The sequence below is a fragment of the Theropithecus gelada genome, chromosome 1 (genome assembly GCF_003255815.1).
Source record: "Theropithecus gelada isolate Dixy chromosome 1, Tgel_1.0, whole genome shotgun sequence".
Taxonomy (NCBI): Eukaryota; Metazoa; Chordata; class Mammalia; order Primates; family Cercopithecidae; genus Theropithecus; species Theropithecus gelada.
Genome location: NC_037668.1, coordinates 14,977,319 through 15,048,753, shown reverse-complemented (window position 1 = coordinate 15,048,753; position 71,435 = coordinate 14,977,319). Strand labels below are relative to the sequence as shown.

Below are 71,435 nucleotides of genomic sequence, written 5' to 3'. Positions count from 1 at the left end.
TAAATTATGAACACAAGCCCTCTCTGGTTTTGAAAAATCTGCTTTGGTTCCAACCAGCCTTAGGTCTTCAGGCACCCTTGCCTTTATTACTGGTTTATTACTGGTTTATTACTTTATTACTTTATTATTTGCTCTGCCAGCACACCCAAAGATGGGTTTTGGGACCCTTCTGTGCACCAGGTGTCCCAAGGGCCTAAAGTCTCAAGCAAAACCATGAGACTATCCAAGGAACAGCACCACATTCACAAAATTTAGACCCAGGGAGAACACTGTGAGCAAAAAGTCCAGGCTTACATTTTTATTACATTTATTAAATTATTTTTCTATTGTGACGAATCTTACCTGGAAGAAAAGGATAGATGCCAAAACAGGAGAGAACAGAGAGACTATCGAATTCAAGTTTACTGAAATTCTGGGAAGTTCTTCCAGCTTTGCCATCTCTTGCGGATTTATAGTTTAAGGGGAAACTATGAAGAAATCCTTTGATGATAAATATAGCTTAACATTATGTCTAAAGGATTAATACTTTCTAGCGTTGGTTTTAAATGCTGGGGAAAAGATACAGTGTCACACACTTTGGGGCATGTAATTGGTGCTTATACATTTGGTGGACTGTATACATCGGAATCTTAAATTCACACTAAATTTCACCTAGCAGTTCCACTATTTGGAGTTTATCCTAGATAAATAGCTTAAATTTTAGGATCGAAATTAACTCCATTTCTCCAGCAGCCTTGGAATAATTGAGCCACAGTGGTGGTAGATGGCAAACACAGGAAAGAACAATACCACACAGTGAGGCCAAGACCCCGTCGTACCCTAATCTGGAATCAACTCGTCTAAGCGGTGAAAGCGCCCAACTTTAGACAATAGACTACCAGGAAACCACAACGCACATTTTTTTTTTCTTTTCTCCTTCAATTGTTCCAGCAGAAACTACGCTGACATTGACCTCTAGAAAGCTCCATCTACCCTTCCTGGCGCCACCTGCACATCCAAGGAATAGTCCCAAAAGGCCGTCCTCTCCCTGCTTTCTACAAGTTGCGAGCCCACACGCGACGTGTCCAGCCAGTGGCGCTCTCCTTTCCGTCCAGCCAGTGGCGCTCCCGGAAACACTTGCCAGGTCTAGAAGTCCCGGAGCGAGTTGCAGCGTCCTGGCCGCACCTCACCACCTACCTAGAGATGCACCTTTGCTAGGCCGCAGCGCGTGGAGAGACGGTCGCGGGTTGTCGGGGCCGGAGCGCACCAGGTTCCCGGGAGGAGGCTGGAGCTGGGAGGCGCCCGGGGTGAGACCGTGGCACCCTCAATATCATAAAGGACTCAGACTCCTGCCTTCCCGACATAATAAACGACTCAGACGGATGCGGACACCGAGACGGCCTGGATGGAAAACTCTTTCAAGGAAGACCCCAGAGCCCTGAACGGAATTCCGGATATTTTCTCTACAACTTACTACACCTGCCTTTTCCCACGTTAGTTAATGGCAACTCCACCCTCCACACTTTCAGGCCAAAAACTGGACGCAGGTCTTTCTCTCACGACCCACATCCGATTAGTTAGTAAATCATGTTTCTTTTTTTGGTTGATTTTTTCATCTTTCTTCCCTGCCTCCATTCTTTCCTCCCTTCCTTCTTTCTTTCCTTCCTTCTTCCTTTTTTCCTAAACAAGCTAACACAGGATCATGTTTCTTTTCTGGTTAATTGCAGATTTTGATCCCCACAGCTATTGTCTTTCTTGGTCTCTGAATTTTGGCAAACGACAAGCAAGGCACAGAGATCGCTTCAACTCGCTACCAGACATTAGGGTTTTAAGCGGCCATTGGACTGTGGCCCTGCAGGTCAAAATCGGCCTCTCTAGGCCTGTCTTCTCGGGGACCAGTGGCAGGACCCGGTCCTCTCCGCGCGGCTTCTCTCCTCGGGTCCGCAACCCTGCACCTCTTTCCTGTAACCTGCAGCGAAGCTCGGCGGGGGACCGGGTATTCAATTGGCGAGGAGTTCTCCAGGCGCAGGTGCGGGTGTGCGGGGACGCGCGTGGTGAGTCTGCAGTTCCTGCCGGCTCCAGCAACGTCCCGGGTCAGTTCGAACTCCGAAGGCGCCAAGGCAGGAGGGACCGGTAGGCGAAGGGCAGCCGCACTCTTGCGCCCTGTTTCAGCCCTCTAGTCGCTGTTGAATGGAGTTTCCGTCTCTAGTCTCAGCCAAAGCAGGCAAGGCGGACAATCTCGGCTTGGCAATCAGTGAGTATACAGTCCCTTCTCCGCCCCGTCGGGCGCTTGAACTTGTGCCGTTGGATTGTTTCTCCCCAAGCTTTCTATGAATTCCAAGCATGTAACTGATAACTATTTAAAAACTGCCCTTACCTGAAGAAAGAATACTTTAAAGTCTTAGCAAAGGAAATGTTCTAGATGGGTTTTAAGTCGAGGACTTTCAAGGGTGGGAAGAAAACGAAAATCACTACATCAGGGAACACAAATACTGTTGAGAATGTCTCACACACACACCAACTACACACTTCAAGCAGGTAGGTTGTACACTTAGGTTGGGCCCATCCTATTTTAAGTGTATTGTTGGTGGACTTTAACCTGAGTCTAGGATGAATATTTTAATTTTGTTTTTAATTTAAATACACATTCCAAAGAATATACAGAAAGCATATAAAGCCCACCTTATACCATTTTAACAAAAACGGCAAAAGAGATAATATGTGAATGACAGCCTCATAAAATGGTCTTTAAGTACTGGTTGTTTCCACTAAAGTTTTTCTTCCTACACAGAACAGAAATTGCAAACCAAATGTTGTACTTCATGCTACTAAGTAACAGGAAAAAAAAATTCTGTGGCAAAAAAAAAAAAAAAAAACACATTGAAAATGAACTTTTTTCCAAGGAAAATCTAAATTAATTGCTGAATGTTGCAGGTATCTAGATCACCTCTAGATCAGCTCTTAAGGCAACTGGAGATTTATTTTCTCCAGAGAGTGCAACAGAGGATCTTTGGCTAAGGGGTCAACCATTATTTATGAGAGATGTGTCCTCTAGTGAAATGAGGGAGATTAAGTGACAGCATGTCTTGATTTTCATGGTGGCACAACAGGATGTACACATTTCAGGTTTATTGAGTTGTCAAACCTGGAAGACTTACTATTAAGCTATTTATTACTATAAACAAAACAGTGTGAACATGGCAAAAGGATACACATATTGATAAATGAAACTGAAGTGAGACACCTAAAACAGATCCTTGTTATATGCCCAATTGATTTTTTTTTTTCAAAAAAGGCACCAAAGCAGTACAATGGGGAAGAAGAGTCATTTCAGCAAATAGTGCTGGACCAACTAGCTATCTCCTAGTGAGGAAAAAAATCTCAATCCCTACCTCACAACATACACAAAAGCTAATTTGAGTTTGATCACAGAACAAACCATGCAATCTATAAAGTTTTAGAAGAAAATGCATGAAAATGTTATTATGACTTGGCAGAAAGCAAGTATTTTCTAAATATTACACAGAGAAATAGGTAAAACAGAAAAATGATAAATTAGACTTTATCGATATGAAATGTCTTTTCATCCAAAGACACCATTAAGTAAATGAAAAAGCAAGCCATGGACTAGGAGAAAATATTCACAAAACGTATTTAACCAAGAACCTGTATCCAGAGTATATAATTAGCTCCTGCAATTCAGTATTAGAAATGGAAACACTCATCTTAAAAATGGGCAAAAGCTTAAACAGACATTTCAGACAGGAAAATATACTAGTGGCCAGTCAGTTCATAAAAGAGTACTCAATATCATTAGTTGTGAGAGAAATAAACTTAAACAAGATTGAGATACCACTCCACCATTTTAGCATGGCAAAATTATAAAGTCAGAAAACACCAAATCTTGGTGAAGATGTGGAAAACCTAGAACTCATACATTTTTAGAGGGAATGTAACATGTTATAATCACTTTGGTTTGGCAGTCTCCTATAAATTTAAACATAAACATCTTTTTTTTTTCCTAGCAATTCTTCATCTAGATATTCTTCCAAGAGACTTTAAAACATATGTACACATACACACACACACACACACACACAAATTATAACAGGAACGTTCATAGCAGCTTTATTCACAATACCCAAAACTACAAACAACCTAAGTGTCTATTATCAGGACACTGGTAAATAAACTGTGGTATACTCATTCAATGGAATACTGCTCAGCAATAAAAAGGAATGAACATCTGATATACTCAACAATGTGAATAAAACTCAGAGACATTATGCAGAAAGAAAGAACTGGACATAACAGTGGGCATTCTCCATGAGTCCATCTACAGGAATTCTTAGAAGCAAAACTAATTTAAGATGCAAAACGTTAGCACAGTGGCTTTCAAAAATAATGCAGAGGAAAATGACAATGAGGAAGATCATTCTGCTTGATTATTAATTAATCGTCAACCATATCCAGACACAGCTAACAATGGCAAAATGAAGTAGACTACTTTTTTCTTTTCTTTCTTTCTCTCTTTTTTTTTTTTTTTGAGATGGAGTTTTGCTTTGTTGCCCAGGCTGGAGTGCAGTGGTGCAATCTCACCTCACTGCAACCTCCAACTCCTGGGTTCAAGCAGTTCTCCTGCCTCAGCTTCCTGAGTAGCTGAGATTACAGGTGCCTGCCACCATGCCCAGCTAATTTTGGTATTTTTAGTAGAGACGGGGTTTCACCATGTTGGCCAGGCTGATCTTGAACTCCTGATCTCAAGTGATCTGCCTGCCTTGGCCTCCCAAAGTGCTGGGATTATAGGCATGAGCCACCACACCTGGCCTAAGACTACTCTTATTAGCTCCATTTTATAGAAGAAAGAATGGAGGCACATAAAGTTTAAGTTATTTATCCAAGGCCACACAGGGGCAGAACTAGATTTACAAACCAGAATACAGGTGTGGTTTGAGCACAGATCAGACCCAGTCTTTCTTCTTCTTGTGCTCTAATATCTTGAGCGCAGATTAGACCAGGTCTTTCTTCTCCTCAGTTTTAGGTCTTTCTGGTTTTCTCACCTTGTAGGGGTGAGAAAAGGAGAGAGAAGAAGGGAGAAGGCAAGAGAGGGAGGGAGTGAGGGGTGGAAGCACAAGGATCTATCGCTGTCAAAGAGCACAGCAGGAAACTACTGTAAATGTTGTTACCTCAAGGGTTACACAAGTTTCCGGGAGACTGAACTGTTGGTCTGCAAGTTGTGGATTGTATAGTGGTTAAGCATCGTGCTGAGATCAGAAAATGAAATTAAGAAGAATTATAGATTTAAAAATAAAAATAAAAACACACGTTTCTGGAAGAAAATGCAGGAAAATACATGCACAATTGTAGGGTAGGAAAGGTGTCTTAGAGGTCACAAAAAAAAATTGGATTTCATCAAAATTAAAAACTGCTACTCATCAAAAAATTACCACAAGAAAGAAGGCAAGCCTTCTTAAGACTGGGAGAAGATATTTGCAGTATGCTTATTTGAAAAAGAACTCAGATATTGAATATTTAGAGAGAACTTTTAGACATTAATAATAAAAGCCAAGCTATTTAAAAATGAGCAAAATACATGAATAGGCTTTCTTCACACACACAAAATTTCTAAATGGCCAAAAGACATAAGGAAGAATGTTCAAAATCATTACTTATTAGGGAAACACAAATTAAAACTTCAGTGATGAGCTACCTTTATACAATGCTATGGTCTGAATGTTTGTGTGTCTGCATCCCCCCCACCAAATTTATTTGTTGAACTCCTAATCCCCAAGTTGGTGGTAATAGGAAGTTTAGGCCCTTGGAAGCTGATCAGATCATGAGGACTCTGCCTTCATGCATAGGATTAGTATCTTTATAAAAGAGGCTGGAGGGAGCTTGTTTGCCCTTCCACCTGTGAGGACACATGGAGAAGGCACAGCCTATGAACCAGAGAGTGAGCCCTCATCAGACACAAAATCTGCTGGCACCTTGAACTTGGACTTCCCAGCCTCCAGAACTGTGAGAAATAAATTTCTCTTGTTTGTAAGCTACTCAGTTTAAGGTATTTTAACAGCTTGAATGGAAGAATCTTGAAAGACAAGAAGTACTGACAAGAATGTGGAGTAACTATAACTCTCGTTGCTGGTGAGAAGGTAAAATAGCACAACCACTTTGGACAACTGTTTGGCAGTTTATAATAAAGTTAAATTTAGACCTACTCCATGACCTAGCCACTCCACTTCAAAGTATAAACAAACTCAAGAAAAATGAGTGCACATGTCTACAAAAAGAATCGTACTAGAATATAGCAGCTTTGCTCATGAGAGCCAGAATTGGAAATAACCCAGTCAACCACACAGAATTAATTGTCATTAATAACACCAAAATAATATACTCAAAACATGGATGCATATCAAAAACATTATGCTGCATGAAATTAGAAGTCAGACACAAAAATGTATATTCATTTATGTGAATTTCAGAAACAGTCAACATTCATCTGTGAAGATAGAAATCAGAATGGTTTGCCTAAGTGAAAGGAAGGTAGGTGGGAATCTGCAGGAGGTTATTGACCTTTCTGGGCTGACGGAAATGTTCTATAACTTGATCTAGGTGATGGTTACATTTCTATGCCCTTAAGATTTGTGCATTTTACTCTTTGTGAATTATACTTCAATAATGTACTATTAGCTCCCCTCCCCCCACCAAAAAATGGGGTGGGGGAGGTGGAGGATGGCATCCAGTTTAGGTTCTATTACATTTATTGGGTTTTACATTATCAGATTTTATTGTAAAATACCCTGTTGAATGAGAACTCATACAAAGCTCATTGTCATTGCATCTAAAAAGGCCTTACTGACCTTTGAAATATCTCAGCCAGAAAAATGGTTATTACCACACCATTACATCAGTTGAAGCTACAGACAAGGCTCCTGGAGAGTCAGGGCTCTTTACCTTTTGAGATGGTTCCTGCACATGCTCAGACACACGGCCCCTTCTAACCTTCCCCAAAGACTCTGCCCTAGGTCAGTGCACTGTGGGGGTTTCCTTCTCTTGTCCTGACTGTATTGCAGGGAGACACAGCCCTACTCTCTGACCACAGCTACTGGGTGCAGTTGGTAAGGGGATTTAAAAAGTGAAACTGTAACACATACCAAATCTTGCCAAGAAGGAAGCCAGATGCTACTGCGGCTCCAATTCCAGCCAAGGTTGCTTCGGCCACAACGAAGAGTGCTAACTGTTATGCTATCATGGTGCATCATAAACCTGGGGTTGCCAGTGGGCTGCTTTTAATATTTTTGATGCAAAAACATCCACAATATTTTCCTGTTTTGCTCTTGGATAGCTACAAGTTCTTGTGTTTTTTTTCTCTTTCATGTCCTTTTTCGATTTCTTCCCATTCAAATACATGACAAAAACAATTCTTATCTCTCAGGATCCAGGCTTTGCCTCTGCACGTCTCCTGGGAGGTCTCATTGTCCCTGCTGTTTCCCTCTTCATGTCTCCTTTGGTCCCTGCCCCTTTCCTGATCTTGCCCACTGACCCCACAGACTCCTTAGATCTCAGATCTGTTGAGAGCCAGAAGCTGCAGCAGCGCAGATGGTGCACTCTAGGCCCCTTTGTGGCCTACCCCATGGGACATTGCACACTTGGAAATCTGTTGACCAGAATAAAGCCTTTAAAAAAAGAACTCCCCACTTTGAAAAAAACCTTTCATTTATTTTCCACTCTCAGAATTTTTCAAAGGACTAAAAGCTTAAAGATGACAAAGTGTGAAAATGAAGGCCAATCAAATGAAAAAAGCAATGGTTATTTATTCTGACACTAGGGCATCAGCCAGCGGCACTTGCATTTTGACGGAGCCTAGAAGGCAGGCAGAGGAGTGGGACAGCTTTAGAGGTGAGGAAAGGGAAGGCTTCAGGTGTGCCCTGATTGGAGGCTGTTGGTGTGGGGGAGGGGGGCTAACTAGGAGGGGGACATCCTGTGTGCTTGGTTAGGGGTGCATATTTGGCTTTCCCTGGTTCGTCCTAAGTTGCAAGTGGGAAGATAAATTAGGGAAAGTGTCAGTTACTAACCAAGCTCTGGCCATTTGGAGCCGATTGTTATGGAAGTTATTGTTTGTTACTACAGATAACTGCTCCCCGTGAGTCTGACTTATATAATAGCAGGCTGGCTTCCCCGGTTGTTTGTAGATAAGGAAGTTGATTTCCTGTACAGGTGGCCCCTGGTAGTGGATCAGAGTTCTATTTTTACGTATAATCCGGCCACTGTCCGATTGTATATTCAGTCTCTCAAATGTATTATTAATTCAACTAGTCCTAATTGAGCGCCCTGGGCGTTTCAGCTTCCCTGGGGCCCAAGTCGCTCTAACAGGAGTCGCTGTCCCCGCGTCTCCGGAGGCGCTGGCTTCTGAGTTAGGTGAGGGGACAAGACGGGGCGCGGGGCGTTTCGGAATCACCCAACGCACAGGTTTCAAACTTGACAAACAAGTGGATTCGTCGCTCTGACTGCTCAGGCTTTCCGAGGCTTTGGAGATTACCCAGTCATTTTGCAAAAGGTGCATGGTGTTAGCTAGCGTTTAGTGACAGCTTACTCTCTTTTCGAATGAAAGCAAAAGCTTAGCTGTGTCTCTGTGGCGCAATCGGTTAGCGCGTTTGGCTGTTAACCAAAAGGTTGGTGGTTCGACCCCACCCAGAGGCGTTTGTGCCCTTTTATAACTCCCAAGGTGGTCTGCTCCCTTGAAGACTACATACCTCACTTCCCCTCCTGTCATCTAGTGGCTGCTTCTCATCCTCCAAGAAGGTCTCTGCCTGGGAAGAAATGTAATTGGAGGGTACAGAAGTTCCTTGGACTAGGGAACAAGAGAAACTGTGTGTGATCTGTTCAGGGCTTCTGGTTGAAATCTTATTTCTGTTTGTCTGTGCCCTTGGGCTGTTGACAAGCTATTTGTACCTCAATATTTTTTCAACTGTAATGTGAGGATGGTAATAATACCTCATTTGCAGGATGTGCCTAGATTTAATAATTGCTCGATCAATAATGTTATCAGTAGAATCAAGATTATTATTGCCCTCTGCATTATTTTTGATGAAGGCATTTCTTCTTTTGTTTATTCCATCATCTAATCCTTTACATGTTGTTTTTGAAATTAAGTTGGTTCCATGATTTTCCTGTAATCTTATCTACTCAGGAGGCTGAGGCACAAGAATCACTTGAACCTGGGAAGCAGGGTTGCAGTGAGCCAAGATCATGCCACTGTACTCCAGCCTGGGCCACAGAGCGAGACTCCATCTCATACGCACAAACATACAAAATAAAATAAAAAATAAAAGGAGTGTTGCCCTCCTGACTTAACTAAGGGGAGGTACAACAGGTGACATGAGGGACATTGAGCAGTAGGGTATCTCCCCATCTCTTCAGCTAAACCTTCAAGATATTTTGTATAGCTATAATTTGTTTCTGTGGTGAGTAGGTCTGGAGAAGACCAGGCTAGAGTCACCTCTTTTTTTTTTTTTTTTTTGAGACGGAGTCTCGCTCTGTCGCCCAGGCTGGAGTGCAGTGGCCGGATCTCAGCTCATTCCAAGCTCCGCCTCCTGGATTTATGCCATTCTCCCGCTTCAGCCTCCCGAGTAACTGGGACTACAGGCGCCTGCTACCTCGCCCTGCTAATTTTTTGTATTTTTTAGTAGAGACGGGGTTTCACCGGGTTAGCCAGGATGGTGTCGATCCCTGACCTCGTGATTCACCCGTCTCGGCCTCCCAAAGTGCTGGGATTACAGGCTTGAGCCACCGCGCCCGTAATAGCTTTGTGCCAAGCAGCTTTCACAAGGGAAGAAAAACGTTATTGGTGTCTGATATTTATTACTCCACTCTTTCCTCTGTAAATGGCAAGGGTGAATTAGTATGCTATCTATATTAGTCAAGGTTCTCCAGAGAAGCAGAATCATCTATCTATTATCTATTTTTATTGATTTATTTTAAAGAATTCGCTCACATGATTGTGAAAGTTCGAGGCAGGGAGGCTGGAGACCCAGGGAAGAGTTGTTATGCAAGTCCTAAAATATTCTGTTGGTAGAATTTCCTCTTCTTCTAGGAAGGTCAATCTCATTCCATTCAGGCCTTCACCTGATTGGATGAGGTCCACCCACATGACATAGGGCAACCTGCTCTACTCAAAGTCTACTAATGTAAATGTTACTCTCATCCAAAAGACCCTTTCTCAGAAACCTCTGAAATCATATTTGACCACATACCTGGGCACTGTGGTCTAGCCAAGTTAACCCATAAAATTAACCATCACACTGTCTCTATATTATTCCTTGACAGTTTTTCCTTTTTCCTGCTATTTCCACAAAGATTTGCCCACGTGAGACATATCATCACAGCTAATAGAATCCTGCACCTTACGGGCATTCCATGTAGACCTGTAATCTCAGAGTTATTGGCATATGTTCCCTCAGTTCATCTGTTGAATCTCATGAGCAGAAATTGAGCTATTTGACTTTTAGACACTAAATGTAATTCTTAGACAAGTATTTTTTCTCTCTTCCATTTGTACATTGTTGACTATTTTTTCCCATCAGTGATCAATATGGAATTCTGTTTTTGATTTTATGAAATGAACATCTGGGGATAGTGGTTAACAGGAATACATTATCTGTTAGGTGGTAGCTGACAGCTTATCTAGTCTGTGAGTCTTTTTGGATTGGTTATTTGTTTGTCTTGAGGTTCTTAGTATTTCCTAGTATTTGAGTCTGCAGTGTTGGGAAGTGGTTCACATCTTATCTATCTAATACTAGATAAAATCCTGTGAGTCCAACAGGTGTCAATATTTGCAAAAGTGGAATATCTTTTGATCTACTATTGAGTCACATTTGATCCACAGGAAGATCTCCATACACAATGATTTTCCCTTAAGAACTCTGACTTCAATATATTGCTCTAGCTAAAGGGGATCTTGGAACAGAAAGAAAACCAAATTTCTGGCATCCAATATTCTACTTTCTTAGACTAAAGTTCCTAAACCCTATACCCATTAATTTCCCATTCTTCCCTCCCTATCCTCTGGCACAACCACCTTTCTATTTCCTGTCTCTAATGAATTTAACTACTCTAGGTACTTCATATAAGCAGAATTATATAGTATTTTTCCCTTTGTGACTGGTGTATTTCACTTAGCATAATGTCTTCAGGTTCATCTATGTTGTAGCATGTGTCCGAATTTCTTTTCCTTTTAAGGCTGAATAATATTCCATTGCAGGTATTTGCCACATTTTGTTTATTCATTTACCTGTTGTTGGACACTGGGGTTGTTTCCATTCTTTAGCTATTGTAATACTGCTATTGATGTAGGTGAACAAATATCTCTTTGAGTCCTTGCTTTCAGTTCTTTTGAGTATATATTCAGAAGTAAAATTGTTGGATCATGTGATATTATTTTTAATATTTTTAGTAACCACCATATGGTTTTCCACAGTAGCTGTACCATTTTATTAGGTTGGTGCAAAAGTAATTGCGATTTTTGCCATTAAAAGTAATGACAAAAACCACAGTTACTTTTGCACCAACCTAATACATTCCCAACAACAGTGCACGGGGGTTTCAATTTTTCCACATCACCACCAACACTGGTAATTTTCTTTCCTTCTTTTTAAAATAATAGCCATCTTGTAGGTCTTACTTTTAATTTCCATTTTCTCCTCGAAATCTTGCACACTGAGCAAGAAGGAGGGAATGCGCATCTTAGTGAGATCTTCTTAGTTCCCACCAAGCCCAATGGCTCAGAGCAAGGGTCTGGATGAGTCCTGGCTCTCAATCTCATAGAGATGATGGGACCCTTGGAAAGGTAAGTTCAGTCTTTCAGTGCAATGTTCTCATCTGCAACAAGGGGTTATAATAATCAACACTATCGACTGGGCGCGGTGGCTCAGCCTGTAATCTCAGCACTTTGGGAGGCCAAGGTAGGCAGATCTCCTGAGATCAGGAGTGTGAGACCAGCCTGGCCAACATGGTCAAATCCCATCTCTACTAAAAATACAATAATTAGCTGGGCAGGATGGTGGGGGCCTGTCATCCAGCTGTTCAGGAGGCTGAGGTAGGAGAATCACTTGAACCCGGGAGGCAGAGGTTGCAGTGAGCCAAGATCACGCCACTACACTCCAGCCTGGGTGACAGAGAGAGACTCCATCTCAAACAACAGCAGCAGCAACAACAACAACAACCAAACAAAAAAATCAACACTATCTTGTAGGGTTGTTACTTGGACTAAATAAGTTACTAGACAGTAAAGCACTTAGGAACCATGCCAGTCATATGATAATGCTCTTGAAACAGTTATTATTACTATTATTATTATTATTATTATTATGTCTTTGTTTTCATTTCTAACTGTGCCAGTGAGAACTTTCAACATTCCCTAAAATAAATTAGAAATGTTCAATGGTTTAGTTGACCTCTTCTCCCCACATTAATGGCCAGGTGTCTGAAAAACTGGTTACTTGAAGGATCTACTCAAAGTGCAGACATAGAATTCTATAGGAGGATTCTATCCCCTACAGGATCTCTGTTAGTGCACCAGGGGACTGGATCCAACCTTATCAAATTCTTGGACCTTGGGCAGGCATGATTGTTTAGTTCATGGTAGACAATCTTTTGCACTTGATTCTAGCAAGAGCCTTTAATACCCATTCAGAATTACCTAAGTATTACAAGAAAAATGCAAGTATGTACCTACCAGTGGCCTCTTCTCTTTTTTTTTTTTTTTTGTTTTCTTCAGAAATCAAGGTAAGAAAATTTGATTTACCTGGAATTTGTAGATTTCCTCTTTCAGTTACGATAGAGTTTTGTAGCAAACCAGAACTCCCTTTGAAAAGAAGTAGATAAAATCTTGTTTAAAGGAATACTGTTTGAAGTCTTTGAAAAGCTAGGACCCACAGGGCCAGCTACAGAAAGGGGGTGGAGAGAGAGAGAGAGAAGATCATTGGAATTAAACAATTTTTCCCCTCAGGGCATTTGCTAGTTCTTGGCAAGGGACAAGAGGCTGAGAAGCTGGGGAGAGGGCAGTGGTTAAGAATCAGAGAAAACAGCAGCACTTTAAGTAACCTCATGGGGGTGGGGAATGGGTAGACATGTGAAGCTGTCCTGGTATTCTGACTTGAAAAGCCAAGATTCTAGAGTGAATTGAGATGTGAACTGAACATTTGGTAAAGGTTTTCCCCTCAAGGCATTTGTGAGTTCAGCTCTGTGCTGGTGAGAGGCTAGCAGAGAGTGGCTGAAAGCAGTTTGCATTGGTAAGGATGCAAAGGAGACAGAAATTAAAATTCAGTACCTTCCAAAAAAATGGTGCCTCTCAGATTGGGAGCCCTAGAAGTCTATAGCCTAGGAATGTGGGCAAACCAGATATAGACTGAGCCTTCCCATCAGTGCAAGCAAAGGTGGGTGGGATGGGAGTTTGGAAGGTAAAAATTGACCTCATATTAAATGAAACCCCTACACATTGCTACTGCAAGGGAAAGGAAGCAAGTATCGCATTGAGATATATTATTTATTATGTATTAAAAGGTAATACAACATGATGCTAAATTTATTAGTCATACTTAGATGATCATTCTCCAGTTGTAGTCACTATACTTTTGAAAGAATGTAGGAAGTGAAAACCTGGAGAGTTCCTAAATAGGAACAGTAAGAATCAGTAGAAGTTTAAAAAAAAATTAATTAAGGAAAAGCCACAAGAATTGTTTTTATTGAAATTGTCTGCTGAGAAAATGTTTTGATGTTTTCAAGGAGAGGTATACTTAGGTTATTTTACTGTGGTTAGAAATTGGTTGACAATATAAGCAAAAGGGTACACAAACATTAGAGCCGGCTGTTGAGGGGTGGCCTCCACTGATATAAGAGACCTCCAGGGTGAAACAGGCAGCCTTACATTGAGTGTGGCTATCAGAAAGCAGGGCTTCCTTGGGTTCTGCAGCTGCTTCCACATTCTAATGCTGTGATTGTGACTTAAGAGCTGGCAACCTGAGTCTTCTCCATAGCACTATCGTTGATGTCCCAGTGACATGGGATTTGAGCTCTGGCATCTCAAAATGTGTTCCTGCCTTCATGGCTCTCAAAACTTGTGGAAGCAAAAATGCTTCCTGACTTCTGAAGGGATATTCCCTGGGAACTTTATAAGAACCTTATCTCAACTATAAGAAACAAAAATACCCCTTAGCTCAGTTTAAACCCCATTTGTTATCATTCATTTATTTCATCATTTGCCTGTTTTTTCTAAACACTTGTGGGACCTCCACATCCTCCTCATAACAGCACCCCCCCACTCCCCGCACTTGCTCCATCTTTCCTTTACCCAGTGGATTGTTGGGTCCTCATGGCTGAGGAAGTTGTACGCTTCACTCTTTACTTCCTGGTAGGCTCTGCTCTTGAGATTCTATCCTCCTACAGGATCTTCACTAATAGTCTAACCTCTGGAAGCCATAATTTTGTTTCAATTCTTTAGGTAGCTTTGGAGAAAAGCCTGGCCATTGTGGAGACGTAGACATCTTTCTTCTCTGTCCTGCCTTTCAAAGACGGCTGTAAGAGAACTCTTCATGAGAAAATGTCCCAGCTGAAGGCTGGGATGCATCAGCCCTCAGAGAAGAAGGGACCTGCTGAGAAGGAAGTGAGTGAGCAGAAGCCTCAGCCTGAGGAAGCAGAATTGTCCTCTGTATCCCGCAGTGGGTAAGAGACTTCCCACTATCAGCATTAAGTCATTGATCGTCAGAGTAGCTTTCAGGGCCTGCAGCCAGCCTCCATACCTTAATTGTAGGACTTTCTCTTAACACCTTCCTGGAAATTTCTTTAGAGAAAAATCTATTAAAGTTTTATTAGTAATGACTTTATATTATTCAGAGAAATTTGGTTTTATTCTAACTAACATTGCGTGTATTCACCAAATATATGGTCTTCATGGTTACCTGAGCTGGAAATCTTCCAGTCACGTGAGTGGTCTCTCTTCTGGATCCCCAGGAGCATGTAGGAATCTCCTATTTCTTCATATGTTACTCCGGTGAATGCTGAGCCATCCCAGTTCCCGAGGAGGTAGATTTATACAGAGGCTCCTCCATTCTACTCCATCCCCTATGGAAACTCAGGTCCTGGCTTCTGGAATGGCAATTTTGATAAGCTCAATTTTAAAAATAAGCTTGCAGAATTGTCAAATAGAGGCCCATTGGCTAGATTTGTCAGTTAGTTTTTAATGGCCATTTTCCTATAGCTTTTTGGAAGCATTTAAATAATATGGGGTTAATCCATTACGCATTTGCCTGTGAGCACCAGTTACTGAAATACTAAGTTACTGAAATCACTAATTTGTCTAAGTGGTTGGTGCACAGCTTTGGAAGTGATTCAAATCCTGCTTCATGCTCCATTAGGTCACTGCCCAATATATTCCACTTAAATTTCACTGACCCAGAGAATAATGTTAGTTAGAGGTAAAATAACTCTAGGCCAGGTGCAGTGGCTCACGCCTGTAATCTCAGCGCTTTGGGAGGTTGAGGTGGGCGGATCACTTGAGGTCAGGAGTTGGAGACAGCCTGGCCAATATGGTGAAATCCCGTCTCTACTAAAAATACAAAAATTAGCTGGGCATGGTGGTGGGCTCCTGTAATCCCAGCTACTCAGAAGGCTGAGGCAGAAGAATTACTTGAACCCGGGAGGCGGAAATTGCAGTGAGCCAAGATTGCACCACTGCACTCCAGCCTGGATGACAGGGCGAGATTCCATCTCAAACAAAACAAAACACCCAAAAAACTCAAGAGTCAGTTAGTCTCATTTCATCATTTTAGAACGAGAACACTTACGCCCTAAGAGACAGTCATTTGATCAAAGTTGCATAATAGCCTCTGGCAGAGATAACATTAGAATCCTGTGCTCTCGCAAAGCCTACACTACACCTACTTTATCAAATATATTTTTTAAAATTATACTCCTGTGATCATTCTTTTTTTAATAGACTTTTTAAGAGCAGTTTTAAGTTCACAGCAAAATTGAGTGGAAAGTAACAGAGAGTTCCCATATGCCCCTTACCCATGCACAGACACAGCCTCCCTCACTATCCACATCTTGCCCCCGAGTGATAACATTTGTTACAATTGATGAACCTACGTTAACTCATCATCACCCAAAGTCCACAGTTTACAGTGGGGTTCATTCTTGGTGGTGTATATCCTATAGGTTTTGACACAAGTATAAATGTATAATGACATGTATCCACTATTATAATGAATGACTACTCTCTGCCCTAAAAATCCTCTGTGCTCTACTTATTCGTTCTCCTTTTCACCCTAACACCTGGCAACCACTGATCTTTTTACTGTCTCCACTGTTTTACCTATTCCATAGTGTCATATAGTCAGAGTCATACAGTATGTAGCTTTTTTAGATTGGCTTCTTTCACTTAGTAATACACACTTAAGTTTCTTTCATGTCATCATGGCTTCATAACTCATTTCTTTTTAGTACCAAATAATATTCCATTGACTGCATGTACCAAAATGAATCCATTCACCTACTGAAGGACATCTTGGTTGCTTCCAAGTTTTTGCAGTTATGAATAAAGCTGCTATAAACATCATGTGCAGGTTTTTGTGTGAAGTTAAGTTTTCACCTCATTTGGGTAAATACTAAGGAGCAGATTGCTAGGTCATTTGGTAACAGTATGTTTAGTTTCACAAGAAAATGCCAAACTGTCTTCCAAAGTGGCTGTACTATTTTGCATTCCCACCAGCAATGAATGAAAATACCTGTTGTTCCACATCCTTACCAGCATTTGGTGTTATCAGTGTTCTGGATTTTGCCATTCTAATAGGTGTAGAGTGGTATCTCATTGTTTTAATTTGCATTTCCCTAATGACATGATGTTGAGCATCCTTTCATATTCTTATTTACCGTCATCTTTGGTGAGGTGTCTGTTCAGGGTTTTTTGCTCATTTTTTATGGTGTTGTTCATTTTCTTATTGTTGAGTTTAAGAGTTCTTTGTGTATTTGGGATAATAGTCCTTTACCAGATATGTCTTTTGCAATTATTTTCTCCCAGTGTGTTGTCTTCTCATTCTCTCGATGTGTTTTTTGCAGAGCAGAAGTTTTTAATTTTAATGAAGTCCAGATTATCAGTTATTTCTTTTGTGGATCATGCCTTTTGTGTTATATATGAAAAGTAATCATATAACTGGGCTCAGTGGCTCACACCTATAATCACAGGCTTTGGAAGGCTGAGGCAAGAGGATCACTTGAGCCCAAGAGTTTGGCTGCAGTAAGCCATAATCACACCATGATCACACCATGGTGTGATTATGCTGCAGTGAGCCATGATCATGCCCTCCAACAAATAAATAAAATTATTTATTTATTTAGAGACTGTCTCTAAATTGAAATTGGTATTGCATTGAATCTTTAGATCAATAAATAAAATAAATAAAAAGTCATCACCAAACACAAGGTCATCTAGATTTTCTGCTGTTGTTATCTTTTAGGGGCTTTTAATCATTTTCTGTTTTACATTTAAGCCTATGATCCATTTTGAGTAAGTTTTCATGAAGAATGTGAAGTCTGTGTCTAGATTCACTTTTTTCGCATGTGGATGTCCAGTTGTTCCAGCACCATTTGTTGAAAATACCATCTTTTGTCCATTGCCCTTGTCCCTTTGTCAAAGATCAATCTGCTATATTTTGGAGTCTTCTGGAATCTCTATTCTGTTCCACTGACTTATTTGTCTGTTCTTTCACAAATCTCATACTGTCCTGATTACTGTAGCTTTACAGTAAGTCTTGAAACCAGGTCAAATCAGCCCTCTGTTCCTTTTCAATATTGTGTTGGCCATTCTGGGTCTTTTGCCTCTCTATGTAAACCTTAGCATCTATTAGTTGATATTCACAAAATTTATTTGCTAAGATTTTGATTGGTATTGCATTGAATCTTCAGATCAAGTTGGGAAGAACTGACGTCTTGACAATATTTAGTCTTCCTGTTCATGAACACAGAATATCTCTCTGTGTATTTAGTGCTTCTGTGATCTCAACAGAGTTTTGTAGTTTTCCTCATACAGATCTTGTACATGTTTTTTTAGATTTTACCTTGACATAATCACTTACTAGTTTCAGGAGATTTTTGTGGACAATTCTTTCATATTTTCTTTCTTTTCTTTTTCTTTTTCTTTTCTTTCTTTTTTTTTTGAATCAGTGTCTCACTTTGTCGCTCAGGGTGGAGTGCAGAGTGGCATGATCTCAGCTCACTGCAACCTCCGCTTCCTGGGTTCAAGCACTTCTCTTGCCTCAGCCTCCCAAGGATTACAAGTGCATGTCACCACCCCCGGCTGATTTTTGTATTTTCAGTAAAGATAGGTTTCACCATGTTGGAGATTTTGTATAATACATAGATAACTGCATCATGTGTGAACAAAGACAGTTTTAGTTCGTCTTTTCTAATCTGTATACCATTTATTTCCTTTGCTTATCTTACTGCATTAGCTAGGATTTCCAATATGATGTTGAAAAGGAGTGCTAAGAGAGGAAATCCTTGCCTTATTGTTGATGTTAGTGAGAAAGCTTCTAGTTTCTAGTATGACATTAGTGTAGAGTTTCTATAGATGTTCTTTATCAAGTTGAGGAAGTTCTCTATTCCCACTTTGTTGAGAGTTTTTATGATGAATGAGTGTTGAATTTTGTCAAATGCTTTTTCTTCATCTATTAATATGATCATGTGATTTTTCTTCTTTAGCAGGTGGCAGGGAAAATGACAATCTCAGAAGGGATCTTTCACATAAAGATTGTTTTCATTTCCTTCATTCCTTTTACCATATTCAGGACACTAAACATATGCTAGAATTCAGTGTGTGGCCTCCTTTGGTGATACTCTCAAGTCCCTTCTCCTAAATTGCTATAACCTATCAGTTATTCCTATCCAACTTTACTTCTTTTTTTCTACTTTAGGAAGTATCATTCCTTGATTCAGGATCAGGCTCGAGAGTTAACCCATCTACGGCAGAAGATGAAGCTTGGCAGAGTGGCCTCTGAGCTTCTCATTCAGCATGTCAAGAACACAGTAAAGGCCTTTGAGGAGCTACTCCACAGCAATAACATTGACCACTATATGGAGCAGCACTTCCGCGAGCAGCTGGCCAAAGGAAGCCAGCTGGCAGAGAGCCTTGCCAGAAAATTCAGCACGGGTAAGTTGGCTGCAGAGCTTAGGAAGATTTTCAGTCTTTCCCAAGGTCCTAAGTTCACAGGATCCCACCCCCATTCACAAGTCACTTTTCAACTGGTGTCCTGCTTTGTAATTACCACCTTAAGACCATGACAGAGTCAGGACTGGCTGGTAAGGAGCTCCAAGAAGAAGGGTTGAGGATGCCATGATGACCACCAGCACCTCCATCCCTCATGGAATATGACTGTGAGGGCAGGAGGCATCCCCGGGGATGATGGTATTTATCTGAAACTAATTGGCAGAAAGACAGAAGGAACAAGGGCAGCTGAACTGGGAAGGGCCCTGAACTGGGAATCCAAAGACCCTACCTCTAGTTTATATGTGTTCCTTACTAGCTCTGGACAGGTTAATATTTATTTTGATTTTTGTTTCTCTACCTAAAAAATTAAGTCAAATAATACCAGTCCTTGAATGTTACATGATTATTCTAGGGATTAAATAAGTAACATTAATCAGCGCACTTCAAAAAAATGAAAAAGAATCATGTTGACTTTGGCATGGTTTAGGCACTGTGTGTACTAGTACAAGGTGTTGAGAAAATTAGCTGTTTCAGGAGCCTTTTACATGAAATTTCTCCCTGAGGACCCAAGGGCACATAGTAGCAGAAGGTGAGTTCACTGTGCTGTCTCCTCATGGCAGGTGGGACAGGGATGTCTATCATCTTGGAGAAGGGAGAAGGTTCTGCATGAAATCTATGGTGGAACACACAGCCAGGCGTTTGGGTGCTGGCCTTGTGCCAGGACTTGGAGGCTTTGACTGGAGTGGTCCAGAGGGCAGCTGGATACGTGTCCCATGATCTGTGGGAATAAAGACATTTTTAGCTTTTTGCTGTGACTCAGGGCAAAGCAAATAGAGACGATGACCTTCATGGTGGGCTCAGGAAAGCCTGCCAGGCAAGCTCTCTAAAGACTCAACCCAAGATCTGGGAAAATTCAGAGTATCCTGGAATCAAGGCAAGCATCAGGTAGTTAGGTCTCTGGTCCCAGATAGAACTCCGTGTTTGTCTGCAGTCTGGGAAATGAGACCCACTTAAAGCATGACTGGTCCTTTTGAATTTTGTTCTCAGATGACTGTACAACTAAGAAGAATCAAGTAGGACAGGTGCCTTCGACTCTCAGGTAACTCCAAATTTTCAGGGACTATCGAAGATGTAATCTGGTGAAGGATCCAGAAGCAAGAGCCAGAAGCTCAAAGAAATAGTAGCATACACGGCCAGTAAAAAAACAAATAGTTTATTTATTCATTAAACCATTATGTATCCTTAGTGATAAGGCAGTCTCACTTTTAAAAATTTTTTTTAAATGTATTATTCTTTTATTTTCACCAATTAATTCACCAGTTTAGTAATATAGAGCTGCTCTAACCTATCTGGGTCTTAGGAGTCTTCTGAACCTCCAGGGATTTCCCTTATTTAAAGACCAGAGTAAGATTATATCTGATTTCTTCCAGGGTGACCCAAGGAGTGCTGGAAGATGTTAAACAGCTACAAATTTTCCTTGCAAACAAAAGTTTATACTGTGTCTCTATACTTAGGGAAGGAGATCTAGAAACTGCAAGACACCAGTGAGGCTACATTGCCCGGGGAATCTGTTTTAAACGGCCTATGGCAAATACTATTTAAAAAACTATGTTCACAGAGTGAGTTGAACTTTTTTTTCTTTTTACATTTTTTAAAATTTATTTTTGAGATGAGGTCTTGCTCTGTTGCTCAGGCTGGAATGCAGTGGCACGATCACTGCTCACTGCATCCTTGACCTCCTGGGCTCAAGTGATTCTCCTCAGCCTCCTGAGTAGCTGGGACTACAGGTGCACACCACTACACCCAGCTCATTTTTTATTTTTATTTTTTGTAGAGAGAGGGTCTCTACTATGTTTCTCAATTTGGTCTTGAATTCCTGGGCTCAAGCAATTCTCCTGCCTTGGCCTCCCAGATTGCTGGGATTGCAGGCATGCGCCACCATGCCCATACCTGGAGTTGAACTCTTATGGGTCTCTGGGTGTCTTGTGAAGGAAGCATGAGTGTTATTTAAAGGGCCCGTTAAGGCTTCTCTTTTCCTCAGGATGTTTGTAGCCAATGCACCAGACAACTGCTGCTCTCCCTGCCCCCTGCCTTCCCTCCATACTCTATCCCTAAACAGAGATGAATTGTTTGGCTTCTCCTCTGAAGGAATGATCCTCTTGACCTCCCCTTTACTTCTCCTGTGAGCCTCCAGATTAGTACAGCTGTGGCATTAGGTGGCCTTTATTTTTTCTTCCTTCTTACCCCACTAGTATCTTGAGGAAGATGCATAATATGAGTAAAGTGACAGAAGTCCTAGAGACCAAGCGGGATGCCCAGTCCCAGACTCAGCCCCAGATCTGGTGCAACAACCACACCCTGTCTGCCCCACATCACTCCCCGAGCAGCACGTCTCCACAGCTTGACAAGCAGGAAGTGCGTCCTTCAGTGACTGTAGTCAGTGAGTACCCACATGGTTCCAGTTTTTCGGTGCTCACACATTATCTAGGCCAAGAGGTGGCATCTTTGCAGCTGGGCCCTATAGATCCACCGTGATGCACCTAGTCGGACATAGCTATGGGACTCAGTGCTCAGCATAAGCCCCAAAGGTTTCTGGTAGCTTTTCTCCATTCCCAGTCTCACATGTCATCAGTCACTAGATCCTCTCTGACACATACATGGTGTTGGACTTGGGGGGCATGAGTTGGGAAGGGGAGAAAGGGGGCAAATAGTTCCTCTTCACTGCACACAATTATGTCATCTTTCAAACTAGGGACATGAGTGTTGCTAACATTGTGCACCTGATCCTGGAATCCCTGGGGTAAACAGCCACAGTTCCTACTTTTTGTTCACCACTAAAATCACCTTTATCATTTGTGAATTTACAGACCCCATCCATCATCCTAATAAGTTTGCTATAACACCCTCTAAACCATCAGTAAATGGGGACATTCTGTGAGGTTCAAGCTGAGTATATCACCAACCAGCATAGCATGTCCCTCCTGAGAATTTCCCTGAGAGGGTCCTTGGGGTAGCCTTGGTAGAGATGGGAAGAAGAGATTAAGTTTTTTTCTCCTGCTCAGTTTTCTCTTTAATTTTCCTCCTGAGAAAAGTGTTTGAAGTTTTAGGCCAGTATGAATCAAATCCTAATGTGGACAATACCAGGAAATTATTTTTAGTCCCTGGCTGTAGCTGATGTTTTTTTCTAAAGTGGCTATTTTAGGTAATGAATGAGCCATAATGGTTTTTTGTTGTTGTTGTTGTTGTTTTTGAGATGGAGTTTTGCTGTTGTCGCCCAGGCTAGAGTGTAGTGGTGCGATCTCAGCTCACTGCAACCTCTGCCTCCTGCGTTCAAGTGATTCTCCAGCCTCAGCCTCCCAAGTAGCTGGGATTACAGGTGCTTGATACCACGCTCGGTTAATTTTTATATTTTTAGTAGAGACAGGGTTTGACCATGTTGGCCAGGCTGGTCTCGAACTCCTGACCTCAGGTGATCCAACTGCCTCAGCCTCCCAAAGTGCTGGGCTTACAGGCATGAGCCACCATGCCCAGCCCGTAATGGGTTTTGATCTGGTACTACTCCCGTTTCTCATTTCACAATGAGGAGCAAAGCAGCAAAATGTTTCCTCTAAGATTATAGCAGCCAAAGAAAGACAAGAACTTCTCATTGATTGAGCACCTATTATGCTCACAATATTGACCACTATACATATGTTGCCTCATTTAATTGACACAGTGATCCCCTCAAGTAGGTAGTGGTGTTCTGCTTTTCTAGTGGAGGACACTGAGGCTCAGCAAAGTTGAGGAACTTACTGAAGACAAAGCAGCTTGGGGTAACATATACTTTGAGTCTACCTGACTCAAAGCTCAGGTTCTGAGTATTTCACTCTGAAGTCTGAGAAGTCAGGGGCTACATACGGAGGGTGCTCACTCCTCAGCACCTCTTTTGCTAGGCTTCTGGAGCCAGTGTTTTTCTCATTTCACTTTTTCTGCTCTGTGTATCCAGCACAGAGTTCTGGCCTCTGAAGATGGGACAAGACCTTATACATATTACACTTCTATCTAACCATTTGTAAATAGATGAGCTGCCCCTGATGTGTACATCACCTATTTCAAGGGGCCAATGGGACTTTTACGTGCATCCTTGATTCAGTTGCCCAGAGGCACTTGTTTCAACCTCAGCACTGCCCCGAGAGATGGCAGAAGGGCAAGCCCATGTTTCCCTTACCTGCAATCCCTGCCACTGCCTGCAGTGAGGTGTGGCCCCTGGAGTGATGCATCTGGAGAGCACTAGCCTTACTTTTTGCTGCGAATATCTTTCCTGAGGGAGATTGAAGCCCTTCTCTTTCCCATTGGAAGTCACTGTCCTTTCAGAGGGGCAACTGTTTATCACCACTTCCTCTTTGCTTTTTGAATCAGAATTTCTAGAACAGTCAACCTGTAGTGCACTGGCATGACAACTACACTGTGAGGCTAAATTTCCCTCACAAAAGTCTAGTCTCTGTTGCTTTCCATCTGCAGTGTAGGGCATGTTCCCCATGTGGTATGGCCAGGGAATGTTAAAACACTGATCACTGTTACTGATAAAACTTAGAACTTCCTATGGCCATGGTTGAGAGTAAACTGATTTTCTGAGATAAAGGAGGTTTGAAAGGGGGTGGGAATCACATTTTGATTGAGTTCCTACTTTAAGTCAGGCATTGTATTAAAGACTTAACATAGTTGTCCTTACTCTTTATTTCAGAGTGATTCTAATTAGTATCTGATATTTTATCAACTGGAGAAGGAGAGACCTACTGGATACTGATTTAAATATACAGTTCCTAAAAGAACATGATGTTTTGAGGGCAAACAGAAACCTCACTCCCACCTGCTCAGAGGAGAAACTTGTCTATTCTTTAGCCCTTGATAATAATCCTTGGAATTATGGCCCTGCCACCCCAGCTGGGTTTTTTCTCTTAAAGGGAGACAGTAATGAAGGGCCCAGAGGATCTGGCCATGTTGTCATAGCATCATTGAGCTGTAAGATGCCATGTGTTTTCTGATTCTACAATCCCCTATGCAACAGTACACTAGCTGTTCTTTGGATAGGAGCCAGACAATGTGAGCTGTACGTAAGAATTATTTTTGCAGTGTCAAAAGCCATTCTAGGTAGAATCCAAATCACCACTTGCCTTAGACACCCGCTCAGCTTCACTGCAGGTCCAGAGTCAGCCGAGGCCAGAACGAGAACCACTAGGAGTGGAAGCAACACTGTCTCGGTTCTCTGCACATTGTCCAGAAGTGGAGGCCATTTTCCCCTCCTCCTCCGATAGCCTCAATGTAGAACAATCCCAGGAAGGAGTAGCTGGTGTGTTTCTGGCAAGGGCATAGAATGTTGAATAAATAGTCACCTGTTTACAGACCAACAAAATGCTTCACCCCTCACTGTCTGAACTCCTAGGACTGGGTGTGAGTCCTGCTATTAGAAGAAACATTTCTGAAGTACCTCCCCAGGATCTTTCCAGCATTGGGAATCATAAAAGGAGCTAGGAGAGGGGCCCCATATTTTTCCTGTGTGTGCTGTGATGCTCAGATATCACATCTAACCACTACTGCTTATGTCATAGGCTGAGAAATACCAGTGACTTTAGAGTGAAATGGGGAGTCCTTGGAAAATGAATCTGATGACATCTGCCTTAGCCTTCATTGCATGGATTGCTTTATTAGTTTTCGAGGGCTTCCAACACAAAGAAACACAAACTGGGCGTCTTCAAACAGAAATGTATTCTTTCACAGTTCTGGAGGTGAAAGCGTCTGAAATCAGGACGTCAGCAGGGCCATGCTCCCTCCGAAGGCTCCAGGGAAGGATCCTTCCTTGCCTCTTCCTAGCTTCTGATGGTTTCTGGGGGTGTTCCCCTGGCTTGTAGACACATCACCCCAATCTCTGCCTCTGTTGTTACATGGTCTTCCTCTCTGTGTGTCTCTTTATCTCTGTGTCTCCTCTCTTCTCATAAGGACATCAGTCATGTTGAATTTAAGACATACCCCCAATTCAGTATCATCTCATCTTAGCTTATTACATCTGCAGAAACCCCATTTACAAATAAGATCGCATTCTGAAGTTCCAAGTGAACTGAATGAATTCATTCACTGAATGAATTTTTGGAGGACACTATTCAACTCACTATAATTACCTTTAAAACACTCATTTATGGCTTCCCTGTTGGTTTCTCACTCACATTCCTTTCTGGACAGATGCCAGCGCTGCCACTTCTGCTGATTCAGCTGCTTTGCCCAGCAACCAAGGAGCCAGGTCTGCTCAGCCCTTCCATCCTTCGAGCGGCACTGGCCAGCTGAGCAGGACACTAGAACACGGTAGCAGTGGCCCATGGGAAGAGATGAGGCCTCAAAAAATGAATGCATCTGGAGACCTAGCCTCCTTCTCCTGTTTGTACCAGCCCAACTCCGAAACCTCTGGTAAAACACAAAGGTGCACTTGGTGAAATCGAGCCCATTGATAGGAATGACACATTCCTTTCCTGGCCAGAGGATTTTTTGATTCCTCTGTTAGAACTTGGCTCATAAAAAATGATGGGACAATATGTGGATAAGCCAGACAGTGAGAACCAGCTCAGTGCTGGTTCTTTGTAAGTGCCTTCTCCTAGTCATCCTACCTAGGAACTCACTCTGGGCAGGAGAGTAGGAGAAGTCAGGGACATTCTGAGGTGCTCTACAAGGAGGATAAGTTACCTCACATTTAAATGCTGGCTTCTCTCTGTACTACAACCTTCTTAAGCCTAGATTAAGACTGCCCTGGAATGCTAAGCTCAGATTCCATGGGGAAGGTCTTCCTTAGGTCAAGAGCTACTGTAGGATGGAAAACTATTTCTACAGAGTCACCCACCCCTACACAGTCTTTCCACTCTTTGACACACACCATGCATACAACCACGAGCCAATCCTGCCCCCATAAACGTTGCTTTTGGATTTGGAGCCAAGCATCCTGGCACCCAGCAGCTAGGAGTGCAGCTATTTAGAGGAATGGCTTGAAGTAGCTCCATTTCTGTGTCCCGGGTAATATAACAATATGACATTTTAAATTCTCAGAGAAAAACCTGACCCTACACAAAATCTCCCAGTGGGTAAAGCCTATTCTCAGCCTCCTCCCTCTGTGCATCTTTTTCCTTCCTTGGAGATTGTTCCCTTCTCTCCTGTTCCCCCTTCAGATCCTGACACCTCCCCAGGCTCTTTCATGTTCCTTTTTTGCCAAAGCTGGTTAAAGGAGAACATTCACTATTACTCATTATTCACAGCCTGGTTTAATTTCATATGCACTTACCTTGGTCTTTCTCTCTGTAAGTGAGTGAATCTCAAAGGCTGTTGAGTTGGGATCATCATGGGGGAGAGGGATGAGATGGAGAGGGAGATTCTCTGGATTGCTATCCATGCCCAGGAGGTAGACAGCCTTTCCCATTACTAGGCCAGTTCTGCCTAGAGGCCTTTAGTAGTTTCTCACCCCGTGTCCATCTCCCTTAGATGTACTTGGTGATCTCTGTCTGGGAGGAGACCTGTGGTGTTTCCTCACAGGGGCCACCTTGTGGTTGAAAGCCCAGGAGCTTTAACTAAAGTTGCCTGGTGCTTCCTGAATGCCAAGGAGAGAGGAATGCCAAGGAGAGAGGAAGAAGCTGACGGAAGGATAGAGATAGGTAGAGATCTTGCAGACAGATGCCAGGCAGGCCCCACAGCTGCCCAGGGATGATCAGGCTTCCCCACCGCCTACCTCTCCTATGTCTTGGTGGTTTGCAGTACCGGCTGACCTGCTGGAAAAGAATCTTGCTGAGATCCAGAAACTGCGCCAGCGCCTGGAGGAGTCTGTCAGCCTCAATGACCGCCTGAGGGAGAGGCTGGAGCATGTGCTCAGCAATGGTGACCAAGGAAAAGGTAGAAAGGCAGAAAGTTTATGTTTCTGTCCACATCTAGGGAGTCTCAAAAGGGCATATAGCTTCTTGGGGCAGAGTGTTACAGGTGTAAAGCACATTGGTGTGCATGATTTCATTTGTTCCTTACAATCAGCCCAGACAGGGAAGCAGGAAGGGTACTATTGCTCCCAGCGAGTGGTTTGCCCCAAACAGGGCTAGGTCTCATTCTCAGGACTATCTGAAGTGATGTCATTCTTATATGTCCTTATACTGCCTGGTGCTGTTCTTGGGCTTGTGGCCTGACTGGCAACTGGTAGCACCAAGGTTTCCATGGTGCCCACTTCAGCTGAATGAGAGCAACATTCCACCTTTATGCCATTACTACATGCCTTGGATATCACCTGCCTCTTCTCTTGTGCTAACGACCCTTATTCCCACACTCTTCACCCTGGATGCTCTCACTTGGAGACCAATTCTTTCACACATCTTCTTCTCTCATATTAAGGCCAGAAGAATGATGACCTACAACATCATAACCAAAGCCAGTTAGGGGGAAAGACCCTGGTCCATACCTGAAGCCATTGCATGTGAGAGTGTGTGGCCTACTGTGGTGTGCCCAGCAAAACCTGAGCCTGAGCCATACTGCACTGTTATCCCAGTGCATGAGGACACCAGGTTTTCTGATTGGCTGAGACTAAAATTTTAATGGGTGCAGGAAAGTACATCTTTGAAAGTATCTGTTAGCTAAAGATGCGACTTGTCTGGGTTGTTTTTATTCCCTGTGAGGTATCTACCTCCATCTTCCATGGTTAGGACCTGTAGTCCACACTGTAGTTCTGCAACAGAAAAAGGGCTCAGGGAAGAAAACTGGAGTTTTCAGGCTTCCAGAAGGAAAAAAATCAAAGATGAAGTCATTTCCATATTTCTTCCTTTCTGCAGCAATGCCCAGTCATAGAAGCAAAGAGAAGTAGGCAGCACAAAAATTGACCAGATCCACACAGCTTAAAACTATCATAGCTTATTCCCAATCTAGATAAGGCTGCTTCTTACAAGATCCCACCTACATGTTCACGGACTCCTGGCTCCAGGAGTAAATAGTTCTGGAAAATCTACATGTCATGTTTAAGTTCCCTTCCCAATCTTTGCAGATAATCAGAGAGTCACTAGCTGTCAACTAGAAAACAGCTTGGTGTCTCTCTTCCTGTCTTTCCCACTTTCACCTGGGTATGGAATAGGAGAGAAGAAATATAAGTTTTTGTTTGGTACAATCAGTGAATTCCCTAATCCCTCCAGACTTCATTGCAACCCTGTCTCTCCCTCCCTAGGTACTGCACAGTCCACTGTAGCCCCTCGTTCATATACTCAGAGTCACTCTTCCAGCTGTGGCGAGGATATCCTGTGACATGATGCCTAGAGGGTCTAGAAGAATGTTCTCCAGAACTTTTCCAGCCCTGTCCAACAGAATTCTTGGGTGGGAACTTGGAGGCATTGGATATTATCTTTAAATGAAGAGATCAAATTAATAAATTATTTTTTAAATGAGTGTTCATATTTATTTATTGAACACCTATAAAGAGTAAACTTTGTGTAGAAAAGAATAAAACCAGAATGGCCTGAAATTCGTGGAAAAGGTTAAAGGAGAAATGAGTTTTCTTTATTAGCTATCTCTGTTTCAGAAGACTAGAATGAGAATTTCACTGCTGTGGGAAGGTAAGAAACATTAATAGATTGTGACGATGTAGAATTCCTTGACTTCCATTACATGCTTAGAAAGAACAGAAAAGCTGTCACATGTGAAAAGATTGTAGGATAAAATCTGAATGTTTTAAAATGAGGATAACTTACCATATCAGGTGAGCTTCATTCAAGAGAATGACAGAACCTACTTCTCAATGTGAATAAACACTGAGAAGTCGTGAAGAGCACAGTTGCCGTATGCCTGGAATGTAGCCATTCTGACTACTGTGAGATGATATCTCACTGTAGTTTTAATTTGCATTTCTCTGATGATTAGTGATGTTGTGCATTTTTTCATATATTTGTTGACTGCTTGTATGTCTTTTTTTGATAAGTGTCTACCCATGTCCTTTGCCCATTTTTAAAATAGGGTTATTTGGTTTTCTCTTGTTGATTTAAGTTTCTTATAGAGTTTGGATATTAGTCCTTTGTCAGATGCACAGTTTTCAAATATTTTCTCCCATTCTGTAGGTTGACTGTATACTCTGTTGATTATTTCTTTTGCAGTGCAGAAGCTTTTTACATTTAAGTCCCATTTGTCAATTTTCGTTTTTGTTGCATTTGCTTTTGAGGTCTTAGTCATAGGCCAATGTCGAGAAGAGATTTTCCTAGGTTTTCTTCTAGCATTTTTATAGTTTGACATCCTATATTTAAGTCTGTAAACCATCTCGAATTAATTTTTGTATATGGTGGGAGGTGAGGGTCCAGTTTTATTCTTGTGCATTTGGCTAGCCAGTTTTCCCAGCACCATTTATTGAATAGGGTATCATTTTCTCCATTGTTTATTTTTGTCAACTTAGTTAAAGATCAGTTAGCTGTAGGTGTGTGACTTTATTTCTGGGTTCTCTATTCTTATCCACTGATTTATGTGCCTATTTTTGTACCAGTACCATGCTGTTTTTGTTGCTATAGCCTTGTAGTATAGTTTGTAGTTAGGTAATGTGATGCCTCTGGATTTGTTCTTTTTGCTTTGGATTCCTTAACCATTCGGGCTCTTTTTTGGTTCCATGGGGATTTTTTTTTTTTTTTTTTTTTTTTTTTTGAGACAGAGTCTCACTCTGTCACCCAGGCTAGAGTGTAGTGGCATAAGCTCGGCTCACTACAACCTCTGCCTCTGGGTTCAAGTGATTCTCCCACCTCAGTCTCTTGAAGTAGCTGGGACTATAGGTGTGTGCCACCACGCCTGCTAATTTTTGTGTGTTTTGATAGAGACGAGGTTTCACCATACTGGCCAGGCTGCCCTCGAACTCCTGACCTCAAGTGATCCTCCTGCCTCAGCCTCCCAAAGTGCTGGGATTACAGGTGTGAGCCACCATGTCCAGCCCCATAAGAATTTTATAATGTTTTTCCTAATTCTGTAAAAAATGACATTGGTAACTTGATAGGAATTGCGTTGAATCTTTAGATTGGTTTGCACAGAATGCTCATTTTAACAATATTGATTCTTCCAGTCCACAAGCATGGAATGTTTTCCCATTTGTTTGTGTTGTCTATTATTTCTTTCATCAGTGTTTTGTAGTTCTCCCAGTACAGATCTTTGACCTCCTTGGTTAAATATATTCCTAGGTATTTTGTTTATTTTATCTGTGTGTGTGTGCGTGGCTATTGTAAATGGGATTAAGTTCTTGATTTGGGTCTCAGCTCGAGCATTTTTAGTGTATAGAAATGCTACTGATTTTTTGTATGCTGATGTTGTAACCTGAAACTTTACTGAACTTCTTTATCAAGTCTAGGGGTATCTTGGAGGAATCTTTAGAGGTTTCTAGATACAGGATCATGTCTTTGGTGAACAGAGATAATTTGACTTCCCCTTTTCCTATTTGGATGATTGCTTTTTTATTTTTATTTTTATTTCTCCTGACTGATTGCTCTGGCCAGGATTTCCAGTACTGTGTTGAATAGGAGTGGTGAGAGTGGACATCCTTGTCTTGTTCCAGTTATGAGGGGCAATGCTTCCAACTTTTGCCTATTCAGCATGATGTTGGCTATGGGTTTGTCATAGATGGCTCTTATTATTTTGAGTTATGTTCCTTTGATGGCTGGTTTGTTGAAGGTGTGTATCATGCAAGAGATGTAAGATTTTATTGAATGCTTTTTATGCATCTATTGAGATAATCATATGGTTTTTAAAAATTCTGTTTATGCAGTAAATAGCATCTTTTTTTTGCATCTGTTGAATCATCTTTGCATCCTAGGCATAAAGCCCACTTGATCATGATGAATTATCTTTTTGATGTGCTGCTGGATTCAGTTTGCTAGTATTTTGTTGAGAATTTTTGCATCTATGTTTATCAGGGATATTGGCCTGTAGTTTTCTTTTTTTATTGTGTCCCTGCCAGATTTTTGTATCAGGATGATACTGGTTTCATAGAATGAGTTAGGAATCCCTCATCCTCAATTTTTTGGAATAGTTTTAGTAAGATTGGTACCAGCTCTTCTTTGCATGTCTGGTAGAATTCAGTTGTAAAATTCTGTCTGGTTCAGGGCTCTTTCAGATTAGTAGAATTTTTATTACTGATTCAATTTCATAACTCATTATTGGTCTGTTCAGGATTTCAGTTTCTCCTGGTTCAATCTTAAGAAGTTGTGTGCTTCCAGGAATTTAACTATTTCCTCTAGGTTTTGTAGTTTGTGCATATAGAGATGCTCATAGTAGTCGCTGAGGATCTTTTGTATTTCTGTGGTATGAGTTGTAATGTCACCTTTGTAATTTCTGATTGTGTTTATTTGGATCTTTTTTTTTCTGGTTAATCTAGCTAGTGGTCTATCAATCATTCAAATAACCAACTCTTCATTTGTGTGTGTGTGTGTTTTTTTTTTTTTTTTTTTGGTCTCTGTTTCATTTCGTTCTGCTCTGATCTTAGTTATTTCTTTCCTTCTCCTAGCTTTGGGTTTTGTTTCTTCTTCTTTTTCTAGTTCTGTAGGTGTGGTATTATGTTGTTAATTTGAGATCTTTCTATCTTTTCAAGGTAGATATTGAGTGCTATAAACTTTCCTCTTAACACTGCTTTTGCTGTATTCCAGAGTTTTTGACACATTGTGTCTCTACTTTCATTTGTTTCAATTTTTTTATTTCTGCCTTAATTTTATTGTTTACCCAAAAATGATTCTGTTGTTTAGTTTCCATGTATTTGTGTGGTTTTGAGAGTTCCTCTTGGCATTGATTTCTGCTTTTATTTGCTGTTGTCTGAGAAGATACTTGATATAATTTCATTTAAAAAAATTTATTGAGACTTGCTTTATGACTGAGTATGTGGTCAATCTTAGAGAATGTTCTGTGTACAGAAGAGAAGAACGTATATTCTGTGGTTGCTGGATAGAGTATTCTATAGACATCTATTAAATTCATTTGGTCAAGAGTCCAATTTAAGTCCAAAGTTTCTTTATTAGGTTTCTGCCTCAGTGATCTGTCTAGTGCTGTCAGTGGGATGTTGAAGTCCTCCACTATTATAGTATGGCTATTTCTTTGCTTAGGTCTAGTAGTATTTGTTTTATAAATTTGGGTGCTTCAGTGTTAGGTGCATATATATTTAGGATAGTTAAATCTTTTTGTTGAATTGAATGCTTTCTGATTACATAATGCCTTCCTTGTCTTTTTTTTTTTTTTTTTAACCGTTGTTGGTTTAGTCTGTTTTACTTGATACAAGAATAGCAACTCCTGATCTTTTTTGTTTTCCATTTGCATAACAGATCTCTCTCTATCCCTTTACTTTGAGCCTCTGGGCGCTATGACATGTAAGATAGATCTCTCTTAAAGGCCACAGAAAGTTTGATTTTTTTTTCCCCCAATTTGCCACCTTATGCCTTTTTTTTTTTTTTTAAATGGAGTCTCACTCTGTCACCCAGGCTGAGTTTAGTGGTGCGATCTTGGCTCACTGCAGCCTCTGCTTCCTGGGTTCAAGTGGTTCTGCCTCAGCTTCCCGAGTAGCTGGCGTTACAGGCACCCACCACCACGCCCAGCTAATTTTTGTATTTTAGTGGAGATGAAGTTTCACCATGTTGGCCAGGCTCGTTTCGAACTCCTGACCTCAAGTGATCTGCCTGCCTTGGCCTCCCAGAGTGCTGGGATTACAGATGTGAGCCATCATGCCTGGACTACTCTATGCCCATTAAGTGGAGCTTTTAGGCCATTTACATTCAAGGTTAATATTCATGTGTGAGGTGTTATTTTTGTCATAGTGTTAAGCTAGTTGCTTTGTAGACCCAATTATGTACTGCTTTATAGGGTCTATGAGCTTTGTAATTACATGTGCTTTTATGGTAGCAAGTACCATCCATGTTTAGAACGCCTTTGGACATTTGTTTAGAGCCTGTCTGGTGTTAATGAATTCCCTTAGCATTTCTCTGTCTGGGAAAAACTATTTCTCCTTCATTTATGAAGCTTAGTTTGGCAGAGTATGAAACTTTGACGAGCACTTTTTTTTTTTTCTTTTAGGTGGCTAAAAATAGGCCCCAGTCTCTTCTGACTTGTAAGATTTCGGTTGAGAAGTTTGCTGTTAGTCTGATGGGATTTCCTTTAGAGATAATTTGGTCCTTTTCTTCAGCTGCCTTTAAGATTTTTTCTTTCACGTTGATCTTGGAAAGTCTGATGACTGTATGCTTTGCAATGGTTATCTTGTGTAGTATCTTGCAGAAGTTGTCCGAATTTCTTGTATCTGAATATCAATCTCTCTAGTAAGACTAGGAAAATTCTTTCCTGAATTATTCCTTCAAATATGTTTTCCAGGTTGCTTACTTTTTCTTCTTCTCTCTCCAGAATGCCAATAAGTCATAGGCTTGATTGCTTTACATAACCTCATAATTCTCAAAAGCTTTGTTCATTTTTAAAAATTATTTTTTCTTTATTTTTGTCTGACTAGGTGAATTTGAAAGACCAACCTTCAAGCTCTGAAATTCATTCTTCTGCTTGTGTAGTCTATTGTTAAAGCTTTCAATGTGTTTTGAAATTCCTTTAGTGAATTTTCAATTATAGAAGTTGTATTTGTTTGTTTCTTAATATAGTTTTCTTGTCTTTCATATTCTGCATTGTTTTTCTGGTTTCTTTGCATTGGACTTCAACTTTTTCTTGGATCTCATTGAGTTTCCTTGCAATACGTATTTGGAATTCTTATCTGTCATTTCCGACATTTCAGTCTGGCTAGGATCTCTTGCTAGGAACTAGTACAATCCTTTGGAAGTGTGTAAATACTCCGGGTACACTGGATTCCTTCTCATCTGAGGAAGCTGTTGCTTCTTATTTTTGAATTTGGTATTGTTTGGATGAGGATTTTTAATTTTTTTATTCTTTTTTTTTTTCTTGATGGTATGACTGTGATATGTGTTGTGTATGATTGTTTGGCTTCATTTCTGGGTGCTTTCAGGGGGCCCTATCTCTGTATGTGTTTCTTGGTTGTAGGTAGCTTCTGAGCAGTAGCTTTCTCAGATGCTGCTTGTTGTAGTGATGTACTGGAAGTAAAAGCTAACACACTAACCCCTGTTGGGGGCTGAGGGTAGGGAATTCTCAGGAAGCTTATCTCATGGACTAACACTAAGCCCTTCGGGTAGCAGGGTTTTTTTATTCAGTGGTCCAGTTTAGGATGCAGTTCAGTAGATGCTGCTTAAGAGTAAGGGTGGGTAGGTAGGCTGGTGTCCAGTGGAAAAACCTGCCCTGACAGGATGGTGGCAAGAGATCATGTTGTGGTGTGCTGAGGCTTCAGGGGAAGGGGCAGAGGTGCACTAGCTCCTCCTCCTGAGTAGGCAAGAATGTGATCTGCTTCCCTATCATGCCCCTGTCACAGAGCTCATAACCTTCATTTTATAAAGACTTTGTCCTTCGGTTCCTGGCTGTGGTGCAGCTGAAGTCTATGGATATGCCACTCTGACAGCTACCACTAAAATGGGGTTTAGGGCAGAGCCTCTTCCCCGAGTCCAGGGCAGGCAACTCCATGATCTGTCCTCCATTGCCAGGGCACTGCAGCTTTGTATAGGGAGGGAGAATTGGGCCCGTCCTTCCTGAAAGCTGAAGCAGCACAGGCTCACTTTCAGCCTGGGTGGTGCCACCATGAATAACATAAATAGTGTTCTGTCCTAGTGCACACTCACTGGGTCCTAGAGAAAAGAACCACTGCTACGTCTGCAGCCATACAGGGGATAGGGGAGAGATGATCCCTGCTTTTCCACGCCCGTTCCTGGATGTCAATGCTGCCCCCTTCTGCGATTGGTGCCATGCTAGTGTTTTCTTTGTCCCTTGGAGGGCTTTGGGACAGTGAGCAAACAACTGTTCTGATAAACGCAATTTAACCCGCGACCCTTGACTCGCTCAGGTCGTGGGGTTGGGCCGCCTTTGCGCTTTGCCTTTGAATCTGCCCTTCTTCTGGGTTTGTTCTCTCGAGCCAGGGGAAGGACTGGGTCCGCTCTCTTTGGCTCCTCTTGCCTTATCAGAAACCTCACACTCCGTCCTTTTCCAGAGAAGCTTCAGAGAGTGCTTTGCTGGGTTTGCTGGCGTCCGGCAGGGTGCAAGTATGTGGGGATGCGCGCTGTTAGTCTGTGTTTCCTCCGCTGTGACGGCTCTTCCCGATCCTGTAGGAAAAGGCAATGCCCCTTTTGTCTTGTCCATGTGGGACTCCAAAGAGTCCAGACGCGACAGAAAGGCGGCGAATCCTCTCAGAGTGGGCAGGGGAGGAGATGGAATATGGGAATGGGGCGGTAGAGGGGTGGGATTTCATGAAATTTCCTGATTTAAGGCTATCATGAAGTAGGCCTCTTTGGGAGCTCGGCTCTCCAGTCGCTGGTAAGGGTAACATCCCATCAGCCTCTGGTGAGGTTCAGTCGCGTTCCCCGACTGCATTTGGAGCCAAAGGCAGAACGAGGCGGGCACTGCGGCCTGGCGTCCAGTGACCTAGCGATCTGCATATTCCTCAGGGTGGAAGCACTTGGACTTCAGATGTGAAGGCAATGCGGTCACTACTGCAGTAAGAAAAGCAACTAGGGGAAATGGCACCTTCTCCAAACTTTTTTTGAGACACTCTCGCTCTGTCGTCCAGGCTGGAGTGCAGTGGCGCGATCTTGGATTTGTAAACTATAGTAGAAATGGCTGATCTAAGATTTTCATGATTATATTTTGCCTCCTTTTGCAAGCGTGTGGTTTCCGTAGTGTAGTGGTTATCACGTTCGCCTCACACGCGAAAGGTCCCCGGTTCGAAACCGGGCGGAAACAGGTCTCCTTTTAACTTTAAATTTAGTGAGTTTACTCAAGGTTGAAAAACAGAAAAGTTGTTGAACCTGTGACCTACATTTTAGACCTCATCAATCTAGACAGATTGTCGACCAGGCTACAATTTCCACTGGTCTGCCAGTAAGAGTACGTCACAGCAGGCCTGCTTAATGTTAGCTTTGGTTCCAGAAATTCCTTAGGGTTCTTTTCATTCTCTTCTATCGCCTGAATTTTCACAGGCTGACACTGAAAGTGGATGACATCTTAGCGCATTTCCTAAGGGTCCCGCTTGGCTTCGCTTTACTCTGATCCAGTTGCAGATCTGGCTGATTTGAGAGACAACAAAACAAAACATTTTTAAAAAAGGTTCTAAATCTGCATCTGGAACTCGTAGAGTCAATATTCCAAAATCACACGAATTATGTATATACATTTGCATGCATACCCCTTCCCCAAATAATCCTCAGCAAACCGGTAAGTGTCCAAACTACTCTCCGGAGGCTTAGGTAATCAACAATTTAGTAAATATAATTCCTAATGTGTAGTGTACACATCCTGTATTGCCCACCCTTCTCTATTGCTTTGTCCCCAAGCGCCCTCAATTCTGCCTAAATGGGTTCCAGGTCATAGCCACCGACTCTCGCTTTGCCTTCTGGCCTGGAGGCAGTGCGCTTCAGCACCATTGCGCCAGGTGAGGCTGCTGAGAACAGCTAAGTGGCCAGCACTAGTGCAGCTGGAGGCCAAGGCCCAGAATCTTCAGGAGTCTGCCCTTTACCCAGGCGAAAAGCCCAAGGGCTCTCCTCACAGCTTCCCAACATCCCTCTACAGATTTTTTAAAATATTAGTTTTATTAACCTGTAGAGGTGGAGAGAATCAAAGAAATCACAAGATATCTCTGAGGGAAAAAGGAGAGCACCAGGAGTACATCACTTAAGAGTATTGAACCAGCAAGCCAAGGATAGGAAAATGGAATGGATAGGATGACTGCAGGGGATTGTACTGAGGTGGATGCTAACCACTATTTACTGTTAATAGGTTGAGCCAAGCACACTAATGGGGACATAACCGAAATACTTAATAGGGCACTCTTTTGCCCACCATGTGTTTTATCGTATAATTGCTAAATGATGTATTACCCTACTGGTTCTATGAAGCTTCCGGAGCCAAGGAGCCAGAGCATGGGAGCATAAAAATCCTGTCAATTGAAGCCTTGGGCTCTGCACTGCTAAGGCTGGCCCAGAGGCTGGATTGCAAATGCAGGTGCTAGTGTAATGGAATGGATGTTTGTGTTCCCTTCAAATTATATATTGAAGCCTTAACTCCCAACGTGAAAGTATTTTGGAGGTAGGGCCTTTGGGAAGTAATGGTCATGGAGGTCATGGAGGTCATGACCATAGGATCTCCATGATGAGATCAGTGTCATTATAAGAAACAGAAGAAAGATCAAAGTGCTCTCTCTCTCTCTCCACCATGCAAGGACAGAAGGAGAAGGTAGCAGTCTGCAAGCCAGGGAGAGAGCCCTCACCAGGGAACCAAATCAGCTGGCAGTTTGATCTTGGACTTCTCAGCCTCTCAAACTGTGAGAAAGAAATTCCTCATGTTTAAGCCAACCAGTCTGTGGTATTTTCTTATGGAAGCCTAAGTTAAGATAGCTGGTTCACCGGGGAATCCACTGGCATGAACCTGTGAAAAGTTTATGACACGTCAAGTAGTTTGCTGCTCCTGGATTTGAGTATTGGCAAGAACTATTAGAGTGATGAGCACAGAGGGAAGAAGGGTACAGAGAATAAGGTATTCATCATTGTATCGTTGTACTGAAGAAATAAAGGGACATTACATGGTTTTAGGCTGAAGTTATGTGCAGATTTCAGCTGTGGAAGGGTCACTTAGCATACAGTGTGGCAAGTGAGTGGTGCGTACTACACTGGCTGTAGGGAGTCCAGTTTTGTTTGTTTGTTTTTGTTTTTGTTTTTTGAGACGGAGTCTTGCTCTTTCACTCAGGCTGGAGTGCAATGGTGTGATCTCGGTTCACTGCAACCTTCGCCTCCCGGGTTCAGGTAATTCTCCTGCCTCAGCCTCCCAAGTAGCTGGGAATACAGGCGGGTGCCCCCACGCCCAGCTAATTTTTTTTTTTTTTTTTTAGTTTTAGTAGAGACAGGGTTTCACCGTGTTAGTCAGAATGGTCTCAATCTCCTGACCTCATGATCTGCCTGCCTTGGCCTCCCAAAGTTCTGGGGTTACAGGCATGAGCCACTGCACCTGGCCAGGAGTCCAGTTTTTTTTGTCTGCTTATGTTAATGGACGCAAGAGCTGATAGATGGAAAAGTGTGGTAATAAAGTGGCAGTAAGCTTGTGGAGTATCCAATAAACCTAAACACTACTTTTTTGAATTGAACTGAAATTGTTGTGTTGTGAAAACTAGAGTTTATCCAAAGAAAGATCTGGCTTGGCAAATAGGATGGATGGTGGCGAGGATAAGTGTGCTAGGCAGGGCTAGAAACAGGTTTTAGTGATCACTGAAACACCCAGGACAGTGCACTACTCTTTGGGAGATGCTGTACTTGGGTCTGATCACTGGGTTTTGAGATAGAGGATGGTACATGATGCTGACAGGGAACTCACTGGTGTGTTGAGTTTTAGCATCTGTGACTCTGAGATGCATATGAGGCCTTTATAAATTTAGAAGGTGAGAGTAGAAAGTACAGGTTTGTATTTTAGAAGGAGATTTGGGAATAAATGTAGCTCTGGTTGATACAGATAATATGTTAAGGTTTGTTGGCCAGAGCTGATGTGTGTCTTGGGTGTTGGGCAAAGAACAGAGAACAGCCAAAGCTCTTTGAGGTCAAGGTGAAGGGTGATTTCTTTGTTGGGCTCAAGTTTATGACTCAGCCTGGACCTAGCTTGGCTTCTCAGCTAGAGAAGAAGCATGATTCCATGTCACACACAGCTCCTGTCTTTGAAAAAGTCATAATGACTCCTAGACCCAACATGTGGGACAAACTCTGGATTTTTCTCTTCAGTTTACTCTCTCCAGGGAAAATTGAGGAAAGACATCTCTCTACTATTTGAACTTCATCAAAAGACTAATATGTTAATATTTTGACCGTCAATATTTCCTTAATCTAGTCTACTCCTTAAATAGCTAATACATCAAAGCATGTTAACTTAGAAATTGGAATCTCCCTAACAATATTGACTGCAAGCATTATTAATCTTTTTATATCACATTTCCTTCAAGTGCTTCATACATCTTCAAGCAGACAAATAATAGTATTATAATGATTATATGACCGATCATTACTCTTTTGCCAAAAAAAACAGCGACAAAAGACTAACTCAGTATACCAACCTTTGTTTCTTCATTATCTCTACCTTGATTCTGTCCTTTCATTTCCTCTTTCTTCTAATTCTACTTCTGCTTCTTTTTTCCTCCCTGGATTTGAACTTTACTTACCTAAGCTATCAGTTAGGTTACCTTCTCAGACACTAAGGCAGCAGTTTGAGGTTGAGAATTGAAGATTTAGGATTAGAGAAAAGAAACATGAATGAATTTCTGATATTTTATTATAGGGTTTGTAATGCAGGTAGAAAGACCTTTTTCAGAGTTAAGAGTTTGATCCGACGAATGAGCTGTTTTGATATTTATAACTTTGTCTAGTAAAAGTTTCCTATAAAAACATTTGGTTTGGATGTCTTTGTTAGCTTTTAGTCGACACTTGAAAAAGCCACTTGCAAGTTTCTAAGTCTTTCTGGATACTCTTTTCAGTTATCCTCCAGGCAGTTGGTAGGGAGAGGCATTGGTAGTTCAGTGGTAGACTTCCCGCCTCCCATGTGGGAGACCTGGGTTCATAATCCTGGACAATGCAATAGGTGTTTTTAACTTCACTGTGACTTTTTACCCATCTTCCTGGAAAAATTATACTGCATAACCTAATAGTGCATTTAGGGTCTTCGCCACCACAAGGTAAAATGACGACAACACTCACCAAAGTAGCAGCAAAGACATTCAGGAGACTAACCCAGGACCCATGCAGCTGAGCTATTGGACTCAACAAACCGCTTAGCAAAGTGGCAAGCACGGAGTGTTTCTTGTGAGTCACTGCAGTTTTCATATTGGTACCTGTTACTTTCATCTATTCTCTGGGCAGATCCCTGCAAACCCAAAGAACCATCAGGTTTCTGATTCCCATGCTGGACCTTGGGCTTACCGCTGAGCCACTATGGAGAGGATGGACAAATGAAGCTCCTGGAAGGAGAGAAGCTGCGGGCGGGCAGTCACCTCAGAGGTCCAAGAGGCCTCAGCAGCCCAAAGAAAGGTGTGTGGGGAGCAGCGGAGACTGGTCCTTGCACAGAGGTGGCCAGTGGACTCTCGGGGCTCTACCCCAGACACCGTGAACTGAATTTGCTAACATCGTCAGCCACCTTGGCCTCCGCGTGTTTTGTGGGCCCATTGATGTTCTGCGAGGGATTCCGTTTGTCTGGCAATGTGTGTCAACAGGTGTTGGCCTGAAATTTGGCCGGGCACGGTGGCTCATGCCTGTAATCCCAGCAGTTTGTAAGGCCTAGGCAGATGGATCACTTGAGTTCAAGAGTTCAAGACCAGCCTGGCTAATATGGTGAAATCCCGTCTCTACTAAAAATACAAAAATTAGCCGCATGTGGTGGCACGCACCTGCTATTCCAGCTACTTGGAAGGCTGAGGCAGGAGAATCGCTTGAACCGGGGAGGCGGAGGTTGCAGTGAGCCAAGATTGCGCTACTGCACTCCAGCCTGAGCGACAGAGCGAGACTATGTCAAAAAACAAAACAAAACAACAACAACAACAAAAAAGGAAGAAGGCAGAGGTGTTGATGGGACAACCAGACCTCCCAGGAGGCTTGCTGTAGAGGCAGTGGCCAGACCCTGAGCGATGACATTTTTTAAAATTATGTAACAGAATGGGGAGAGAAAAACAGAGAAGCACATGAAAGAGAGAAAAGCACAATAATTTGCAGACATCAAAGAATAAAGCATAGGAAATAGTGTGAGTGTTTTTACATTTAAAAAGTATAAGAAGTACAATGGTTGTCAGCAGGCCTTGTGGTCGTGTAGTAGTTAATACTTGTAGTTGTGGTTCCCACAACTTTGGTTCTAATCTGAGTCACAGCAGTGTTTTCTATCCTGTGATTGTGGCTAATAGACCTGTCCTTTGCTTCGCCTTTAATCCTAGCAGCCTCCAGAGAGCAGAATAAACCACTGGCCTGGAAGGGCACCAGCTCCTGGAGTTTAGCCCACAGTGCATAAACTAGGGGGCGACCTGACCAAAACGAAAACTTGGACATGCCCTTTCTCTCACATTTGAGCAGAAAAAATTCCCATAGGTGAAGATGCCGCCTCTTAAGGGTCCTTTGTCTGTAGCTTCCACTGATGAAATAATGTGATTATAGTCTTTTCTGGTAGAGAAAACGGCTGTATCAGTAGGATTTTTTTAAAACACAAAACGAGAATGGGCATTTAATGAGTTTACAATAAAATCTAAACTATTTGTCATGGTCTACACCAGCTTGCCTCCATTCCCCATCAGCTGATTTTTATGAGAACAGTAAATTATTACTATTATTATGATTTTTGAGATGTAGTCTTATTCTATCACCCAGGCTTGAGTGCCATGGCTCAATCTCGGCTCTCTGCAACCTGCATCTCCCAGGTTCAAGCAATGAGAACAGTAAATAAACTACAGTTCACATAAAGTGCACAAATCTTTAGTGCAATTCGTTTAATTTTGATAAATGTAATCACCACCCAGCTCAAGTTATAGAAAATTGCCATCATCTGAGAAAGGCCTGTTAGAGCCCCTTTCCAGGCAATTCCCACCCTGCGTCCACTGAATCACTATTCTGATATCTATTCCCATAGGTTACAATTGCCTGTTCTTAAAGTTCACATGAGTGAATGTACACACCTTTTGTAGAAAGGTCTTGTGAGACGACTCCAGGAGCAAAGAACGACCCTCACAAGGCCCAAGTCCTCCCAGAGCACAGGGAAATTCTCTCCTCAGACCGAGGAAGGGAGAGAAAGTATGTTTTGGTATCTCCCTGGTGGTCTAGTGGCTAGGATTCGGCGCTTTCACCGCCGCGGCCCGGGTTCGATTCCCGGTCAGGGAATTGTTTTGCATTGGGCGCACTCCCACAGGAATCTTTCTTTACTACGCTGTCAGCCAGCCTGCCCCAAGGGCCAGGTGCAGAACAGTCTCCGCAGCCAGGGGCAAACCCCAGCGAAGGAGGGCGAGTCCTGGTGGACCAGCTCTCAACGTTTATCTCCGTGTCTGTCATCCGCTGAAGAGGTTTTAGAGAGCGCCTGAGCGTCTTGATCAGGTGTACACAGCCGTGCAGAGGTGCCAGCCGCCGTGAAGTTGTACCCAATAAGGCCATCCTCTTTGCCGTCGCCGCCCCGGAGGCACCTATGGGGCTGAGCTGTGAATAACTAAGAGAGAGGCCAAACCAAGTCGTGTTGTTTGTGCGTACCCTGGACATGGGCACGGGCCAGTCAGCTGAGCCTCCTCACCTCCCTTCGCAGCTAACGTGCTCGTTAGGCCGTCAGAAGAGGTGACTGGAGGCGATGCCCGCGAAGTTGGGAGTTGGGTGAGCGGCAGGTGAGGTCCTGGAGGGCGGTGCCGTTTGCTGATTGAGCGGCAGAGGGAGGCGATGTTCCCTGAGCCAACAAAGACAGCAGGTGGAGTAGGCACAAATGGAAAACTGTTGCGGGTGCCCTAAGCGGAAGGCAGGTGTAAAAATCAGCACTAGGACGTGGAAGCGATGGTACCATAGTCAAATCCCACAGTGTCTACACTCTACCAAGCACTTGCGCACGCTCCCCCTTTTCCATTCAGTACTCCCAAGAGGGGTTTGGAAAAACCCCGCGTCCAGTGTAAGCTCAGGGGAGAGCGGGAGCCAGGGAAGTGAAGTGCATAAACTGGGCAGAGGCGGCAGGCAGAACCTTGGGGGTGACAGGGCGCGGTGGCTGCGGGGCGGGAGCCGCTGCTGAAAGGCGGCCTGGGTTGTGGTGTGGGGTGACTGTCGGTGGAATCTTTGGCGGAGAGTGGTTTGGAAGAATGGCGAGGGGAGGCAGTGGGGAGGATGGTGACCCTGAGCGTCCGGCCAGGGCGAGGAGGCTGTGCTGTCCCTGCAGGGCATGCGCTCATTCCCACTTACCTGGCAGAGTAGAGACCGTGGTGACGAAGGGGGTTCTCCCAGAGTGAAGGTTCTTCATCGCACTCTAGAGTTGCTGATCCCTGTGATTTCCTCAATGTGGGAAACGGTGTTTGTGCTAGAAGAGGGTTGCCCTCTTTACCTAACATAACGGGGTTCAAGACTGACATCGCCTCACGCCTACCCAAAAACGTTTACGTGGCTTCCTCGTCTCTCTTTTTTTTTCTGTCCTAAAGTCGCCTCATCCTCACATTCCCTCATTTTTTTCTTCCACGCTCGAGAGAGTCTCTCTCTCTCATTAAAAGCTCCACCAAATATTTGAAATATCTCAACCAGAAAGACTCCAATAAATACCTTATTTCATTCGTGGAAGCTACAGACCAGCTAGGTTGAGAGTTGCTTGATATTTTCTGCTAAACGGTGAGGCATAGAGCACTTCGACGGTTTCTCTTTGGGCCTTTGTTTGTGTGCTGTTGGGTTTCCTTCTTTTCCCCAGACAGTATGGCGCTGTGGGGCCAGTGGTAAACCCTACTTTCTGGCTTTCTGGCTGCAGATAAAGGCCGCCACTGGTGCAGGAATGAAAAGCAAACCAAAAGACACACGGGTTCGCCCCAGTGGGCCCAAGATAAAGCCTGACTGCACCAGGATTCGGATTAGAACAGACGTTGTTGCAGGCACAAGGCAGGGTACTAACCACTATAGAATCCCAACTGCCCATCGTTTTGCTTCCCCACCCCTCTTATTTATTTATGCATTTGCTTGAGAGACAGAATTTTGCTTCGTCGCCCAGGCTGGAGGGCACTGGCGCGATCTCGGCTCACTGCTACCTCCGCCTCTCAGGTTCAAGCGATTCTCCTGCCTCAGCCTCCCGAGTAGCTGGGACTACAAACCTGCGCCACCACACCCGGCTAATTTTTGTATTTTTAGTAGAGACGGGCTTTCACCATGTTGGCTGGTCTCGAACTCCTTACTTCAAGTGAGTGATCCACCCACCTCCTCCTCCCAAAGTGTTGGGATTACAGGCGTGAGCCACGGCGCCTGGTCCCCCCCAATTTTTTTTTTTTTTCATGTAAAAACATTTATGCGATTTTTACTTCTTTATTACTGGGCAGCTACAGGTTCTTGTGATTTTCTCTCTCGTATTCTCCTCTCCATTCTGATACATCTCCCATCTTCTCTGCATCCAGTCGGTGCCCTCTGCACGGGCATCCTGGGCTGTCCCTTTGTCTCGTCCTGGTCTCCTCTGTTCACCTTTTCCCTTTTGACTCCCCTGCCTCTTTCCCGCTCCCGCCCCACCGACTCCATCTACTGAAGCCGAGTTGAGTGAGAGGAGAGCAAGCGGAGCAGATGATTGCTTGAAGGCGGCGCAAAAAAACAGAAAGAGCTACCAGGAGAGCCGTCGGGGCGTTCAGCTTCCCTTGGGCCTTACTAGGCTCAGGGTGGGGTCGCAGATCCAGGCATTTCCAGATGCACTGGCTTCTGAAGCAGGCGAGGGTCAACGCAGGGTGAAGGCCATTCGGCCGCTCTTCTGGTTTCAGAGTCACGCAATGCACGCGTTTCTAACGTGCAACAACACGATTAGTCGACTCAGCCTCTCCAGTTTTCCGAAACTTTGTAGTCTGCACACTTGTGCTGCAGAAAGCGAATGGCAACCCCTAGAGGTTAGTGATTGCTTAATCTATGTTGAGATAAAAACGACCAATCGAGGTTGTCTCTGTGGCGCAATCGGTTAGCGCGTTCGGCTGTTAACCGGAAAGTTGGTGGTTCGAGCCCACCCAGGGACGTGCTTTTAAACGTTGGTAGTTGCGGTCAGGTGCGGTGGCTCACGCTGATTAATCCCAACAGTTTGAGAGGCCGACATAGCGGAAGCCTCGCCTGAGCTCAGAAGTTCAAGACCAGTGAGAAATCCATCTCATTTTAAACAAAAAAATTGCAGTTGTTTCTCCTCAGGCCTATGACTGTATTTAAAAGTGAGAGACTGTTCCCTTGTGTCTTGTGCATCCCATAAGGACACAAAGCAGAAGGTCCCTCTCGAGCCTCCTAGAAAATAAGATCCCTCCAGAACAAACTAGGTTGTATGTATGGGAACCTGAAAGTATACGAAGAAAGAAACTTCAAAAATTCTGCCTTGCTTTCCACAAAAATTAACCCATCACAGTCTGCCTTCAAGTGGTGTCGTACCTCTTCACATTACTCCTCTCTGCCTTTATGCTATTATCATGCATTTTACTTTACACGTGTTATAAACCTTACAATCCATCTTTATTACTTTTATTTAAAGAGTCAGATGTGTTTTTGGTTTTTTTTTTTTTTTTTTTTATGTTTTTAAGACTAGTCTCGCTCTATTGGACAGGCTGGAGTGCAGTGGCACAATCTTGGCTCGCTGCAACCTCTGCTTCCCGGGTTCAAGTGATTCTCCTGACTCAGACTCCTGAGTAGCAGAGATTACAGGCATGAGCCACCACACCCGACTAATTTTTGTAATTTTAGTAGAGAGGGGGGTTCACCATATTGGCTAAGCTGGTCTCAAACTCCTGACCTCAAGTGATCCGCCTGCCTCGGCCTCCCAAAGTGCTGGGATTACAGGCATGAGCCACCATGCCTGGCTAAAGAGTCAGATGTTAAAATTATATATTTGCCTATGTAGATGTCATTTCTAGTGGTTTTTCTTTTCTTTCTTTCTTTTTTTTTGTACATCCAGATTTTCATCCGGTGTCAGTTTCGTTCTACCTGGAGGACTCTTTTAATTTTTTTTTGTGTGTGTGTGGTGTAGGCTGGTGGTAGTGAATTTTCAGCTTTCGTAGAATTTGACATTGACATTTTCCCCTCAGTGCTTTTAAGATGTTGCTCCACTGCCTTCTCACTTGAATGACTTTCAATGATATAATCTTTCTGGTTTTTGTAAGTACTATGACTTTTTCTTCTGATTTTGAGATTTTTTTCAATAAATTTGAGCAATTCATTTATGAAGTGCCTACTAAATATGGTTTTCTTCAGGTTTCTTGTGCTTGGGGTATATTCACCTCCTTGGATAAGTAGGTTAACAATTTTCACTATGATTGAAAAATGTCATTGTTTCTTAAATACATTTTTCTTCTTCCCCAGTCTTTTTGGGAACTACAATTACTTGTCTATTAGGTGTCTTAAACTTGCACTATCATTCACTGATGCTCTGTTCATTAAAAAAACAAAAAATTGTTACTATGAGTTGTATTTTAGATATTTCAATCATTCGAGAATTTGTGTTTCTTTTTTTTTTCTTTTTTTATTTTTTTGAGACAGAGTCTCACTCTGTCACCCAGGCTGGAGTGCAGTGGCATGATCTTGGCTCACTGCAAGCTCCACCTCCCGGGTCCACGCCATTCTCCTGTCTCAGCCTCCTGAGTAGCTGGGACTACAGGTGCCCGCCATGAGGCCTGGCTAATTTTTTCTATTTTTTTGTAGAGACGGGGTTTCACTGTGTTAGCCAGGTTGGTTTCGATCCCCTGAACTTGTGATCCACCTACCTCAGCCTCCCAAAGTGCTGGGATTACAGGCATGAGCCACCGCACCTGGAGGCTTTGTGTTTCTTAATCTTTTTTTCTGCAGTGTCTAATCTGCTGTTAATTGCTTCCAGTTAATTTATTATCTCAAATGTTGTAGTTTTTAATCTCCAAAGTTAGATTCTGACCATTTTTATATGTTCGATGCCTCTGCTTAATTCTTTGGACCCATAGAATATTGTCATAATTATCATAATAACTGTTTTAAAGTCCTCTGTGTTCTTTTTTTTTTTTTTTTTTTTTTGAGATGGAGTCTCTTGTTGCCTAGGCTGGAGTGTAATGGCACGATCTCAGCTCACCGCAACATCTGCCTCCTGGGTTCAAGCAATTCTCCTGCCTCAGCCTCCCGAGTAGCTAGGATTATAGGCATGCACCGCCATGCCTAGCTAATTTTTGTATTTTTACTGGAGAAGGGCTTTCACCATGTTGACCAGGCTAGTCTCGAACTCCTCACCTCAGGTGATCCACCTACCTCAGCCTCCTAGAGTGCTGGAATTACAGGCATGAGCCACTGCGCCTGGCTGTCCTCTCTGTTAATTCTAACATCATGTTAGGTCTGGTTCAATTTTGATTAACTGATTATTTCTCCTCTTTATGGGTCATCATTTCCTGGCTCTTTGCCTATTTGGTATTCTTTAATTGGACGCAGGACATTGTGAAGTTTACCTTTTTGCATGCTAGCTATTTTTAAATTCCTTTTTTTCCCTTGCCAGCAGGAAGTTATATTTTATAATTCCTATAAATCGTCTTGAATTTTTTCTGGGGTGCACTTAAGTGACCTGTAAACAGTTGGATCCTTTTGGATCTTGCTTTTATGAACTTTTACGTGGTTCAGGAGTAGTGCTCAGTCCAGGGCTGATTATATCCCGTTACAAAAGCATTATGAATTATGAATCATTCCAGTCTGACTGGTGCGAACAGATACTGTTTTCTGCACTGTGTGAGTACCAGACGCCGTTCCATGATTTTCTTGGATGTTTCTTTCCCTGGTACTAGTCAGCTACTCTTTTCACAATCATGCACTGACTAGTGCTCTGCTGAATACTGGTGGCAGAACCTGTTCATATGCCCAGATTCTCTCTCTGCTTAGTTATCTTCTCACTGGATCTTTGTCCTATGAACTCTGTCTTGCTCTCCCCAGACACTTAGCTTCACTTCCTCAATTCAGGGAGTCTGCCACCAATCCTTTTCTTTGTGCCTAGCCTGGAAACAATTCTGCACCAGGCTGGCTTTCCCTTCCATCCCACATGGAACTGGGGGTTCAGTGTAACTGAAAACATTTGGGCCAATACATTCAGTTTGAACCAGTTGATTTGCATGTCTGTAAAGGAGTCTGGAAAATGAACCCTAGGGCTAATGTGAATGGTGGACAAAATCAGATCTAGAAGTACTGAATGTATCATAAGCTAAGCAGAATTTTTTAAACTAGCAGCATTAGTGATTCAGGTGGAATTTCTTCCTCTTCCCTAGGTTCAGTTTCTGGCGAAAGCATGTAGTTTGTTTTGTTTTGTTTTGTTTTCTCACTGTCAACATAACCTCATTTGTTGCATCTGTTGGAATGTTTATTACTCACTTGGTGAGTCTGGTCTACATAGAGATTCAGCATCCAGGAGCAGGGCCACTGTGAGCCTGTCAGTCAAGGAAATGTGGGAAAGAAAAATCCCATTGGGGTTTATTTATTTGTTTGTTTGTTTATTTATTTATTTGTAGAGGAGTCTCACTCTGTCGCTCAGGCTGGAGTGCAGTGGTGTGATCTCTGCTCACTGCAACCTTGGCTAACTGCAACCCCGGCTCACTGCAACCCCCGCCTCCCAGGCTCAAGTGATTCTCCTGCCTCAGCCTCCCCAGTAGCTGGGATTACAGGCACCCGCCACCACGCCCAGCTAATTTTTGTATTTTTAATAGAGACGGGCTTTCACCATGTTGGCCGGGCTGGTGTCAAACTCTTGACCTCAGATGATCCACCCACCTCCATCTCCCACAATGCTGGGATTACAGGCGTGAGCTGCAGAGCCTGGCCTAAAAATATTACTTTTGCAAGGCACAGTACAGGTCCCGGAAGGCTCTCACCCACTTTCCCACCCTTTCCCAACCTTGTCTCCTGCTTTTGCCTTCTATTCTCCTTGACAGGTCTGGGATCACTGCATCCAGGGCTTGCTTTGCCTTCTATTCTCTGGAGGGAGCACTTAGGCACTTGGGTGCCAGACTGCTGCTTGGAACCACTGAGTGGCCAGCACTGGTGTAACTGCAGGCCACGGCGTCTGAATCCTCAGGGATCTGCCCTTTACCCAGGTCAAAGGTCCAAGGGCTCTCCTCACAGCTTTCTGCCAGCCCGCTCCAGATATACACATCTTCTTGGAGGTTCAGTTTCTGCCCAAGACCCAGCACATATGTCATGGAGCAACCGTGACTTTATGATTTTTTGTCTGGACTTCATGGATCCAACAGGAGTATAGACGAATGTGAAAAGGTTACAATTCTAAAGGTTATAAACCCATAGAAACACACCAGAACTTACCTCCCACTCTGGAAGGTGAATGGTGTGGGCTGGAGGGGTTGTTGCTGCCCTTCAGGCCAAGCACTAATTCCTCCAGTATCACAACCCTGCCCTCAAGGCAGACACGTTGATGACGAGACAATGTATTACCATTACGCTTGTAATCCCAGTGCTCTGTGAGGCTGAAGTGGGTGGATCACCTGAGGTACGGAGTTTGAGACCAGCCTGATCAACATGGGGAAACTCCCGTCTCTCCTAAAAATACAAAAGTTAGCCGAGCGTGTTGTGCACACCTGTAATCCCAGCTGCTCGGGAGGCTGAGGCAGGAGAATCACTTCAACCTGGGAGATGGAGGTTGCAGTGAGCCGACATGGCACCACTGCACTTCAGCCTGGGCAACAGCGAGATTCCATCTCAAACAACAACAACGAGAACAACAAAAAACAACAAGAACAAAAGAAAAAACATATCTATCTATCTATCTATCTATCTATCTATCTATCTATCTATCTGTTCTTATTTGGTGTGAATATGGAATATTGACTCCATATCCTTGGCTTGAGATCCAGATGCAGCTTCAGGTTGGTTTTCTCAGGCAAATCAACTTGTTCCATATCTGTGCTCTGAGACGGAGGGCAGCCAAGCAGGACCCCCAGGAAATAACTCCTGAGTTTTCAGAGATGTAATCACATTGTCAGTCCATGGAGAAATTCCGGCACTGGAAGAGAATGAAGAGAACTTTGTGAGATTTCCTATCTAAAACTTCACATTGTTGTGTCACCCTCAACCTCCCTTGCTGAAATGACTGCCCGGTGGCAAATGTGCCCTTCCCTCCTCACCACTCTGACTCGCAGGACAAGGAATGAGGTTCGCTGTGAGCAGGTTTGTTGATTAGCAATGGCATTCCTTTCATGTTTCTTTAGAATCACCTACGTATTTCCAACATTCAGGAAAGCAAGGGTGTTGTCGCCCGATTTCAAACCGGGAATCTTTCACACGTGAAGCGAACATGTCATCACTCCACTACACAAACCCCTCCCAGCTCCTGGCACAAGACACATTCCTGAAAATGTTACCATTTGCTGTTTTTAACTATTAGAGTTTCCAATATAAGAAATTCGACTGCTTTTCAAAATTTGAGTGAAAAAGATGCCAGGAATCACAATCCCTCAGGCAGACAGGCCGAACCCTCATTTATAGTTCCGTGCCTAGCCCCGAAGCCAAGACCCTAGGGACCCCCAATCTGGCTTCAGCATGCCGCATCTCATGCAGGGTTTCCAGGAACTGTGTTTGGGAAATTTCCCGGCTGACTCTTTCTGGCTCCCAGAAGCTTCAGGAGCTGGTGGGTTTTGAGCGTTGGAGCCCTGAATGCTCCGTGCCACACAGGAGTGTGGAGCTGCCCCTGCAGGGCTGCTGACTGCGCCTCAGGGCCCTTTTCCCTGGTGCTGGCCATCAGGGCTCTTGGCTCTTGACAGGAGAGCATGCTTCAGGTCCTCCCAGGAACCATAGGACCCTCCCTGCCTGCCCTTCCCTCAGGCCGAGGGCCCTTACCCACAAGCTTTTCCTTGCCAGCCCTTTGGCCTCAGCACTTCGAAGTCTTCCAAAGCGGATCCTTCACTGCCACTCTCGCTTAGTCTATTCGACTCAGTTTAGGCTGTATTTATTCGCACATTGAAGTTTTAGCAGGTACTGTAGCAAAGCCTGTGTCTCAAGGCATTTGACTGTTTGAAAATACAGAACAAACTGTGCTTCTTGGCCTGCATTGAATTGGTTGGAAGAGCAGGCCACAAGTTTTATAGAACACAAGGGTTTCAGAGCCATCACCGCTGAAGGACACAGGAGCAGCCTATTCAGATTTCATCATCACAGGATCTCCACCTCCATCTTGAGATTTTTTTTTTAAGGGCAGTTTTAGTGCATTCTTTCATAATCCTTGAAACTTCTTATTTGCCTTTTTGATGTTCCTGCTCAACAGGTCTTGAAGTGAATTGTAACAAAGAGGTAAGGGCAGTTTTCAGAGAAACGCAGTGTCTGTGAAGTTTTCAAGTTTGTCTCACAGCAAAAGGTCAACAGGCAGAATTTCCTTTTGCTGAAAGATGTTAATGTTGTTCCTAAGGTGTTCTTTAGACATAAGTGTAGAAACAAATTTGGGGAAGAAAGTGCCATTTTCTCCAGCAGTTGCTTTTCTTACTGCAGTGGTTACCATGTTTCCTTCACATCCAAAGTTCGAATGCTCCCACGCTGGGGAAAGTGACTGAATGTTCGCTGGAAGCCAGGCTGCAGTGTCCAGCTTTGTTCTGCTTTGGTTCAGACTGGAGACTGGGACTGGACTGGACTGTGTCTCCCTCACTAGAGACTGGGAGCCCAGTTCCAGATGAGGCAGGCATCATGGGAACTTTTGATTAGGCAATTTTGTGGCATCTTTTTCTGCTTTCTTCCCTCTGAAATCTCTCTCTCTCCCTCTCCACTCACCCACAGGAGAGGATTCACCGTCTTTCTGACTCAGAACATTTTGGGGTCCTTCCTGGACAGAAAAATAAGGCAATTGCCCTTTTCCCTACAGGAGCAGAAAGGGCTGCAGGTATCTGGAGACCCATAAACTCACTTCGTGGGCCACTGCACATCTGTGCCCTGTGGGATCCTGTCATACCCAAAAGTGTGCGTCTTGAAGCTTCTCTGCCGACTGAACAGGAAGTGTGGGGTTCCTGACTCTTCCAGAGGAGCCACACAGAGAGGTCTTAGCATGTCTCTGGACCTTGAGCAGAGGCCAGAAAGAGGCTTGAAGGTGAGGGCAGAGCCAAGAAAGGGTGGAAAGACAGGCCAACCCACTCTCCCAAGGGTACCTTCTTCAGGACAGTCATTTACTCTAATTCAGTGATCAGGAAAGGAGAGGATTGTGTAGAGCAACATCTTTACTTCAAAACACGAATTCCTGCCTAGATGTGGAATCCGAGTAAAATATTGGCATTAAAAAGAACTCTGGTTGGCTGGGCAAGGTGGCTCATGCCTGTAGTCCCAGCACTTTGGGACGCCTAGGCAGGCTGATCCCTTGAGCTCAGGAGTTTGAGACCATTCTCGGTAAAATGGCAATATCCTGTCTCTGTGGTGGTGCCCCTGTGGTCCTAGCCACTCCAGAGGCTGAGGTGGGAGAATCACTTGAGCCCGGGTGTTTGAGGTAGCAGTGAGCCATGATCACGCTACTGCACTCCAGCCTGGGTGACAGAGGAAGACTTTATTTTAAAACAAACAAAAACCTGCGATTTGTTTTCTCTGTGTATTGCAAGGATGAGAACAAAAGAGTTCCAACTAAGATGGAAACAGTGCAGATGCGAAAGGTTTTAGGGGAAACCTGTGGTGTTCTGTCAGGGACCACGGGCCTTGCTTAAAAGAAATTTCATCCAGGCTGTCTGGTTTCCTGCATGTCTCTCAGGCCTGCTGTTGGTGGTCCCAGGGGCTGAGCGCTTAGCCCCTTCCCAGCTTGGGTGCCTCCCCTTTTGCCTTCTCCCAGCAACCTGGTCCACTCCCATGGCTCCTGTGGCCATCTCTCCACAGCCATGCTGTCACCTCGAAATGGGGCATCTCTAGATTGGTTTTTTTCATTAAACTGGGATATGAATACATTTATTAGGATGCTCACAAAATAAATGACACATGAATCAGCACTCTCCTCATGTGATAAAGAATACACATGACCCACACTGTGGCAGGAAACAGGGGTAAGGGCTATCAGAGCTGGGACTAAGTGTCCACTGAAGAAATCTCGATTCATCAGAGAGAGGTTGTTTCCTCGGATTCCATCATTTCTGCTGTCGCTACCAGCCAGGTCTCCACAATCTTCCCAGAATCCTTCATTCCAACACCAGTTCATGTTCTTTGCCCTTGCCACTCCGGACTCTTTCAAGACCTGAGTCCACTGACCCATGTCTCACTCACCCGCCTCTGAAATCCTGCATCACATCTGTTTGGTATGCTGCTGCCCGGCCGCCATCAGGGGCACAATTGTCAGGTGGAGGAAGAACATACATCATCTTACAAAAGCAAACAACAGGGCGACATTAGTAAATGACACTTGGACATAAACGAAACAACCTCACAGAAGACATGCTTCCTCCCAATATGATCCATAATCCCCTAGAAGCAAAGGAAACCCCTCGATCATTTTAACATATGAATGATTCTGTATGCCAGGCACAGGGTATATAGTGGGTGGTGTTTACTTCCATTGTACCCTGCACACAGTCGAAAGTTAGTGACTGGAAGCTAGAACCAGGTCCGTATCCCTGCTTCCATCAGGTTCTCCTGGCCCTTCCTGCCTTTGATGGTGCCACCACTGTACTTCTTCTGTTCTGAACATTTCTTCATTTTTCAATGGAGAGGATAAGAGGAGAAGGATGGCAGAGTGAGGGTGGGCAGGGAGAAGGGGGAAAACAACCCTGTAAAACAGAACAAATACTGTACAAAAGCCCAGAAACCAGACTTAGTACCATAATATTTTATAACAATAGAAAGCAGCTGAAAATAACCTCAGGGGGAGGAGTCAGCAGAGATTGTGCAGCAGAGGCCACAGGTTTAGACGCCACAGGTTTAGACTAGGAGCCTTTCAATGGAGTGCTGAATGGACTGAATCAGCCTTCTTTGATGGTGACAGAACAAGTGATGACAGGACTGGAGATCCCACAGGCCCGCCCCAGGGTCTGCCTGGAGTGCACAAACATTCTAGGCAGGCCCAGCACATTCGTGTCTTCACACAGCAGTGGGAGGTGCAGAATGCTCTCTAGCAACGTGCTGTCTGCAGCCACCACAGTGAACTCACAGATGCCTTTGTTGAGGGTTTTGATGGCCTCATTGGCTCCTGTCTGAAGCTGCTTGCGGTTCCAGTGGCTCCGCACTCCTCAGGGAGCACAGTGCAATTCAGAGCCTCTAGATCAGTTTTGACTTGTGCATCTGGCAGCCTTCGTGAGCACTGCGGGCAGGTTCACCTTTTGGAGAAACCTTCGGAAGACAACAGGAATGAAAAACGCTTGCTTGGCACTTCCCTGGTGGCCTAGTGGCTAGGATTCGGTTCAGCGCCATGGCCCGGGTTCGATTCCCGGTCATGGAATATGTGTTTTGTAAGGTATCCAAAAAGCAGGCGATCTTCCCCCATTTTGCTGGAACTTGTGATGTGCCCCGAGGCCCAGATGCAGGAGAGGTTCTGTAGTCTTGGGTTTCAGAAAACTCTGGTGAAGAAGGGGAGTTAATGGCGACCCTCTGCCGGTTTCTCATGCTCCCGACGGAAAACCTTGTTACCTACTCTTTTCTCCCTTGGGCACCCTAGCACTCCAGTTCTTTTCATATCTCCATTTCTCACACATCAGTATTGACTTCAGAGGTCGACTAAGCAGCTTGTTCAAGGTTATACAGCCATGCATTGATCCACACTTGGGTGGGGTTTCTGCCTTATTTGCTGGGCGGCCATTACTGACAGAATGAGTTCTGCGTCTGGTAATGGCTGCTTGCTGCTTTCAGAGTAACTCTCCCACAGATAACGACTATAAATTAGAAACATATATATATATATTTGAAGGTGCTGGAAGACTGAACAAAAGCAGGCAGACGTGGAAGAACGGCATGTAGTGAGTTTCCCATTTTGCAAACTTTTGGCAGAGAGCTGTTAACCGAAAAACCACAAAACTGGTGAGGTTACAGAGGAGAATTTATTTCTTATAAAGGGTTACAGCATGTAAGGTGGTCCTCCTGACAAGCTGGGAAACGCAGGAAGCCCAGAAGCAGGCACTTGGAGGCAGGGAGGGGCAAGACAGGAATTGAAGTTGAATGGGTTGGCCTAACATACATATTCAACAAGTTATAGGAGGATTCATGAATATTTATGAAGGGGATCCTGATGCATGCTTATTCAACAAACATTCATGTAATATACAACCTTGTTCACCTTGTTATGGATACTTAGCATTTAAATGCATTACAATTAGGCCTTATACGCAAAGGTCTTTTCAGGACACAAAGGCACTCAAATGCACAGATACTGTAAAACTGACAGAACCAGTCCATGGTGACTGGTCTTCTCATCAGAAGAAAGTTACTGCAATCAGTCTCTTGTCAGTCAAGGCTGTAGTTATGGCTTGTGGAACAGCGGGGTTCAGTATCTGGTGAGGGGTGAGCAGCAAGTGCTTCAACACTCCCTATTCTCAAGGCCAGTGCTTGTTTAGCTGCTAGAGAAAAACCTTGTGGCAGTTAGAACATAGTTTATTCTTTGCATGTAGGGGGTGCATGAGTTAACCCTTGCCCGGCATGGTGTCTTATTTATAATTTGGTGTCTTATTGCCATAAAGAGTCCATTCTGTCAGCCTTATGATCTCTGTGATAACATTAATATCAGTCAGTTTTGTCTAAACTGCAAAAGGCTGGGAATATAATAAGACTTTTCTGGCCTCCTGTTCCTTCTTGGCCTGGGACTCAGTTTTTAAGGTTTGCCTAGGGTCCCGTTGGCCATCGGGGGTCCATTTCGTCACTTGGGGGACTTAGGGTTTTATTTTTAGTTTATAGAACAAACTTTGCTCCACCTTACTTGGGTTAGCTAAATTACAATAGAAAACCAAACTGTCTTCCTAGGTTAAAGGAACAGAGGACAAAATTTAGACAACCACAGCAGTTGGAACATCAAGGGGTTAGGTGGAATCTCAGAAAAGAAACAGCACAGTAGGATGACTACAGCTAACAACAGTATATTGTACATTTCAAAGGAGCTAAGAAGAGAGAATGTGAAATGTTCCCAACACAAAGAAATGATAAAATGTTTGAGATGATGGATATCCTAAACATCCTGATTTGATCATTACACATTGTAGGCATGTATCAAAATATTATATGTACTCCCGTAAACATGTATAATTATTTTGTATCAATTAGAATATAAAACTTAAAAATAATAATAATAATCAAAGAGGGCAGGAGAGAACTTTTGGAGTTGGCAAATAGTTTTTTTTGTTTTTGAGATGGAGTCTCCCTTTGTTGCCCAGCTTGGAGTACAGTGGTGCGATCTCAGCTCACTGCAACCTCTATATCCTAGGTTCAAGTGCTTCTCATGTCTCAGTCTCCCGAGTAGTTGAAATTACAGGTGTGTGCCACGGTGCTGACCAATTTTTGTATTTTTGGTAAAGATGGTATTTCACCATGTTGGGCAGGCTGGTATCAAACTCCTGACCTCAAGTGATCCACCAGGCTGGGCCTCCCAAAGTGCTGGGATTATAGGTGTGAGCAACCGCACCCAGCTGAATAGTTTTATTGTGTACATTGTGGTGATGATTTAATGGGTCTATACTTACTTCCAAACTCAGCAAGTTGTGTTCATTACATATGTACAGCTTTTAGTATACCAAGCATACATCAATAAATTGTTTTAAGAAAAAAATAAAGGGCTGGGCACAGTGGCTCACACCTGTAATCCCAGCACTTTGGGAGGCCAAAGTGGGCGGAGCACGAGGTCAGGAGATCGAGACCATCCTGGCTAACTCAGTGAAACCCAGTCTCTACTAAAAATACAAAAAATTAGCCAGGCGTGGTGGCAGGCGCCTGTAGTCCCAGCTACTGGGGAAGCTGAGGCAGGAGAATCACTTGAACTGGGAGGTAGAGATTGCAGTGAGCCAAGATCGTGCCACTGCACTCTAGCCTGGGCGAGAGAGTGAGACTCTCTTCTCAAAAAAGAAAGAGAAAGAAAGAAAGAAAGAGAGAGAGAGGAAGGAAGGAAGGAAGGAAGGAAGGAAGGAAGGAAGGAAGGAAGGAAATAAGAAAATATAGTTATTGTAATTGTCCTGTGATGAATAGATGCCAAACAGAGACAAATACAAAGTCTAAGAAAACACAGAGTATTTGTTGATAAATAGATTTGTACAAGAATATTCATGTACAGCAGTCTTCTTCATAATAGTCCAAACTAGAAATAACCAAATTGTCCACCAACATATTCCAATATGTGGTGTATTCACATATTGGAATGACACTCACCAGTAACACCCAAATAAACCAGGTACATATAATAATATGGATACACTTCAAAGACATGAAAAAAACGCATAACACAAAAAATGAATGTATGTGAATTTCAAGAAGACAGCAACATAATCTATGATGATAAACATCAGAATAGTGATTAACTAATGGGAGAAGGGTTGGATTGCCTGGAAAAGGACTCTACGGACCTTTTTTAATTTTTTTAATTTTTTAAATATGAAAAAATAATTTTTATAGAGGTAGGGATCTTGCCATGTTGCCCAGTCTGGTCTCAAATTCCTGGGCTCAGTCAATCTTTCCACCTCAGCCTCCCAAGTGCTGGGATTACAAGCATGAGCTACCGTGCTGGCGTCTACAGGCTTTTCTGGGATGGTGGAAATTATCTATAACCTAAACATGTTAAGAAAGATGAATGCAGATACTATGAGGAACTGCTAAAGTACAGCTGAGATCATCTCATGCTGTACCCTTACCGTCTATTGGATATTATGGTGAAGGGCTTGAGGATAACACCATTTTCATATTATACTGGGATTATGCAGGATATTATGAACAGTGAGAAAAGTTAAAAGTTATGATTCATTGCCCAATTTTACTGCTGCTGACTCTCTAAGGCTTCTTGGCATTGGAAGAAACCAAGATTATTACTAATCTTCAGTCCTTGCTTGTACCTTGTAAAGTTTGTGTCTTCTAGATTACAATAATTCCATGTAAAGATGATGCTGGCACAAGGCTTTCAACCCATCCCCTCTTCTGACCCAGAAAATAAAGACATCCTGCCTTTGGGCCTTTTAGAACAGGTATCCAGAGAGTTTACCTCTCCACCGCTAGGCAGGGTCTACGCCCATAACATCAGCACGAAGCAGTTACAGAAGATGAACCTCCACCCTTCTGCAAGCCCCTTAAGATTAAGGAGGAGTATAGAATCTCTGATGGGGAAATGAGGTAGGAGACCAGTAGGACTTATTTTCCAGTCACCATCCCATTGAACAGAGCAGGATCTGGTCAAAACAGGGCACAGTGAAGAAGCCTGCTGGAAACCAGGAGATGATGATGAAAGTGACCTCTAGTTGCCCTCACTGCTTATGAGCATAAAGACACTACCACTGGGACATGGCCAGTTTACAAATGTCATGGCAACACACCTTGGCAATGACCTGGAAGTTACTTTATATGGTTCTGGAAACTCCCTGCCCCTTTTCCAGAAAGTTCTGAATAACCTACCTCTTAATTGGCATGTAATTAAAAGTGGGTCTAAATACAACTAGCTAGCAGCCCACAGGCACCAACTCTGGGCACACTGCCTATGGATTAGCCCTGCTCTGCAAGAAGCAGCACCAGTTCAATAAAAGTTGCTTTCTCTCGCCAGCGACTTACCCTTGAATTCTTTCCTTGGCTACAACGGTCTGGGAGAAATTTCCCAGGCTACAAACCAGTTTTGGGGCTTGCCTGCCCTGCGTCACTGTCATTGTTTCCTTGGGTTTCCCAGGAATGTACATGTGTGACACTGCTGCCCTGCTTATAGATCTGTTTCCTTGCAAGGAAACAGGAATCTCTTGCCTACGGCTTCCAGAGTTGGAGATACATGTAGTTTCACTACTGAGTGCTAACATTTAATTTTGGAATCAAGTGATGCATTCAGCATGGTTGCTATCATTTTGTGGTATACATGTAATGAACACATTCATGATTGAGTTTCCTGCTTTTAGCTGGAGCAAGAAAGTTTTATAATTGTGATTTGTACAAAGAAATCATAGGCAAGAGAATGTGTGTAAAATAAACTTTATTGTCAGAGGTTTCTAAATGCTCATCCTTCAAGGAAAACGGACATATGGTGAAGAGCTGATAAACAGTCTACAGCAATGTTATTCTAAATCTGATTCCAAGTCCTTGCCATTTTCCTCCAGCTGCTGTTGACTCCAGTTACATATAGGTTGGGGAAAAGGGGATGATCTATCAATCTAGGCATCACTGTCTCTTGGGCAGTTATCACATTTGGAGGCTGAAGGGATGTGATTTCTACAATCAAACTATCCATTTGGAGTACAAATCTGGAGTGGCTGTAAAATTTGCTTCTCAGAGATGGAGCTTTCAGATTTGGACTTTCAATCGTTCTGTTGTTTCAGTTTTTCTCATCAACTGGGGAACTGTTTGTGACTAAGCTTTGTTAAAAGTAGAGAAGAGCTTTTGATAGTTCCAACATTAGTTGTTACCTGAAACAAACACACACACACACGCACACACATACAGCGAAACAATAACCTTTGGTGAGGACTTGCTGATACCTAACTGAGGCTGGAGTGAGAGCTAAGTGGTGATACAGGCCAGGTGCAAACTGAGTGCAGCTAAGTGGATAATCTCTGGTAGTGAAGATAATCTCTGTCCTAGAAGAAGATAGTAATAGTAGATTGAAAAGAAAGTCTCCTGAAATGAACTAGCTGGCCTGTGGTGTAGGATACAGGACCCCAGCCACCTTATGATTCTAAAAGCCTTGCTCAAAGCCACTGCAGATGAGTTAGCTAGGTCTCTACCACCTCCTCAGCATCAACTGACTCTCCATAATACTCCAGTGGAGAGAAATAAAGGTCTTTCCCACCTTCAGGAAGGGATTTGCTTAGCCTCAAATGTGCACATTCAGAAATAGCTTGTTGTAAGAAAGAGAGGACAGTTTGCAGAGAAATAACCCTCCTAAGTCCACATCCTATTCCTTTTAATTAAGAGCGTGGTGCCAAGGGAAGAGCCCTAGAATGTCAAAGCCAACAGGGTGCTCAGATATCACCCAAGTACAGTTCCACCTTTGGCCATAAGGAGACAATGGTGTCAAGAGGCTAAGACCATATGATCTCTAGGTGAAAAATCTGGGATGAGAATCGAGGCCTCAAACCTTTTCCACTACATCACAGAGTTTAGGAGCAGTTAGAGGGAAGGCTTCAATCTGGAGAACACTAACAGGCTCTAGAGATTATTGGGTCATGGTGGCTGGGACAGAAATAAGGATTCACAGAAAGATGTTTATAGTAAATGTTCTTTTACAGTTAATGTTCTTTTGTGATTTTGCTTGATAAAAAAGCTGAGCAAAAGTGAAACATTTTTCTTTCTTTCTTTTCTTTTTCTTTTCTCTTTATTTCATTTTTTTTTTTATTTTTTGAGACAGTTTCACTCTTGTTGTCCAGGCTGGAGTGCAATGGTGCAATCTCAGCTCACCACAACCTCCACCCCTGGTGTTCAAGCAATTCTCCTGCCTCAGCCTCCCAAGTAGCTGTGATTACAGGCATGCACCACCACGCCCAGATAATTTTTCTTTTTTTTCTTTTTTTTTTTTTGCGTTTTTAGCAGAGATGGAGTTCCTCCATGTTAGTCAGGCTGTTCTCAAACTCCCGACCTCAGGTGATCCTCCCAAAGTGCTGGGATTACAGGCGCAAGCCACCACACCTGGCCAAAAGTAAAAATTTTCTAATTGCAATTCTTAACTACTTATGGGTTGTGAAGTCAATATAGGGGACTGCTTACTACTACAGGTTTTATTTAAATACTAGGTAGGGTGGATTACACATAGTAAAAGGTTTTTAAAAAAATGATCACAAAGAATTGGATATTTCTCACTGCATCTTGTGGTCAGAAAAGTTTGAGAAACTGCTCTACATAGGTAAATTATAGGTTCAACCTATCCATCTACCTCTTTTTCTCTTCTCTTTTTTCCATGCTATGCAAACAAGACCATGGAGAGAGGAAGGCAAATTCCATCAATGGGTGGTGTTAAGCTTTTTCTATGAGGTAGCTGCACATTTGGGACACTTCTATGCTGGTGACTTGAGATTCTAGTAGGTAGATGGTCATTTTCATCTCTAGCCACATGTAAAAATTACTTGGGAGCTTTTTAAGACTACTAGTGGCTTCCATCCATCTGGAAGCATTTAAGTCAGAATCTCTGTGTGTACAGTCCAGGCACTTGTGTTAGTTAAAAACCTCACCAGGCTTTATAATGTGACAGAATGGTTTAAAGCTACTGAGTAGACCCACCCTATTTCCCACTATTGTCTTTGTTTCTCTTTCACCATAGGCTTCTTTCCCAATGAGAAAGTGAAGATGTCAGTCTCTCTTTTCACAGTCTCAAGTAAATCACTATCTTTCTCAATCGGACTGCCAAGGCAAAGATTTCTTTCCATTTATCTATCTGGATTTTTACAAAGCTGGCCTCTGGATTCCCTTTTTTCAAAGCTAATTCACCACAAAGGCACTGCTCAAGTCAAGGAGCTGGGCCTTCATACACCTCATACACCTGCACCTGTCAATCATGGGTAAATACTTTGCAGGCGGGGTTGCTGGTGCTGTGGGATTGACATAAACTCCCAGGTACTGCCAGCTCTGAGCCTCAGGCAAGCTTGTGACTAAGAGACTCCAGTAGTCTGAGGACAGTCCTTACTCAGAAGGGTCTTTGGAAGCAAAAACAAACGCAGGCATGAGAGGGAGAAAAAAAAAAAAAAATCCCATGTGGTCTTGGCTTATACCTAACAGAACTTGTGCAAGAATGGATACTAAGGTGGGTATTGTACACAGCAGAGCTTAGTAAATACCAAGTCTGGAGTTTAAGGGATAGGCTGAAGAGATTTTGCAGGTTTGTAAACATTTGTGCCAATTTGAACATACTTTTGTTTGCGTTTGGTTTTTCTCCTCAGTGGTAAGAGCTAGGCACAATAAGGTAACTAGGCTATTATAATTTGAATCAATACATTTTTATTTTGCCAAGGACCAAGATGAACTATGACGATTTCAATTTTTTAGTACTTTATTTTCATCATTTTGAAAATTAAGACTTTTGCTCCTTTTTTGGCTTATGGCACCTTTTTGGTTTTCACACTTTCTCAAAGACAAGTAACTTAGAATCTGAATTATGATTGCTTATTCTTTCAGTACTCTAGGGGAAAGTTGATTTAATCTTGACAAAATGTATTCAATTAAAATAATTGTTCTCTTAAATCTTTTCTTTTCTTTCTCTCTCTCTCTCTCCTTCTTTCTTTCTTTCTTTCTTTCTCTCTCTCTCTCTCTCTCTCTTTCTTTCTTTCTTTCTTTCTTTCTTTCTTTCTTTCTTTCTTTTCTTTCTTTCTTCTTTCTTCTTTCTCTTTTTTTCTTTCGTCTTGCTCTGTCACCCAGGTTACATACAGTGCAGTGGTGCAATCTTAGCTCACTGCAACCTCCACCTCCTGGGTTTATGTGATTCTCCTGCCTCAGCCTCCCGAGTAGTTGGGACTACAGGCACGTGCCACCATGCCCTGCTAATATTTGTATTTTTGGTAGAGATGGGGTTTCACAATGTTGTTCTCTGAAATCTTTTCACCTTTTAAGCTTGTCCTTTTCCTCTCCAATTTGCAATAGTGGAGTGTGAGTGCACTGAAATACTATATTTCTTAGAGCTACTTATTCCTGGAGCCTGGCAGTCTGGGGGCCTGGAGGGGGTGCATCTAGAAAGCAGCCGTCTCTAAGGTGAGAATAACTATGAGAGTTGTGGGTTATAAGGCTTTGAGCAGCTCTGGCCTCCCCATCTTCTTTTGTTTTTACAGTGGGGTGTGACAAGAGAAGGGACCCATCTGAGAGTGACTTCATATTGTGGCCTTTCACCACTTACCTCTGGAAATTTGATTCAGGCAAGCCGGGGGAGTCTCCGGTATTCTTCTCTGAGAACTCTATTTTCATTATACAGCTGGACAACGGAATCTATGATCTACCTGTAGAGGTTGGAGGTGCATCCTGTTCCAGGAAATAATTACAATTTAGGCAAGTCATACACGTTTGCTTAAGAGAATGCTTTCTGCACATTCCATGTTCTTCCTATCTTAGCCTAGGGAGAAAACCGTGGGGACTCAGGGCTGGAACTTTAGTGTGATGGGACAGAAGCTTAATGTTCACATGATTCTGAACAAATGCCAGCACATCACATGTATTATCATGTTCAATGGCTGAAATATGAAGGAGGCTTTCCTGAAATAGTTGCTGCTTTGGTATGGGAAGGGACCTGGTTACTGTTCTTCTGGCCCAGCATCATGTTGTGAAATGATGGCCTCTGTGTGAGAGCAATCAAAGAGGAGGGGGTTGGAGAGAACCACCTTGGGGTGGTAGAATGAAGAGTAACCAAGACATAAGGGAAGCTGATGAGGATGGCAGCAGAGGAGACTCTCATTCTGCTACATGAGGTGCTCAGAAACCTGGGTTCTACTGAATGCCAATCACATAAGAAGCAGAGAGACAGCAGGCGGTGTACAGAAGCAGAGAGAAGACAGCAGACAGCCTGGGAATCACAAGAATGATTTTAGAGGTAGATACCTCTAAGATGGAGGCAAATCTTTAAGCCTATATATTCACCTATAAATAGGAATGATAGTAGCTGCCCTACCTCTCTAGCTGGGACATTTGTAATGAATAAGTGAAGTAAAGTATGTCAAAGTGCTTGAAATCTATAAAACTCTGCCCCAGTCACATGCCTTTAGAACAATACATATTGCCAGAAGCAGACCGACTTGGGCTTCTCCTACCATTTTTTCATCAAAGCTGCTGAGATGACGTTCCAGCTTTTCTCGCAGGCAGTTGTTGATGACAAGGGTTTCCTTCAGGTGCTGCCGCTGGCTCTGGATCTCATCTTTTGCAGCCATTCCACCACGACATGGAATGAGATGGGAAATGAAGAATGCCGATCACTGAAGGGGGAGTCAGGGGCCTCTCATCAAGATCCCTGCCTTTCACCATTCTTTTGCCAACTTCATCTTCTCATCAGGGAACAAAAGGCAACTTTCTTTAATAGCTTTTAAGGTTTCAAACAAAGCATGGCCAAGTGCTAAGCAAACTCCACAGGGATGCCTCCCACATGGAGATGTGGGAAGTATAAAGCAGGTTGACAGGAGTTGGGAAAACACTGGAGGTCTCTGAGTAGGGCTTTTCTAGCACTAGGAAAGGTGTGACCACCTCCTTGAGATGACTTATAGGTACTAGGGAACATCTTCCTCTCTACAAAATATCTCTCCTGAATGTCTTTTGTTGTTGTTGTTGTTGTTTGACAGAGTCTCTTTCTGTCGCCCAACCTGGAGTACTGAGGCACCATCTTAGCTCACTGCATCTCCGTCTCCCGGGTTCAAAGGATTCTCATGCCACAGCCTCCCAAGTGGTTAAGACTACAGGCATGCACCACAATGCTTGGCTAATTTTTGCATTTTTAGTAGAGATGGGGTTTCAGCATGTTGGCCTGCCTGGTCTTGAATCCTGACCTTAAGTGATCCACCCACCTAGGCCTCCCAAAGTGCTGGGATTATAGGTGTGAACCACCGTGCCCAGCCCTGAACATCTTTAACAGATGGTAAAGACCTTCTTCTGCACCTTGTTGTGAAATTGGAAAGAGTAATAAAGATGCCTTTGTCAGAGGACGGTATGAGTAATAAAAGCCACATACTTATACCCATCCCTGGCAAAATGACAAGCCTAATATGGTTTATATTACTGTGAAATCTCAGTGAGTCTCTTTCTATTGCATAGAAGAGTATATAAAGCATATAGTCCCCTAACAATCCAAACTTTTGCCCCAAAGTCAAGTCAAACATTCAAGTAAGGGAGAGGAGATATAGGTCAAGGTTTTAATCTATATACACAGCAGTGAGGCTACCAACCCAAAGGGCTCTTACATACCTAAAGAAGCTCCAATGGCTAGCGTGGAGTTATTCTGGGAAGAGGGCATGCTGGTGGCATTGCTATTAGATTCAGCCTTTTCTCCAGCAGATAGCCTCGTTGTTTATTTAGATTGAATTACAACATTGAGACTAAACTAACAGAGATCGTAAAAATATCTTGGTGCTGCACAAAGATGGAGAATCCTGGCTATTCACCAAAGGGTTGCCAAGACCAAAGTCTTTTCTTTATGGAAGTCCCCTGATATTCTAGTAGTCAGATGGAACCTTATGAGAAAGCAAGCACCTGAGGGGAGATGGAGACTGGAGCTTGAAACCCAGGAACCATTATAATTGCACCTCCAAACATATGGACAAGCCTGCCAACATTCTTGGGACGGCTAGAACAGCTTGGGAAAACTGTTTAGGAACTGTAATTATCAAGAATATTTCAGGAAGGCTGGGCGCGGTGGCTCACGTCTATAATCCCAGCACTTTGGGAGGCAGGGGTCGGCGAATTGCTTGACCTCAGGAGTTTGAGGCCAGCCTGGGCAACAAGGCAAGACCCTGTCTCTACCACAAAGGCAAAAATATAGTTGGGAGTAGTGGCATGCATCTGTGGTCTCAGCTACTCAGGAGGCTGAGGTGAGAGGGTCATTTGATCCAGGTTGTAGGTTGTGGTAAGCTGAGATCATGCCACTGCACTCTAGCCTAGATGATAGAACAAGAGACCCTATCTCCCCCTCTCTCTCTCTCTCTCTATATATATATATATATATATATATGTTTTTATTTTTTCTTTTCTTCAGGAAAGATAAGATATCCCATTTTAAAGAAGGAGATCTGTTAAACGGATTTGTACATGTGCTGCAGTAGTGGCAGAGAGTCTGCCATAATCTCTTCACTCTCTCCATTCTGGCCTACTTTGAGTATACCAACTTGCAGATGCCATTCGGGGTCAGAGGGACTGAGGTGAGGACAGGAACAGAGCAAATTACTTGACCCAACAGGGAACTGTACTTGAGACTTGATCCCAGAGCTATGTTCAGCCTAATCACTTTTTAAAAGTGAATCCTTAGAGCCTGCATGCAGAGAATAACATCTCGCAGTTTAGACAGAGGTGTTGAGCATGTAGAATGTAGGAGCTACTGAGAGATTGATGGAGCTTTATTTTTCTTATCAAAGGAGTACTCACTGGCTATATCCAGAGCAGAGGGGTCTTCCTGTGCATCAGAGAGGAAGGCATTGCTGCTGGGAAGCTGGTGGGAGACATGGCAGCTGGAATGAGTCAAATGCTGTTCATCTAGTGAGTCCTCCAGGACTTCATCCATTTCTTCCTCCTGGGCCTCCCTCCTGAGCCTGGTGGAGTAGGCAAGACAAGGGATTCAACCAAGGCAGCCTGGAGCCACAGCTTCATAGCTAGTTCTGATCTGAAGCTCATGGAAGAGGCACCAAAACCAAATGGACCATCATATCAAAGAGGAAGTATATAATCCACTTTTGACTGGGAGTATAGTGGGCCAAGAGTTAGTATAGAAGTGAAAACAGCAAGTGATCAGTGCATTGACCTCATAACACACAGATAAGGAACAGACTCAACAACTACTCTAAAATACACTCAGGGCACACAGGACACACAGAGATTCATACTATTGGCTTCAAAATGCTGTGTTCAAATTTTATTTAATATGATGTGGAGTGGTCCATTGAATACCAGCTCTTGAGACAATGTAACATCCCAGGGCTTTTGCAGATTTTAGACCCCTAGCTCTAAATACTTGCTATGGTTTCAGTTTATTTTCAAGGTAATTTTCTGGCTATAAAACATCTGCCAACATAATTCAGGACAACTGTGCAGAAACCAGATAGGCATCTCACTTTGGTTTGCAACCATATAGATTTTAAAGATACAGGAACCAGGGATCCCTGGTTAGTTTACTTTTCAGTAAGACTGACTAGTTAACTAAGTGTGAGAAATTACTAGGAAATAAGAACCAATACAAGAATTGCAAAGAGAGCAGAGAACCATTTTTTAAGGGGTACATTGTATAATCAGTCAACAAAAAAAGTACACTCAGCAGTTTCTGCTTTTTCTAGATCTGGGACCTTTAACCTCTTGAACCCTTGTTTCTGGAATTCTCTTTAGATTTAGTCAGTCCATTATCAGCCCCTTCATCGTTCAGAGTTACCTGGGAGCCAGTAGCTTTTGCCTGTCTTCATTTTTCTTACCATTGTGATTTTCTGCAAATCAAAATTAGAAAGAGCTGGTCAGAAATTAAGCAGGTCCCATTTCACACATTGCACACGTGGGGCCTATATGATCAGGGACATAACACTTGACATGTGTGTTCAGAATGCTCTGTGAGAATTTTTGCAGGAGGCCTCAGGTTGTGTCTTTAGAGAAGTGGCCTGGTGGGCTTCCCTGAGCCCACTGGACAGGGTGTTCCTGATGTGGTGAATTATCACCATGACATCAGCTGCCTGAAGCAGAGCAAAAAGTTTAAAATGTCTTTTGTTCCCCAGCTCAAAGAATACTTGCCTGGCTGCCCTTTGGACTTCTCCAGTTATAACCTTCCTTCCTGCCACAGGCTGGTTGCCAGACCATGACTGTTTGTCCCCTTGCTACTCACACACAGAACCTGCTCCAGTCTCGGAGAGGACTAATAGCCCTGTCCTACCGCTACTCCAAAACCAGAGGACTGCCCAGGTGCCTTTAAGTCTGTCCCCGTTGTGCTTCCTCCAATGTTCTTGGTGGTAATTCTTTTTCTCTTCTTCTCAGTTTGTTAGTGAGAATTGGGGGTGATTCTGTGAAAAATATTCCAGTATAAATCAACTTTTCTAACATCAGTTTCTACTATATCTTGTCCCTAAACTAACTCCAAAAGATTTGGACAGTTTATCGGGACCTGAAAATAAATAAATAAATAACCCTGAAAGAGAAATACACTCATGAACATTAAGACACTACTTCAACTGATCTGTACAGCAGCCGTGGAATTATGATTTGACCCACTTTACAAATGAGGAAACAGAAATTCAAGAAGGATCAATCACTTGCACAAAGTTAGTAAATACAGCGCTGAGGCTAGAGCCTAGGTAATTCTGATTCTTAGCCCAGGGGTCTTCCCATTCTAACAGGCTGCCTTCTCTCATACTGTTCTTTCTGACCACAAAGATTGAACGGAGACTTCTGCTTCTGGCCAAGTTGGAGTAATAGGGACCAGATTTGTCCTCCACCTTAAACAACTAAGAAACTGGAAAAAGCATTTTAAACTGTAGCTTCAACATTGGATATAGTGCAGTACAGTACAGTGATCCCTGAGAGAGAGAAAATAAAAGAGGTGAGTCCTGTGACTGCTCCAGTTTCCTGCCTGAGATTGTCAACTGCAAAGCAGGGAGGGAGGACCCAGGCAGAGCCTGGTAGTAAGTTTGAAGAAGTCAGGGTGGCTAGACATCACAGGACAGACTAGAGAATAAATTGCTGCACAGACAGAATGCCTTGGATAGCTGTCTTCAATCTTCAGCTAAGTACTCATTAGTACATGTATTTGAGGAAATTATGCAAAGCAGGGAAAATAACTTCCCAAAAGGAATAATCTCTGTAGCTCACACAGAGCTTGCAACACTTGATGTTTCCATCAGCTAGAGTGAAAATCCCTTTTAATAGAGGGAGCATTGGTTAGAACAGGAGTCGCCAATCCCCAGCACTGGTCCATGGCCTGTTAGGAACGGGACCGCACAGCAGGAGGTGAGCAGCCAGCAAGAAAACATTACTGCCTGAGTTCTACCTCCTGTCAGATCAGCGCTGGCATTAGATTAGCATTGGAGCACAAGCCCTATTGTGAACTGTACATGCCAGGCATCTAGGCTGCACGCTCCTTATGAGACTCTAACTAGTGCCTGATGATCTGAGGTGGAACAGTTTCCTACTGAAACCACCCAACTCCCAACCTCTACCATCCCACCCCCACCTTGTCTGTGGAAAAATTGTCTTTCATGCAACGAGTCCCTAGTGCCAAAACTGTGGGAGATCACTGGCTTAGAACCTTCAAAAGAGTGTTGCCCCCAGTGTAAACTATGGACTTTGTGTGATAATGACACGTCAATGTAAATTCATCAACTGTAACAAATGTACCATTCTGGGGAGACATGCTGATAGCCTAGGAGGCTATGCATGTGTGCAGGCAGGGTGTATATGGGAACTTTTTGTACTCCCTGCTCAATTTTGGTGTGAATCTGAAACTACTCTAAAAAATAAGGTCTATTTTCTTAAAAGTCATATTGCCTCCATAGTGGGAAAAAAAATAGCGGTTGACTAATAGCTGCTCTTATCCTGCCTAAAAAATTTAAAAAGCCAGCTTTAAAAGATGCAAATTGATTTTAAGTAACTTTATTGTATACCAAAACAAAGCTAAAATAGTTTTAACACAAAATGCAAAAAATCCAGCACTCAATAAGTTACAATTTGCAATGTCTAACACCAAATCAAATAGTGTTAGGAATGCAGAGAGAGAGAAAACTGTAATCCATGATAAGAAGGGAAAAAAAAAATCAATCTGCTTAAACTGACTTAGAAAGGACACATCAAGTGAGAATTAAAAAATCAATAGAAAGGACACAGATGACAGAATCTGTAGACAAGGACATTGAAACAAATATAACTATATTCCTTGTATTAAAGAAGCTAGGCCAGGTGTGGCAGCTCATGCTTGTAATCCTGGCACTTTGCGAGGCCAAGGTGGGTGGGTCACCTGCGGTCAGGAGTTGGCGACCAGCCTGGCCAATGTGGTGAAACACCATCTCTCTGAAAAAATATGAAAATTAGCTGGGTGTGGAGGCACGTCCCAGCTACTCAGGAGGCTGCAGGCACAAGAATCCCAGCTACTCAGGAGGCTGAGGCACAAGAATCACTTGAACCCAGGAGGCGAAGGTTGCAGTGAGCTGAAATCTCACCATTGTACTTCAGCCTGGGCAACAGAACGAGACTCTGTCTCAAAAAATAGAATAAAATAAAATAAACAAGCTAGGGGAAAATATGAAATGATGAAGAGTTACATAGGCGGCCTTAAAAAAAGATACAAATTAAATTTACATGAAAAATAAAGTCTGAGATGAAAATACACTGGATAGGATTAACAGCAGATGCTGCTGAAGAAAGATTAACCAATTTCAAGACATGGAAATAGAAACAAAGAGAGAAAAAAAAGATACAACAAAAATGAACAGACCATTAGTCAGCTGTGGTAAAATTTCAAAGCAGCTAATACAAATATAACTGGAGTCTTTGAATGAGAGGCTAGAGAGAAAGAAGAGAATATATATTATATAGATTTGATATACATGTGCCATATATAATATATTGTACATGCCATGTATAAGACATATATGTCATTATTATTCAAATTTGAGGAGAACTATAAACATGCAGATGCAAGAAACTAGATAAAGTAAAACAATATGTAAAAGATAAAACTATACAAAGTCTTATCTTAACTAAACTGCTTCAAACCAGTGATAAATAGAAAATCTCAAAAGTGGCCAGAGGAAAAACGACATATTATGTACACAGGAACAAAAATAAGAATTATGGCAGACTTCTTGTTGGAAACAATGTAATCCAGAAGACAGTGTAATATCACTTTTCAAACACTTTAAAAACAAAAACTGTCAACTAGAATCCTACACCCAGTGAAAATATCTTCCAAAATGAAGGTGAGTTCTTATGCTCATCAAGATGAAGTAATCCACTATACTCTATCTCTCTTACTGATTGAAACTAAGAACTCTCAGGCCAGGCACAGTGGCTCACATCTGTAATCCCAGCACTTTGGGAGGCCAAAGCAGGTGGATCACTTGAGATCAGTAGTTCAACACCAGCCTGGGCAACATGGAGAAACCCTGTCTCTACAAAAAATATAAAAGTCAGCCGGGCGTGGTGGCACACACTTGTAGTACCAGCTACTTGGGAGGCTGAGGTGGGAGGACTGCTTGAGCCCAGGAGGCACAGATCACAGTCAGCCAAGATTGTGTCACTGCACTCCAGCTTGGGTAAGAGAGCAAGACTCTGTCTCAAAATAAAAAACAAAACTCAGAACTCCTGAAAGAATATGAAAAGTAATTACCTGAGTGCTCTAAAGAGAAAACAATAGAATGCAGATTAAGGACCATAGTCAAAACTAAGATAAAATTTACAATGGAGATAACTCTGCATTTTTTCTCCCCACTTTGAGGCACTTGGGAGGAGCTAAGGGTCTTCAGAGCCTGTAGCCAACTTACCTGTGGCCAGGATCTCTGTCAGCTGGCTTCCTTGTACCATTTGCTCACAGAATCTCTGTCTCTGGTAGTAGGCAATGCCAGTGTTCCTGAGAAGGCCCTCAAAAGACTTGACTGTGTTCTTCACATGCTGGGTGAAAAGGTAGCAGACACCTCCCCCTTCCTGTATCTTCTGTAGTAAGTGGGTCAGTTCTTCAGCCTGAGCCTGAATTAAGGGATCCTGTATCCTAAGGT

General features: G+C 43.1%; 2 protein-coding genes, 4 non-coding genes and 1 pseudogene across 6 annotated transcripts in view; 6 read left to right on the top strand and 1 right to left on the bottom strand.

Moving 5' to 3' along the window:
• Positions 1-8,605: 8,605 nt before the first annotated feature.
• Positions 8,606-8,679, top strand: TRNAN-GUU. Its single transcript has one exon. It is a non-coding gene; the product is annotated as a tRNA-Asn (tRNA).
• Positions 8,680-21,413: 12,734 nt separating this feature from the next.
• On the top strand, positions 21,414-28,657 carry LOC112618708 (myomegalin). Its single transcript, XM_025376100.1, has 4 exons — positions 21,414-21,677; positions 25,454-25,675; positions 27,005-27,139; positions 28,443-28,657. Exons 1-4 carry the CDS (start codon positions 21,503-21,505, stop codon positions 28,517-28,519), a joined length of 609 nt encoding a protein of 202 aa, XP_025231885.1. The 5' UTR covers positions 21,414-21,502; the 3' UTR covers positions 28,520-28,657.
• A 7,319-nt stretch (positions 28,658-35,976) lies between these two features.
• Positions 35,977-36,049, top strand: TRNAV-CAC. Its single transcript has one exon. It is a non-coding gene; the product is annotated as a tRNA-Val (tRNA).
• Positions 36,050-42,117: 6,068 nt separating this feature from the next.
• TRNAE-UUC lies at positions 42,118-42,189 on the top strand. The gene has a single exon. It is a non-coding gene; the product is annotated as a tRNA-Glu (tRNA).
• Positions 42,190-43,228: 1,039 nt separating this feature from the next.
• LOC112614841 lies at positions 43,229-43,372 on the top strand (annotated as a pseudogene).
• A 1,571-nt stretch (positions 43,373-44,943) lies between these two features.
• Positions 44,944-45,017, top strand: TRNAN-GUU. The gene has a single exon. It is a non-coding gene; the product is annotated as a tRNA-Asn (tRNA).
• Positions 45,018-70,485: 25,468 nt separating this feature from the next.
• The window catches only part of LOC112618730 (neuroblastoma breakpoint family member 6-like protein), a 6,546-nt gene continuing 5,596 nt past the window's right edge, over positions 70,486-71,435 (bottom strand). The window contains exon 4 of the mRNA XM_025376147.1: positions 70,486-71,428. Coding sequence (XP_025231932.1) covers positions 71,173-71,428 — 256 coding nt within the window. The 3' untranslated portion in view covers positions 70,486-71,172. The remainder of the gene's footprint in view (positions 71,429-71,435) is intronic.

Coding starts and splice junctions, on each gene's coding strand:
- LOC112618708 (XM_025376100.1), top strand. CDS start 21,503: ATGCATAATATGAGTAAAGTGACAGAAGTCCTAGAGACCAAGCGGGAT. Junction 21,678..25,453: donor TCCTTCAGTGACTGTAGTCA/GTGAGTACCCAC, acceptor CTTTCTGGACAG/ATGCCAGCGCTGCCACTTCT. Junction 27,140..28,442: donor CAATGGTGACCAAGGAAAAG/GTAGAAAGGCAG, acceptor CTCCCTCCCTAG/GTACTGCACAGTCCACTGTA.